Source organism: Quercus lobata, chromosome 11, assembly GCF_001633185.2.
Source record: "Quercus lobata isolate SW786 chromosome 11, ValleyOak3.0 Primary Assembly, whole genome shotgun sequence".
Classification (NCBI taxonomy): domain Eukaryota; kingdom Viridiplantae; phylum Streptophyta; class Magnoliopsida; order Fagales; family Fagaceae; genus Quercus; species Quercus lobata.
Window position 1 is genome coordinate 18886448 of NC_044914.1, and position 60948 is coordinate 18947395.

The 60948-nt window shown below is 36.1% G+C and overlaps 5 protein-coding genes across 6 annotated transcripts in view; 4 read left to right on the forward strand and 1 right to left on the reverse strand.

The window, feature by feature from the left end:
• The window catches only part of LOC115969153 (FK506-binding protein 4-like), a 2970-nt gene extending 300 nt beyond the window's left edge, over positions 1-2670 (forward strand). The window contains exons 1-2 of one of the 2 annotated variants that reach the window (XM_031088722.1): positions 1-102; positions 1443-2670. The exon at positions 1-102 is cut by the window's left edge and continues 300 nt beyond it. In XM_031088722.1, coding sequence (XP_030944582.1) covers positions 1-102; positions 1443-2435 — 1095 coding nt within the window. In that variant the 3' untranslated portion in view covers positions 2436-2670. The remainder of the gene's footprint in view (positions 103-1442) is intronic. The other variant, XM_031088723.1, reaches the window with a different exon arrangement.
• Positions 2671-10859: 8189 nt separating this feature from the next.
• On the forward strand, positions 10860-12222 carry LOC115967923. The gene is made up of 2 exons (XM_031087075.1): positions 10860-11159; positions 12043-12222. Exons 1-2 carry the CDS (start codon positions 10917-10919, stop codon positions 12139-12141), a joined length of 342 nt encoding a protein of 113 aa, XP_030942935.1. The 5' UTR covers positions 10860-10916; the 3' UTR covers positions 12142-12222.
• Positions 12223-38381: 26159 nt separating this feature from the next.
• On the forward strand, positions 38382-54286 carry LOC115966522. The gene is made up of 15 exons (XM_031085741.1): positions 38382-38878; positions 39334-39396; positions 39488-39604; positions 39791-40046; positions 41014-41172; positions 41270-41421; positions 42319-42598; positions 47281-47474; positions 47740-47802; positions 48836-48952; positions 50735-50984; positions 51105-51263; positions 51731-51882; positions 54075-54199; positions 54252-54286. The coding sequence occupies exons 1-15, from the start codon at positions 38685-38687 to the stop codon at positions 54284-54286; spliced, it is 2316 nt and encodes a 771-aa protein (XP_030941601.1). The 5' UTR covers positions 38382-38684.
• Positions 54242-54750, forward strand: LOC115968957 (40S ribosomal protein S28). The gene has a single exon (XM_031088501.1). The coding sequence runs from the start codon at positions 54323-54325 to the stop codon at positions 54518-54520; it is 198 nt and encodes a 65-aa protein (XP_030944361.1). The 5' UTR covers positions 54242-54322; the 3' UTR covers positions 54521-54750.
• An 842-nt stretch (positions 54751-55592) lies between these two features.
• On the reverse strand, positions 55593-57002 carry LOC115966523 (zinc finger MYM-type protein 1-like). Its single transcript, XM_031085742.1, has one exon. It carries the CDS (start codon positions 57000-57002, stop codon positions 55593-55595), a length of 1410 nt encoding a protein of 469 aa, XP_030941602.1.
• Positions 57003-60948: the final 3946 nt, after the last annotated feature.

The following is a 60948-nucleotide window of genomic DNA, read 5'->3' on the forward strand; positions in this document are numbered from 1 at the left end:
GTGAAGAAAGATGATGCAAATGTTGAAAAACAGACTGATGGTGGCGTCAACCCTGCCGATGACAGCAAGGTCTCGTCTCTTGGCTCCTTGTTCAGCAACAAGGTATTCTACATATATAATTTTTTTATTATTGTTTTAGATAGACTAAGGTATATCATATATGAGCAATGTTTTTCTCACATCTACTTTTTTTACATACGCTGCTTTCTTTATTTTTATAATTCATATCAACCTTGATATTTTAAATATTGATATTTTCTTTTTACTTTTTCAAAATGTGTATATCAAAGTCATAATCATAGATATTCTATAAAAGGCAAAGTTTGGTTACAAATTTTGTTATAACCTAAGATTATAATACTCACTCAAAAAATTAATATTGCTACATATTTTAAAATTTTAATTGTTAAATTGTATATTCTTTATGTTTTTAACACGTATGTCAAATTTCGTGTCAATCGAATGTTATTTATTATTTTATCTATAATCTTATTTTTTATGAATAATTTTATATTACAAAAACTTGAAATTTAAACATTTGATTGATGATATAATTATTGATATTTGTTCTTCGGAAAATTTTACAAGAATGAAGGGCTTAAAAAGAACTTGTAATCTAATGGTGGATTTGTCAAATTTCATATTTGATAAAAAAATATTGAGTGAAGTTGTAACATATATGTGTGTGTGTGTGTATGTAGGCTATATCTCTATTCAATATCTTTTTATCGGATATGAATTTTAAGTTTCTTTGTTTTGGATCACGTTTAGCTCGCTCTACTTGTTTTGACATTAACATTTTTTGAAAAATGAATCATTTTTCAAAAATCATTTTCTAGAAAATTATTTTATTTTCTTATATTTAGTAGCGACCTTAAAATGAGTTAGAAAATTATTTATTGACTTCCCTTATTTAGCGTTATTTAGTTTTGTGTAAGATATAATTGTTTTCCTTATTTAGTCGCATGAGGTAAAATTGTTTTTAAGATAAATTTAGCCAAAAACAACTCTATCTCATTCCAAATTAAATAAGGGAAGTTAAAATGATATTCTCAAACACAAAAAAATGATAAAAATACTTTCACATAATTTTTTTCATTGAAACAAATGAAGTAGTGAAAAACTTTATAAATTGAACTAATTAGAATGAAATGGTTACCTTAAATTTTTATTTTTATTTTTAATTATTATAGGATTTGAATCTATGATGTTTATTTTACGATGATTTTTTTTATTATCATATCAAAACACCAATAAATTTTTGCTATAAATGAAATTCAAACTTAAATCCTTTATTAGACAACCCAAAAAAACTTTATAAATTGAACAAATGGAGTCTCTTTGTTTTATTTATCTATGACTTAATCATGTCCCACTTGGACATGCTTAACGCAAAAGAAGGTTGTTTATATGTGTTGGGAATGATCTCTGTAATTTATTAGCAGACTGAAGAAAAGAAGGAAACAAAAGAGACTGAGAAGACCACCGATGTCTCATCAGAGAAAAAAGAAGAAACCTTGAACAAGGAAATTGAAGGGAATGAGAAAACCACCGAAGTCTCATTAGAGAAAAAGGAAGAAACGTTGAACAAGGAAATTAAAGAGAGTGAGAAAGCCACCGAAGTCTCATCAGAGAAAAATGAAGAAGCGCCAAAGAAGGAAACTAAAGTAACTGAGAGGGCCATCGAAGTCTTATTAGAGAAAAAAGAAGAAGCCCCAAAGACAGAAACTAAAGAGAATGAGAAGACCACCGAAGTCTCATCAATGAAAAATGAAGAAGCACCAAAGAAGGAAACTAAAGAGAATGAGAAGGCCACTGAAGTCTCATCAGTGAAAAAAGAAGAACCCCCAAAGAAGGAAACTAAAGAGAATGAGAAGACCACTGAAGTCTCGTCAGTGAAAAAAGAAGAACCCCCAAAGAAGGAAACTAAAGAGAATGAGAAGACCACTGAAGTCTTGTCAGTGAAAAAAGAAGAACCCAAGACCACTGAAGTCTCATCAGTGAAAAAAGAAGAACCCCCAAAGAAGGAAACTAAAGAGAATGAGATGACCATCGAAGTCTCATCAGTGAAAAAAGAAGAACCCCCAAAGAAGGAAACTAAAGAGAATGAGAAGACCATCGAAGTCTCATCAGTGAAAAAAGAAGAAACCCCAGCAAGGAAGGAAACTAAAGAAAATGAGAAGACCATCGGAGTCTCATCAGTGAAAAAAGAAGAAACCCCGAGGAAGGAAACTAGAGAGAATGAGAAGACCACCGAAGTCTCATCAGTGATAAAAGAAGAAACCCCGAGGAAGGAAACTAGAGAGAATGAGAAGACCACCGAAGTCTCATCAGTGAAAAAAGAAGAAACCCCAAAGACTGGGGGGGTAAAGGGGGAACCAGCAGATCAGAAAGCATCTCCAGCTGCAACGCAAGCAAAAGAAGCCAAGAAATAAGCAGATAAGTGAGAACCTGCAAAGTGCATCAATGTAATTTAAGAGGGCTTGTAACAGTGGCCCAAAAAAATGCAACTTTAGTGTCCATTTTCTTCTGATAGAAGATAGAAATTGGGTTGGTTATAGAAATTGAGACTTTTGAGTTTCTTTGTTGTTCATTAGTTCTTGGAGAATATTGTTTTTCCAAAAGGTTTTTTTTTTTTCCCTTCTCCATTGATAATTTTTTGTTTATGTATGAGCCTGCGTGCAATTTATCAATAGTAATATAAAAACCTTAGCAAATGTGAAGAATAAAGGTGTAAACTCTCTAGTATGGTTGTGAAAAGAAATACTTTATAAGTTGCACTGTTTTTTTTTTTTTTTTTTTGAAATATTAGTTGAACTAATTAGAATCTACTGTTACCCATTAAATTTGAGAAGAAAGAAATTGAAGAACTGGACCAAATGAATTACGAATACCTCATAATATCTGGCCTTACTTCGTACATATTTCTAAATTAAGCAAATTAGAACAATGTATATGTCAAGGCAGTCAAGCATGCTTAAAGAATTATATAAAATCCGGAAATTGTATAATTACAATAGAATAATGGTGGAAAGGTTCTTTATTAATAGGTTAAAAATTTTGGACGCACACTTTCGAATAGAGCAGAGAGAGGGAGTATTTATAGCATTTTAGTATTTTTCTTAAGGTTAAATAATATTTGCAAGCAGTACTTGAACAAAAAAAAAAAAAAAAAAAAAAGATGCTAATTAAATGAGTATGGAGGATGAAAAGCAGTAAAATTTGCTAGACAACGGTAAAAATTTAATTACATAGGGCCTATAAATGAACTCATTTATTACTTACACTAATAGAACCTCCTAGTTAGGTTCTTTTGAATGTATACCACTGTCAGTTTCTTTAAAACTTTCTTCACTCTCCCTCTATGTGTGTTAAAAAAATACTTAGTATTCTAAAAGAAAAAGAAAAAAAAAGATAGAACCTCCCAGTTACTAACAGCTTAATAAACTAGACTAGATCAATGCCCATGTGAATTATAACTAACAACTACTCCCTCTTATTTATTTATATTTTGGAAAAATTACATTTTACTACCTTAAACTATTCGTATGCACGGTTTGCACTTTAAATTATCACCGTTGTTACACTTTAGGTCTTGATATTAGTTTTACTATTAAATTGGATGAAAATATGAAACATATGACTTGAATGTGTGTGTATTGCTTAAGTAGCACAAATTTAAAAGACCAAAAACCCTCTGTATTCAATCAATTAAAAACAAAACTTTTTTTTTTTAGCTCTCTCAAGATATGGTCACAAACATAATCAGAGCTATCAAACCTTGAATCACTCTTCACAAAGTTAAATTAAGGTTACGAAATGGGTTGTCTATTAATCCATGATAGGACATACTGCAAGGGGAGGAATGATCTTGGTTATGAAACTTGGACCAGATCATAAAATCCAATTCGATTAACTGGGAATCGTTCACCAAAATGGTTTTTTTAACCCAAAAACCGTTCTATGCAAAATAGTTAGTGGACAATGCGAACCACGCTTGAACCTCCTAGGCATAAAAACCATGGATGATTCTCATAGGTTTAGGTTAGAAATATTTTTTTAGGTACTTACAACCATTGTTGAAGTTTCAACCACCATGATATGTTGCCCGACCTTGAGATTGCATTGCCATTTCTTCTCCTCTCTTTCCAATCAATTGGATGTTGCAAAGGGTGGACTAAATGCTTGGTTGTCAAACACTTTTTTCTTAAATTTTCTTGGGCTTGCTAGTATTTACTCAATCTTTTAATGGGCAGATGAACCGATGTCTGCCACTCTTCTAGCTTTTATGATTTTGGTTTTTGTTAATTTCATAAACGTTTAACTATTCAAATGGGTTTGGGCAAATATATATATATATATATATATATATATATATATATAGGATAGTCAAATGGGCTTAGGTAGAACTCAAGATAATTTAGACACAGGCTTGCATAAAAAAGAGTAGAATATTGAGCTCTAACAAAAATGTTAAGTATATTAATTTCATATGAATATTCACAATAATCCTAGAATGGTAAACTAATATTGACTAATACTAAAATGTTTCATCACCTTCACTAAATTAAAATGACTTCCATCATGGTATTGACTCCCTCGATATTAAAAAGCTCAATATCTATTTATGTTTGTTTGTGTATGTGACTATTCACTCGGGTGTAAGCAATCCCCCATCCAGATTGTCCCACACACACTAGATTATTACAAAGAGAAATCCCATGGGGAGGCCTTAAGATATTGATAAGAGGTTTTGAATTTAGGAACTTATGGATATCATGAGGCCTTAGAAACCAGTTTACCAATCTTTTGGGGTTAAACCTTAGTCCAATCTTAAAAACTTTGAACCTCTATATGTTTCAATTTTTTGAACAGTCTAGATTTCAAAACCATGGTAATAATTCCTTTTGTCAAAGTGAATAATTTTTCAATTATTTGAGTGTAAACAATGGTAGAATTGAAAATTGAGACAACAGTGAATTTATGGGAAATAGTAATATATATTACTTACAGAAACAAACTATTCAGGCTTTTATTTTTTAACAACTCTCTAAAATAAATAAAACACATACAAACAAGTGTTTTGTATCTTAATTGGTTAGCACTTCCCGTTATTTCTCCAAAAAAAGACATTATGATTCAAATCCTTCCTCCTCTGATTATTGAATTTTCAAAAAATAAAAATACAAACCTGTTGATGTCCATTTTCTACAAAAGGCCCAATGGTAGAAGAAGCCTAACAATAGGGAAAGGTAAGAGAAAAAGGGAAGTGGAAGATTTAAAAGTAAAGTAAATGGGCCATGAAAACCCAAGAAAAGAAGTAATAAACCCAATGGGCCAACATGATAGGAATGATAGCCAGAAGGTGTTAAGGACAAATTTTTCACACCACATGGCTTCATTTCATTGGTGACCCGCACCACGTCAACATTATCATGGATTTTGGGAAAACTTCTTTTAAAGCCCAAAAGAGCCCATATTTACACAAAAAGACGTTAGAACCCATGGTTCAAGCTCATGGCACATCATCTCATTTTTGGCTCATGATCCAAGCTCATGAGTCTCATCGGGGGAATTTTGGGAGTCGTAATTTGGAGGGCCAAGAAGTATGTTTAGTAAAACTCTAGTGATTCAAAGTTGATAAAGGAAAGCATGTTACTTGGAATATCTTCCCTAATTCCTTGAACTCTGACGGGTTAGTGTGCAATAGGTAACATTTGGTAAGCCTCTCTTATCAAGTAACACTTAAAATGATAAAACTCTCTATGCTCTTTACATAAAAATTAACGTTCATCATATAATATAAGTTTAAAGATGTAATTATAGTATTTCATATCAATTATATTATTATCATCTAAATCAATTTCAAGCACATGGCTAAATACATATTAATATCTCATATCTAGTATTAAAATGCTCTCCTTACTCTCCAAGATTTGGTTAAGACACAAAAAGGACCATAATTACATCTCTAAAACTTCATCAAATATCAACCAACTAGTCTATTACTTACCAAAATTATATATGGACTAAACATATATTTTTTCCAAGAGAGGAAACTTAGTCGAAAACACTAAAAAGGGCTCCAGCGGAAGCTGCAACAACTTCTGCACAAGCTGTAATAGCTCCAGCAGAAGCTGCAACAGCTTCTGTAGAAGCTAAAACAATTCCAGCGGAAGCTACAAACAGCTTCTGCAGAAGCTGTGACAGCCTCAGCAAAAGCTGCAGAAGCTCCAGCAGGTTGACAGGTGTCCTAAAATGATGTCATTCACCCATAAATGCCCAATCCCAGCAACTGTGGTACCAGAAACAAGAGGATCCCATAAAGATTATCTTATCATCTTTAGCCAAATCGTGAATTTAATGTAAAGTATTGTTCTCCAAGCAAAAGATGTCATTAATCAGCTGTGACAGCTATGATTAACAGTTGTGACAGCAGCTCCATCAGCCTTAAGGTCCCTAGCTTTCTTCTTTTGGCCAAAAAACAAAAGACCACTTACTTTGTCAAAGATTTTTCCTGATTTGCTAAGTTTCCCTTCAACTAGTTATGATCTAGTTACATAGCTTGACACTATATAAAGATGACCAAGCTACACACTAAAGGACCCCCCTCTCTGATCCTTCTCTCTAATCGTCAAGGTTCTGAAACTTGATTCACCTTGCTGCACATATCTCTAAACTTCTCCATACTTCTCAATCTCCCTTACAAAGATATCTCTTCTTAGATAACACCATTACATTACACCTATTACACCACACCATTACACACTATCCATCTCTCCCACACTTTAATATTTTGAAACATCACTCATTTTGCTGCAAAATACACATTTTCACACTTCCCCATCTCTCTTACAAAGTCCCTTTTCATAGATAACAACACAACACACATATTACAACATATCATTACCCATTACCCATCTTTCCCACACTCCATTATTCTAAAACTTGATCATTTTTGCTGTGCAAAACACATCTCCATCTCATTCTTTACTTCTCATACAAAATCTCCCTTCTTAGAAAGCAATATAACCCATAACACAAATAATCTCATGTATTCACTATATTTAACTTTCATATTATCTATCTCACACTTCCATATATTTTACAAATACATTCCTCACAAAATACCCATACATACTTCTCATATATCTTTAAACTTCATGTCTCACAAAGTATACATATACAAGATCCATGTCCAACAAAGTATCTACATGTAATTCCTATACATATTACAAACACCATATCTCAAAAAAAAAAAAAAAATTTTTTTACCATCTCTACACATCTTAAAAGCATATCAAACACTCTTCCAAGAACACATTACAAAAGCCCTTTCTTATGGAAGATATATATTTATAATACTAAAAGCCTTCTTATGAAAGGAAAAAACTCATAAAATTAAAAGTCCTTACGAAAGGCAATATCACTCATACTTGGCTAAAAAACCAAAAGAGCATTACATGGAGAAAATCATTTAAGTGCACGGTAAAGAGGATGAACTTAACCAACCTATGCACACGGCTGGACATATTCTCTATCCCTCCAGTTGCACCCATTTTTCCCTTTCAAACATGAAGTCACCATGAAAGGATTCACTTCATCATGATGCTGAAACATTAAGTCCACTGATGTGATACGACTGGAGCTGCAAAACATGAAGATAAGTCATCATATTTTGTCTTCAAATTTATATTATTAAGTATATTTTATTCATTGTCATTATACCACTCAACTAATGTTATTATGCTATTGGACTCCTTTTTTCATATTGCTGAAATGCTTAGTCTACTGATGTTACGGTTGGAGCTGCAAAATATGAAGATAAGTCATTATATTTTATCTTCAAATTTATATTATTAAATATATTTTATTCATTATCGTTTTACCGCTGGATGCAAGCTATTTTAATATCATCTCACTATTTGATGAACATGATCTCACTAATATTTCATTAATGAACATACATATTAATAAATCGATCTACCACCCTTGGACACATATTATTTGGACATGAATCACCCTTGGACATATATTATTTGGACATGGACCATTGCTAGACATACCTTATTATATTGAACATGAACCATGAACTGCTACTAGACATGGACTATTGGACTCATCCCATTGTTGGACATTGGACACCTAATTAAACACTTTCTAATATTGGACATCACTTAATAAACATAATAATAACGTATCAACTCACCATTTTATCAAAACTATCATGCTAAGTATATTATTTATTTATTTCAAACATTATCATGATTCTAAGACTTTGGGTTTTATCTATTTTGTAGGCTTAAAAATACACTGGAAGTCATTGGTCTATGTGGCCCAATGTCGAGTTCCAGGTTGACCTCCCCAAAACAAATCTGGGCCTAGCAAAGTCACACCTCCAAAGGCATGTGGCTATGCGCAGAAAACCGCCCTCGACAGAAGGTCTATGGGCACAATAAGTGGCAAAAGCAAAGTAAATGGGCCGTGAAAGCCCAAAAAAAGAGGTAATAAACCCAATGAGCCAACATGGCATGAATGACAGCCAGCAAGCCCATGGGCACAATAAGTGGCAAAAGCAAAGTAAATGGGCCGTGGAAACCCAAGAAAAGAGATAGTAAATCTAATGGGCTAACATGATAGGAATTACAGCCAGTAGACCCATGGGCATAACAAGAGATAAAAGTAAAGTAAATGATTCGTGGAAACCCAAAAGAAGAGGTAATAAATCTAATGGGCCAACATGATAGGAACAACATCCAACAGGCCTATAGGCATGACAAGAAAAGGAACAACAGGCTAGATTGGCGGGAGCTTCTGCCAAGACAATGCCCAAGCCCATGAAGGGATAAAAGGAGGTAGTACAAGCCCAAGAACCCACGCTCTTCACATCGTGGGGGAAAAGCACAAACACAAGACATGCAGCAAAATGAGACAAGGCAAGAATGGCAGAAATGACGTGGGAGTAAAAGAAGACAAATGCAGAGGATAGTGGAAATCACATAAAGCACCACCTACTTGTACCCAGCCAATACAGGAGAGATAGGTCATTGGTCAAGGGATTTAGAGGGTGTGGTTTAGTGGTGGGGAGAAAATGACTCTATTTTAGGGTTCTTGCTCAGGCTCCTTTTAGGGAAAATGCCTTGTTGGGATGGCATTTCACCCAAAAGAAGGAAGCAATGTGTTGGGGCCATTTGATGCATGCCATAGGGGTAAGCAGAGAGAGAACTTCCAATCCTTATCCATTTGGGTAAGGCAGAAAGGGGGAGGGGGATAAATAAAATAAGGAGTTTTGTCCTGGAATGAAGAGTGGTGCAGCAAGCACACTCTGAGCAGTAGGTAGTGGCCGGGCAACCATCGGGTTAGTGGATAACCCTGAAGAGATGCTCACAAGAAACCAAAAACAGTTGGTGAAGTCTTAGGAACAAAAGGGAGAAATCCCATGGAATCAAGCAATATAAAAGGAAGGGAGGTAGCCATGAATAGGAGGGAGGAAGAGGAGAGTAAAAAAAAACTTAGATTTAGAGATAATAATAATTAAAAAAAAAACGAAGTGGGTAAAAAAAAAAAAAAAAAACGGAAGAGAGGACATAATAGAAATAGAGGCATACATTAGTAGACCATCTTTTATCTTCCTCTTGACATTCACACTCTTTGAAACTCTATAAATCATAACCCAAAACCATTTAGGTCCTTTCTCTAGCACAAGTAACTTCAATGGTAGAAACCTGTAACGAGGTTACTCGTGTTGGCTTTTGATTCCCTTCTTGGACCCATTCCTGCTAAATGACTTGGCCCAGGAATGGGAGAGCGTGCTAGCACTATTGCACTTGCTTAGAATTGTAGTTGTTCCCCCTGTGACGACATATTTTAGCTTATTTGATATTCCCGTTGTTATTTATTTTACTGCAGTGTTTCACATTATTAATTATTTTGCTGTGACATCCCCTACTCTATTTGTTGTATCAGTTGTTCTGTTGTATTGTCTTTTATTTTATTCACGGTATTAGTTGTCTAGTGGTAGTTTCTTTTATTATACTTTATTATAAAAGTTGCTTTGCTGTAGTCTCTTTTGTTGTGCTCACTGTAATAGTTATTTTGCTGTGACTACATTTGCTACATCCAACTTGCCATATCATTCCCTGCCGTTTAAGTATTGGGCATGCCTGATTTGTGCACAAGTTAGCCTACAGTATAACCCTACCAGGCTAGTTCCAACTTCCTTACTCATTAACTCATAATCCTTTGTGTAGCAGACGGGCTTTGGTCCATTAACATGAAAAAGCCCCCACAAAACCTCACAACCCTAAGAATTAAAAAAAAAAAAAAAAAAAAAAAAAAAAAAAAAAAAAACTTATATTTATAAAACCGTCCTAATAATAACCACTGCCTGATAGAACACTGAACACCCAATGTGTATCAGTGTATGTGCTTCTCTCTGTAGGCATTTGAGGTGGAACCATCTTAAGGGAAGAGAGTTCTAAATAGATCACGGGAATTACGCAGAAAATCAAGGAGACACGCAATTATATAAGGAAATAATTTCCATTTTTAAGAAGATTTTCTTTCTTTGGACATACTCCTAAACAATGATTCAACGATGGATCTTATTTTACAGCCTGTAATCAGTCATGGTATAATAGACAATTAGACATAATGACCAACTGAATAAAAAGTTAATGAAAAAGTAGTATTAATTTAGTAACCTGCTACATAAACGAGGACTGTATCTGTAACCCCCGAAATTTTCTAGGTTTTCTGAAAATCTTAGCGCGAAAACCTTACAATTACAAACCCTTTTGTATAAAAACCAAACCCTAGCTACCTTGAACTGCCTCTCTCAAAATCATTAGTTCTCTCTCTCTCTCTCTCTCTCTCTCGGTTATCCTTGAACATCTCGTTCGATTTTGTTCGAAGACATGGGAAATCATCTTGGTGCTTGTGCAAACTTGTCCCTGCCTAAGAAGCTTGGCAAGTCCTCAAAGCCTAAAATTGAGCAGGAAAGCCATCAGTGCATGGCTACTGAAAAGGTCCAAGAGAATAGAAAGGAGGCAGAGATCTCAATTGACAATGGAACTGAGCCTGAAAAGCCAATGGCCGCCAATGAGAGTGCCAATGAAAGTGTCACTATTTGCCAGTCTCAAGAACCCTTAATCAATATGGTAATAGTTTATTATACTTATGATAGATTAACATTCTTTTCTCATTATTATATATGTTAATTGTTAGTGATATCTTTGTTTCAACATTTAATTTATGTATATATTGTTTGATGCAATAATCTTGTTTATTTCTTTGCTCTATCTATAATTTCTCACTTAATTTTATTGTTTGTTTTTATTATTTTTGGGTTATTCGTTACTTTTCTTCCTGATTTATTAGATCTTTCTTGAACGAACACACGATTATACATATGCACCCTTGCATACACAAAAAAAAACAAGCAATACCTTTATGGCTTTATGTGTTTTAACATCTTTTGTTTTGCTTTGCTCTGTTTTATTATTTTAATTTTCTCTTCTTGATAATATTTTGTTATTTGTTATTTCCTTTAATGTTAATTTTTACTCCGGTTCGAATATATACCAGATTTTTACTGTAGTGGCTTCAAAACCCTGATGTTTACGTGTAGAAGAGCTTGTTTTGCTTATAAAATAAATAAATAAAACTCGTTTTCAAAAAGTTGAGATGCATAGTTGATCTATCTATTTTGTAATGTCATCCAAATTCGCAAATCATTCATTAATTATTATGGATTAAGTGAAGGAACAACTATAATGTTTTGTGCTTTTGAAAGTAGATTTATAAAGTAATTTGTGCTTACAGTTGATTGATTTTTTTAAGATTATTTTTTCCTTAACTTATAGTACTAAGGGTTGAGATTGAAGCAGACGTACTAGATGCCCATAGTTTTATTTTTTAATTTAAAATTATAAGGTTGAGATTGGTGTAATTGAATGTTAGGGAAACTTGTTTTATTTATTTATTTTTATTGTAGTGTAGTTATTATATCTTTACTCTTTTATTTTCCACTCCTTTTGGCAGGATGAAGTGCAGAATACATCAAAGGGTGCCACTACTGATGAAGAAGCAAAGGCTGTAGAGGCAGCTGAACATCCTGTTGTCACCATTGAAGGAAGATGAGCAAGACTCTATTAAAGTGTTCGGTTAATTGTACTAGGGTTAGAAGCTTTTAAGTTAACTTTAAAGATTAATAGGTTAATGGTAGGGTTAGAAGCTTTTACGTATTAAAGATTAATAACAATGGATAATGTCCACTTTTGATGTTAGCTATTTTCTAGAGAGAACTTTTACGAATGCATAAAAAAAGTGTTTTAATAATTTATTAATATAGATTTTTTTTAGAGGAATGAGTTCAACTAACTCATCACTCAACTTTATTTTTTGTTAGAGAATTATTAGTTACTTTCGGAATATAAGTTTACTTTACTCCTTATACTTAAAGTACTTAATAATTACTATTGCTTTTTTTTGTTTGCCATACTTTTGTTATTCTTCTATCATACTTTCATTATTCTTCGTGTGCATTTGGCATTGACTTAAAAAACCAGCAAATTTTCAGTTTCAACTAAATAAGCTGTTCCCAAATAGACACTCTCCTCTCTCTTTGTGCGCGTGTGTGCATGTGCATTTATTGTATGCAAACAAATAACAACTACATATCTTGTAAAAAGAGATGTGAGAAACTTAGATAGCTACTCTTTTCTTCAAGCCAAGAAACAAGGAGAGAGTTTACTTAAAAAATTATATATATATATATATATATATATATTCAAGGAGAGAGGAGGGTAATTTCAAAGGGAAAGCGGCATCCTTGAAATTGTAGGACATAAGGCTGTAAAGGAATTCGGCTTTGAAAACTACTTCTTAATATTTATTTATTTATTTAATGAGTCAATATACTTAAGTTTAGACTCTCAATTATTGAACAAGCCGAGCTAAAATATAATAATGTAATAATAAAATAAACAAACTTGTGACTTGTGAGTATGAAGCTTAATTAATGTATATATAATATGATTTGTCTAGATGTATAAATTAATGTTTAATTATATTTATATATACCTTAAATTGGATTATGTAAGTTTATAAATAATTTATTGAACTAACTATAATTATAAGATATATGTGCTTTAATTATTCAAGTTTGTGCTGAAGTAAACTCATGTCTGGTCAATCAAGGTTTAAATAGCGATTCAGGAGACAACTAAACTGTCGATCAGGATAAACTGTATCCCAATCAACAGTTCATCTCTTTAAGGTTGAATCTGCTTGTTATGACTCCTCCAATTTAGAGCATAAGGAGAGGGACCTGTTGCATCTGGTAATCCCTATCTAAGTTCTAGTTCCAAAAATATGGATGCTCTATTTAGTTCATTCAGAAATTTGTTTAAGACAAAGTTTAGCTACAAAATTTGTTGTAACTTAAGGTTATAATCGTACTCAATATTATTAACATTACTATATATTTCGAAAATTTAACTTTTTTAAGCTCTTAATACACATGTCAAATTTTGTAACAATCAAATATTATTTATTATATAATCTATAAAATTATATTTTATGCATAATTTTAAACTACGAAAACTTGTAATTTAAACAAATTTATTGATGACATAACTATTGATTTTTAATTTTCTAGAAATTTTAAAAATATAGAAGATATAAAAAGAAAATGTAATCCAATGGTGGATTTGTTTAAATTCACCCTTAATAAAAAGATATTAAGTAAGATTATAGTTTAAAACTACAACTAATTTTATAGTTAAATTTTGTCCATCCGTCTATAATCAAAATAGGAAATTTGTCTTTTACCATTTCCTACGGTCAGCAATTTATATGCATCTAGTTTATACAAACATGCCCTGACCGTACACACAGATGGTTTGCACTGTAAGAGAGAAAGTACATGCGCGCAAATCGTAGGACCCGGTCGCTGAAAACCCAAAGTTGATCACTGTGCTTAATTACACAGACAGAGCATCAATCTCCAAGCCCATATTTGGCTCGGGTCTCAAATCATTGAAATATATCTTTGGGTCATCATTCAACCCGAAAGGGCCAAAACTCCATTATTGTAGTAACCCCAATACTATCGTAGATAATGAGTGGGGTTACTGCACTGAGGAACAATTAGAGGAAATCTTTTGAAAAACTTGGAGTTTTTATATAATGAAGCTATATCTAATTCCAACATTGCCTTCTCCCATTGTCAAAGTATAGTTGATCTCTCAAATTGGTTCGACTTGTTCAAAATTGCAGATTTCAATTGTTCTTCTTCTTATTATTTTTATATCAATTGTTATTATTATACCTTACTTTATTGCACAAGTATTTGAAAATTTTTCTTCTGGTTTTTTGTGATATCTTGATGCTCTTTTTGTCTATATATATCTAGGATTTCTCTAAGATCTTTCAATTGTCCTTTTAAAATTGGACCTCATGTTTTTATTTATTTTTATTCAAAAGAGAAACTTAATCTCTATCTACTATAAATAGATAAGATTTATTCAAGAACCAACCTAAAAATCTATGCTATCCTTAATCTAATTTTCAAACTCCTTATAACCAAAAAAAAAATCTTGAAATGATAAAATAAAATAAAATAAAGGTACATAACACAACATGAAAACTAGGGTAATTACACTTTATCACCCTAAGTTATATCCTAAATTACACTTTGTACTTTAAACTTTTAGAATACACAATTAGCGCCTTAAACTATTACTTGTGTTACATTTTTCACCTTGCTGTCGATTTTGTTGTTAGTTTGGATGGAAAACTAAAATTTAGGGTGCAAAGTATAATCATGAGTATACTTTAGGGTGATAAAGTGTAATATCTCATTTATTTTTAAGAGATTGAGAAGCGGGGTAATTGCGTCTTTTCATGTGGTGCTATACTTTATAGTACTAACTTTGCATTTTGAAAATTTAGGATGCAAATTGAAACTTGTGGTCTAATTTAGGATAGTAAAATATAATTTTCCCTAAAAATTGCCCTAAACACAAGTGAGTAAAGTGTAATTATCCCTAGTAATTATATACTTATACTGTGGTGGTAGAAGGATTAAAGCACGTTATATGATATAAATTGATGAAAATAAAAGAAAATCCCTTAAGTTATATGTTATACAAATTAGAAGTGGCAAAATGGGTAGGTTGAGTCAATTAGTTTAGGTCAAAACAGATTATTTTGAGCGGGCTAGAAATGGGGAGGGTCCGGTTGAGCCGTATTTTTCAATTGAATTTTTTTTTTTAAATCGTCTAGTTTTTTTTTTATGAGAAAAAACATATACATTTGTTATGGGAAAAAATTAATTGATTTTTTGACAAGTTTTTATAATTTTCATAAAAGTTGTATAATTTTTTTTTTCTAAAATGATCAATTAACAAGACCCATTATAAAACTATTATTGTGCGTGCCCGCAGTATGGCTACTGGGCTCAACCCCTACTTGGGCTCACAATCTATTTGTGTTGTGGGATTTGGGTTTCCTACTAAGGGCGGTCTTATGCTCGGAAGCCCAAGGACACTCCTGTTTCCACAAACCTTTCTCTTTACCTCACAGAATCACTATCTATCTTTCTTAGAAAGGTTGCTCTCCTCTCTCCTTATTCTCTCTAGAATTGTCAACCCTTATCTTCTTATTCTTGTTTCTTATTTATAGCATGAGGTCAGTGGGAATGCCATGATTATTTCTAATTATAAGTGGAAATGGTGGTCCAATTCCATTGTGTTTAAGTGGATGTTTCGTTGGGAGTGTTAGTGGTGGCATTGGAATTGGTTCCCACCTCCAAAAGGATTTTCGGCAGCGATACTCCCCAAGGCCATACCGGGCAGCCGAGACATGTATCCCCGAGCAATCATGTTCCCATCCAGGACATAATTGACCGGGCAAAGCTCGGAGTGCTCCCAGAGGAGTATGGGCCAAGATTGCGGGTTTGACATACCTTAGATCAAGAATTGTGGCTTCGGGCCTTATCCCGTACAAAGGGTCAGGGTTGGGGTTCGTGCCATTGGGCCTGGGTCAAAGGCCTAATAGGCTCGGGGATCCCGTACCATACATTAGCCCTCATTTGATTCATGTCCGGCCACCGAGAACAAATCAAGGATGTGGCGGGCCAGAAGTTCTTCAAGAAGCTTAACGGTCAACTGCGAAACAGATGGGACGTTCATTAATGCGCCCTTAAAAGAAGCGTTGTGCCAGACTGTCACATTCATCAGTAATTATGGCTTGACGGTTTGCGAACTGTCTGGCAGTTCGTGAACCGAGCCCATGCGTGTGGAGGTTACCAATAGGGATCAGAGGAGTTTTCCCATCTCCTCCTTCGTTAAATGCTTTCACTCCTATAAATAGTTTCCACAGTTCGTTCATTTCACTCTTTGCATTCTCTCTCCTTCAATTTCCTCTCTACCGAGCATATTCCTCCTGTGCATAAAACACTTCATTCCAGATCACTTCTTAGAGCCCAAAGTAAGTTCTCTTTACTCCTCCCTTTTCTTTCAATGTTTTCTTCATTCTAGAATCTAGGAATGGGATATTTTCACCTTTTTGCATCTGAGGCAGCCTTGGCTGATTTTAGAGCAGCCTTTGGCATTCCTGGAGACGTTGATATCACCTACTGTCATGAAGGCGATATTGCTCTCCATAGACGTTCCAATCCCAATGTAGCATTTTTTTCCTTTGATGTCCATTCTTGAGGGTGGGGTTAGATTCCTGGTGGATCCTCTGATCATAGGTACCCTTAGGTTTTATGGCCTTTGCCCCGAATAACTCCCCCCCAATTTTTACCAAGTTGTGAGTTGTGTAAGTAGACTAAACCAAATATACGGGTTGCAATTAAACCACCATGACATCAACTTCATGTATAGTTTATGCGGGAACATTAGGTCGGATTATTATTTAAAGACTAGGGACATGCGGGTACGGCTTATATCATGCCTGCCCGACTCAAACAGAAACTCGACAGGGGAATTTGTCCGGGTGAGTGACAACTAGCTTGCCAATGAGCTCCCTTACCCGTTTTCTCCATGTGACGTTGGTCGGTACCGAGCATCTTTTGCTTGTTAATTGCGTTTTACTTATGATTATCTAGCTTAAATAGTCACTAACCAACTTTTGTATTGTTTTGATGCAAAAAGTAAGAGGTTTAAGCCAGACCTTAGGGTAGTGCACGTGAGGGACCTGAATTTCATACTTTGGTCCGAAATATTCATGCATACGGACGGGCAACTCCGGCCATCACATTTCATTCTTGGCTACAATCCTGTCTACACTACTTGGTAACCTTTTGGGTCGACTTTGTTAGTAGATAGCCCATTGTTATCGTACATCAACATACAACATGCTAATTTCCTTCCTCCATCCCTTATAGTAGGTGAAGCCTGGGATCTCGGCCCTCGATATACTACAGAAGAGGATCTTGCACCGGTGTGAGACGAATCGGCTGAGTGTGCATCTCAAAGCCGCAAAGTCCACGTGCTCGTTGAAGAGCTTGATGCCTCCGCCCACGTAGCCGAGCCAAAAGTAGCCTAGGCTGACCAGGACGTAGCTATGGTGACTAGGCGAAAAATGATCGTTGACCAGTTCCTGCCCGACACTTATCCTATGGCCCAGCCTCAAGGCGGGGACCGTACTCCCCCTCCCCTGGGTGCTAGCCATCCAAAAAAGAAGCAACGAGTTGGCGACCAACCCCCCAAAGTCCCTAGTGATGCTCCTACAAAGACTTCTCCCTAGGGCGGGATAACGATCTGGGAACAGGTGGGTGATCCCCGGCCATCTGCCAAGGACGGTATGGACGTGGCATCTTCATCTCGGCCCAAGGCCATTTGGCAGCCCACTTTCAAGTTTGGTGACGGGCCTTTGCTAGCATCTGCCAGCCTCAATGCTTGGGCCCAAGGTCAAAGGGAGAGGGTGGCCCAAAGCTTGGTGCACGGCATCTTACTGCTTAAGGACGTTCAGTTCTTCTCTGATGGAATTGAGGAATTGTTGGCAAGGCGATTACAATGGCATACCAAAGCGGTAATTTTCTATCTTACTTTCACATTTATTTTAATGCATATGCATTCCTTTCTCTTTCATACAAATCACCATTGCAATATCAGGCCACACAACTAAACTACATCCTCAACGAGAGGCTGAAGGAGCTCGTCGAGGATGCCGAGCGAGAGAAGGCCCTGAAGGATGTTGCTGCTACCACAGAAAAAGAGAAAGGCAAAGTTGCCGAGGTTGCTGAGAAGAAGGCCTAACCTTCGGAGAAGGCTCGGTTGGTGGCAGAGAGAAATTTGGCCGAGGCAGAGGATAAGCTGGGGGCCGTGGAGCTTAAACTGGCAAAGGTAGCCAGCCTAAATTTGGCCCAAGCCGATGAAATAGCTGACTTAAAGGTGGTCCTCGAAGGCTGTGAGACTAAATGGTATAATGAGGGTTTCGCGGATGTCGAGAACTCCATGGAGCCTATTGTCCATCAAGCCCGATCTCATGGCTTTGAGGAGGGGTGGTTGGCAGCCCTCCAAGCTATAGGAGTGCCCGAAGATTCCCCACTGAGGAATCCAGAGAAAATCCCATACTCGGCTCCCCTCCCCCCATGCAAAGTCAAGTTGATGCTGCTGATGAAGAGGATAGCCCAAGTATGAGGGAGCTGGTGAGAGCGATTGATACTCATGTTGATCTCGAGGCTACTAGCAACCTCGATACTGCCGAAGATGTATGAGTAGAGCAACCACCAACCAAGGATGTCCCTGGCCAGCAAGCCGACGAAGCAACTCATCTCCCGTTCACTGATCCTTCCGTTTGATACTTACCTTTATTTTTTACCCTTGTTTACTTTTCTTTTTTATTTGTCTAGTTTGCCTAAAGTCACTGGGTTGTGGTGACGGTACAATGATTTAACTTTTATTTTTCTAAGTTTTATTTACCTATAGTCACCGGGTTGTGGTGACAAAACATTGGTTTAATCTTTATTCACTTGCTTTGATCATGTTTACGAATGTTTGCTACGAAGTTATTTTTTTGTCATGTTTTTTCATTTTCTTTCTCTTATATATATATATATATATATATATATATATATATATTCCAAATGACCGGGTAGTTTGATCTCGGTTTGCCTTTAAATGGTGATTGAAATTGCTTTCTCATTTATTTTCAAGAGGATAAGTCATATCCGTGCACGCATAATGATCGGGACTAGTCTTGAAGAGATCGTCTATATCTAGAAAGAATTGGCTCCTCGGTGATAAGAACTAAATTTGATATGTTTATCTAGGAAAATTTAGTGTAGGGTAATCATCTTCCCTGTGATTTGGACTAAATCTGAGAGACTGGCTTCAGTCCTTTGAAATAGTTCGACGTATCTTTGTGTGCTCGGTGACAAGAATAGAGCCGGGAAGCTTATTTCTATTCTTAGAATAACTAGATGTAAGGTTTTCCACCTGTCCGATGTTGAAGATCGTCCTAGGAACAAGTTTCTGTCCTTAGAATAATTTAAAACTAGGTTTTCACCTATCCGGCGATGAAAATCTACCTGGGGACAGGTTTCTGTCCTTAGAATAATTTTACATAAGGTTTCCACCTGTTCGATGATGAAAATTAACCTGGGGACAGGTTTCTGTCCTTAGAATAATTTAACATAAAGTTTCCACCTGCCTGGTGATTAAGATCAAGCCGAGAAACAAGTTTCTGTCTTTAGAATAATTTAACGTAAGGTTTCCACCTACCCAGTGATTAAGATCGAACTGAGAGGCTGGTTTCTATCCTTGTAGTAACTTGACATAAGGTTTCCACTTGCTTGGTGATTAAGATCGAGCCGAGAGGCAGGTTTTTGTCCTTAGAATAATTTAATGTAAGGTTTTCACCTGCTCGGTGATTAAGATGGAACCAAGAGGCAAGTTTCTGTCCTTAGAATAATTTAACGTAAGGTTTCCACCTACCCGGTGATTAAGATGGAACCGAGAGGCAAGTTTCTGTCCTTGTAGTAATTTGACATTAGGTTTCCACATGCCCGGTGATTAAGATCGAATCGAGAGGCAGATTTCTATCCTTGTTTAAAATTTGATGTGAAGCTTCCTCGTGTTTGTTGATCGGAGCTAATGAGTTAACAATAACAAAATAATAAGTAAAAATACACCTGCATGGATAAACATCACTTTCGTATTAATTAACTATATGCACATAGAACTTTACACCCAATCCGTACCCCCGTATATTGATAGTTAGTGGTAAAATTTCTTTAGATTGTAGGCATTCCATGGCTAGGGATGCGGTCTCTCGTCTAAGTCCTCCAAATAGTATGCCCCTACGCCCGTGATAGCGGTAACTCTATAGGGCCCTCCCCAGGTTGGGGCTAGCTTCCCCGCATTAGTGTCTTGCAAATGTCCTATTGCTTTCTGCAACACTAAGTCCCCAGCGCCAAATTCTCAAGTCTTCGCATCTCGGTTATAATGCTGGGCAAACTTCTACTAATACTCTGCTAGCCGTATAGTAGCTGACTCTCGGCATTCTTCTAGCAAATCCAAATGCTTCACCATTAATTTGTTATTCAGCGCAGGTCCAAACCCTGTAACTCGTGCGCTACATAGGTTTATCTCGGTTGGTATGATAGCCTCCACCTCGTAAGTTAGGGAGAATGGAGTTTCTCCCATGAACCTTCTAGGGGTTGTTGTTCGATATGCCTATAGAACGTTCAGTAGCTCCTCAGCCCACTTACCCTTCGTTCCTTCTAATCTTTTCTTCAATCCATTTATAATCGTTTTGTTGACGACTTCAGCCTAGCCGTTGCACTGAGGGTAGGCTGAGGTGGAGTATTTGTTCTTGATGCCAAGATCACTACAAAACTCACGGAAGGCTTTACTATCGATTTGCAGCCCATTATCAAATATGAAAGAGTCTGACACCCCAAATCTCGTGACTATATTTCTCCACACAAATTTCTTAACATATATGTCTCGAATATTAGCCAATGCCTTGGCCTCCGCCCATTTGGTGAAGTAATCCATAGCCACTAGAACAAACTTTCGATTGCCCGTGGCCCGGGGAAACGGGCCAAGAATGTCCAGCCCCTACTGTGTGAAGGGCCATGGGTTGCTGACCAAGTTTAGACAACCTGCTGGCTCATGGATCAGTGGGGGTGTGCTTTTGGTAATGTTCGCAGTTTTGTACGTATTCGTCAGTGTCCTTCTACATCCGTGGCCACCAGAACCCCTAGGTCATCGACAGGTGTGCCAATGATCATCCCCCTACATGACTACCGCACACCCCTTCGTGTAGATTGACCAAGAGCTCATTAACTTTCTCGAGGTGCAAGCATAAAAGATATGGGCCCCGAAAAGACCTCTAGTATAGTTTGCGGTCTACCAATAACCAGTACCAAGCGGTAACCCAACGTACCCTGCTGGCTTCCTTTTCATCATTCGGAACTCGGTCTTTAGCTAAAAAGTTAATGATTAGGTCCATCCAACACGGCTCTGTCGTTATTACCATCGAGACACCTACCGCAGCATTGATACTTGGTTCCGCTGTGAGCTCTACCTTGATCATTCGAGGTACCTTCTCCGTCATCGACGATGACAATGTGGCCAGAGAGTTTGCATGTCGATTCTGCCCCCGGGCCACTTGGATCAACTTTGCCTTTAGAAATTGATCCATAACCTGCTTCACCATTCGTAAGTACTCCTTCATCCGGGAATCTCGAGCTTCAAAACTACCCTGCACTTGACTAACTACCAATCGAGAATTTGAGTAAATCTCTACTTCTCACACACCCAAATCCAGAACGGCCCTCAATCCAGCAAGCAAGGCTTCATACTCGGCTTCGTTGTTGGAAGCCTTAAATCCCAACCTGAAAGAATGTTCCAACCTTATCTCTTTTGGGGTGATGATAACAATCTCGGCCCTAGCCCCTATTGCACTGGATGTGCCGTCTACAAATACCTTCCATGTTTAGATATCCACCTAACAAATCACTTCGATGTCTCTCCTCGGGAAAATTCCGCAACAAAATCGGCAAGAACCTAGCCTTTAACTGAACTTCTCAATCTATACCTAATGTCAAAAGAACCAAGCCGAGTCCCCCATTTAGCTATCCAACCCGTGAAATTAGATCTCTTCAAAGGATATTCAATCAGCACATAGACGGTGTAGGCTGGGAAATAATGGGGCAGCTTCCATGTAGAGTGCACAAAGGCCAACACCAACTTCTCCAGTGGCAAGTACCTTGTCTCGGCGTAGACCAGGGTCTTGCTGTCGTAGTATACTGGCTATTGTACTCATTGGTCTCTTAGAAGCACAGCACTCACGGCATGCTCTGATACTGAGAGATACATGAATAAATCCTCCCCGGGTTTTAGGGCTGTCAACATAGGTGCCTGCACCAAATATTCTTTCAACTCTTGAAAATATTTTTCACACTCCTCACTCCATTGAAATCCCTTCCGCTTCTTCAAAAGCTTGTAAAATGGACGGCAGCAGTTGGCGAACTTGGAAATGAACCGATTAAGGGCAGCCAACATGCCGTTTAGTACTTGGACTTCCTTCGGATTGCTCAGCGATTTAAGGCGTTTTACTGCTTCAATTTGGTTGGGATTGACTTCTATTCCTCAGTTAGTGATCAAGTACCCTAAGAACTTGCCGGCCCCTATTTCGAAAGCACACTTATCGGCATTGAGGCGCAGCCTGTGCTGTCGTAGTACTTTGAACACCCCTTTGAGGTCATCAATGTGCTGCATTTCCTGTTTGCTTTTCACCACCATATCATCAATGTACACCTCAATTGTACGCCCAATCTTGTCTCTGAACATTCTTGTCATCATCCGTTGATATGTGGCCTCGGCGTTCTTTAATCCGAATGGCATCACATTATAGTGATAGTTAGCATCAGGGGTTATAAATGCTGTCTTCTCCTAGTCCTCGGTAGCCAGAGCGATCTGATGATAACCCTGAAAAGCATCCAAAAAGCTCATCCTTGGGTGCCCATAGATGGCATCTACCAGCTGATCAATCTTCGGCATGGGAAACGGGTCCTTTGAACACGCTCGGTTCATGTTAGTAAAGTCAACGCAGACCTTCCATTTACCATTCTTCTTTTTTACCACCATGGTATTCACGAGCCACTCCGAGAAGAAAATCTCCTTTATAGCCTCAGCTTCCTTCAATCTCTTGACCTTTTGCCTGATAGCATCGTCGTGCTCTTTAGTAGATCTCCTCGGCTTCTGCTTCTTGGGAGGGTACAAGGGATTCACGTTGAGCTTGTGAACTATGAACTCGGGGTCCACCCCAGACACCTCATACAGGCTCCAAGTGAACACGTCTACATTCTGCACAAGAAACAGCAACATCTCTACCCTCTCTTCGTCCTTCACACTTGCTCCAATCAAGAAACTCCTGTCATCATTCGGCAATATCTTCACTATCACCAAGTCCTCGGCACAGTTGGTCCTCGCTTCCTCTTGGGGTCCTTGTAACTACTATAAGGGAGTCTCTTCGGTTGACTCCTTTTGCTTGATTCCTCGGTCAACTACGGCTACCAAGCAATGCCTAGCCAATTGTTGATTGCCCCTTGCTACTGCAATTCCTTGCTCGGTATGGAACTTGACCTTTACATATAGGTTGGATGGTACAACCCCGATTGCATGAATCCATGGCCTTCCAAGGATTGCTGTGTACGGGGAGAAAAAAACGACCACTACGAACGTTACCATCACCTCCTTACCTTCCATATTCATGGGAAGCGAGATCTGCCCTTCTAGGATCACCATGCGGCCGTCAAACCCTATCAGGGGCGTATTGTACTTGGTGAGATCTTCATTCTTCAGGCCGAGCCCTTTGAATAGGTCAGGATACATCACTTCAGCACACTCCCTTGATCTATCAATACTTTCTTCACTATGAAACCATTTATTCAGGTTACAACCACCAAGGCATCATTATGTGGCTGAATAGTGCCCTCCAGATCATCATCATTGAAGGCAATGGGCTCCCGAGTGTACTTCAGTTTCTTCTCGAAGGGCTGGTCACCTATGTCGCCTTCCGCTGATACCATAGCTATCACCCCCCTCCTCTTGGACACCTAAGAGACCCTTAGGGCAGCGTGAATGATTACTCCCAAATATGGCAGGAGAGGATTCCCGCGGGGCTGAGCACTCTGCCCGGATTCCTGATTCCTGATTCCTGGGGTCCACCACAAACTCTTTCAAATACCCAGCCTTCACTAACTACTCCAGGTGATCTTTTAACACTTCGCACTATTCGATGGTGTGTACTTTATCCCTATGATAAGTGCAGTACAGATTTTGATTCCTCCTTGAAGGGTCGCCCCCCATCTTGTTTAGTCACCAAAAGTATGGCTCATTCTTGATCCGATCCACAATCCTGTGCACCGGCTCCTTGAAGGCTACATTTACTTCCCCCATCTGTGGTCCTAGCTCTTGAAAGCACAAGTCTTTCTGGGGTCTGGATTGTAAATCGCTCTGCTGAGGATGACTTGTAACCAGGGCCTTGCCTTTGCTCTGTAACTGATCATCCTCCAGCCATTTATATTCTTCAATATGCCTTATCAACTACCTCATATCCTCAGGAGGCCTTCTCGTCAATGAATCTCACAATTTAGAATCCTTGGGCAACCCCATCCGAAAAGTACTCACTGCGATTTTTTCATCACCTCCTCCAATCTCATTGTACAGCTCCTAGTACAGGTTAGCATAGCTACGGAGGGTTTCCCCAGCCCCCATTTTCATCGATAGCAACGCGTCCACGAGTTGTGGAACCTGGCTGCAGGTCATGAATCGAACACCAAACTCTTGAATCAACTCAGAAAAACTGTGAATTGAGCCTTTCCTCAACCCATTGATCCACCTCAGTGCGATAGGACTGAGGCTCAAAAGAAATACCTTACACATTAATGCATCATTATGAGTGTGCAAAGACATCATTTGAATATAATGGCTTCCATGCTCTACCGAGTTCGTCTTTCCATCGTAAGAATTGAACGGTGGCCTGGTAAATCTGCTCGGCATAAGGGCCCTATCATGCCCCAAACCCCAAAGGGTCCAAAGCATGAGAAACACGTCTCAACGTACCTGTAGATTTTTTCTTCCTTTTTGACAATTCAATCCACAACAATCATATCAAGTACCAACATCAAGAATTATCATAATAATTCCATTGAATATACTCTCAAAGTAAGTCAAATTTCTAAGCAATAATTACAAGGACCATTGGCTACAAAAGAATAGAGGTCTGAATAAATAATTACATATCATCAGCTTGTCCCATCAGTGGGAATAATGTTACAACCATTATAATATACAAAAGAATGAGTCAAGCCTATTCTAAAATGTACATCATCTACTATCTCCATTACAAAAGTTCAACCTCTATCAGTAGTTAATCTAACTACTATTAGCCACCAAAAAGTTGTCTCAAAAGATTGTTGTCTACTCTGAAAAGTTTATAAAATAATGGGATGAGATAGAGCCCAGTAAGTAGCATAATTAATGGGGGTGGGGGAAATTCAAGTTTCATCTTCAATAATAATAATATGACAAGATTGATTAAATAATGAAACGCAAAGTTTCTCAAAGTAAATACCTTGAAAACTATATACTATAATCTGTGAGTATCAACAATATAATTTCTAAAACCATAATATCTAACATAAGATAAATTATCACAAATATACCACACTACCACATAGACCGGTCAGGGGATCCACCATTCACAACTGACATGATATTGTCATCTCTGGTATGCAGACTCTTGGCCCCATGGACAACAGCCTTACCCATACCCTTAAGGTTTTTCTCTCCCCCCATGGGCAGCAAAGAAAGTGCGTCAAATAGGACCTCTCTTGCATGTGGTCTCTTGGCCCCATAGGCAGCAGCCTCACCCACACATAATCAAGGAACCTCTTCCCCCCATGGGTAGCAAGGAAGAACGTGTCATCCAAAGTAAAAGGGCACTGACCTAGATTTGATTTCGTTGTCACAAAGACTACGAAAACCAAATTAGGTGATCACCGGGAAATCACACAAAGCATGGTGTCAAAACCACATAAAGCTCACAGGTATACATTTCCTTTCAAATACATAGTTTGTAACCAGGTAGTTTCAAAAAAACCTTAAATAATTTAACTTCCACAAAATTTGTAAGGTTTTCAACTTCATTCTTGTCAAAAGATTTTCTAACAATTTCCCACATAACAAGACAAGATAAGCATCTTTAAATTTTCTAATATACCATAACATCCAAGATTTCCTTATCAAAGATTAAATAAAAGATGCTCATTTTTCCATATCAACAATTCATGCATTTCCCCAAATGCAATACCAAATATGATGCATTTTCATATATAATCACACACACACACACACATATATATATATTTTAAGGTTACAACACAATAGTTTTTAGGAAAATATAGTTTCCATAAGTAGTTTCCAAAGGTGTGTCTAACCCAAAAACAACATTTATGCAACATGGTTATTTTTCAAAAATCTCATTAAAAAGCTACTTACCTCGCAACCGCAAAAGTCTAATTCTCCAAGCTCCAAGGAGATTAGCTAGAACCTAAACAATATCAAGTAAATCTATCACAATAAGCATAGAGGTCGAAATTGTAATCTAGCTACAATTTAGGAATTGCCAAATAAACACTTAATTAGGCAAACCTAGTATTTAACCTCATTAGTAATAATATATTCCACTTCCAAAATTTCTCAACAAATTGATTCACAAGGCATAAACTCCAGTTTATAAGGTTAACAAATTTAATATCATCTCCAATATCACGACTAGCTTCCATAAAATTTACACTACATCAATAAGAGACCCATGACAGCAAAATCAAAATATCCTCCAAGATAAGAAATTTAGAACTTCAACTAACTCCAAATAAACCCAATGGCAATGGAAAAATTAGATTTACCAACCATCACATGTTATAACTCAAAACCCCTAAATTTTCCATCATAAATAAACCTTAGGTAGTCATCATTAGCACAAATTATATACCCACTCATCAAATAATTTCACAAATACAAAACCCATACATACAAACACATAAATATCACTTCTATACGGCACCGGACCCCAAGAGCCATTTGGGCCTTAGGCCCAAGTTAAACGGTATGTCCCACGATTCCTGACGCTTATGTTAGATGAATTGGGCTTAAGATCCACCAGGGCCACGGAAGCAAATCCTGCAGTGTTATGTCAGGCCTAAAGCTTGTTGGGCCAGTCTTTGAAAAAGGTACTTATTGCCTCGTTGCCGTGAAGTTGCTTGGCGCGTCCATCTCCTATGCACATGAGTGCTCGAGAAGGCCCTATCCTGGATGCTCGGCGACTCCTTGGCAAATCCCACCACCGAACATCATTCCTTCCTGGGAGTAGGAACCAGTTCCAATGCCACTCACACCACACTCCCAACTAAACATCCACTTAGCGATAACAATATTGGACCTCCATTCTCACTAGCCTTGAGAGTAATCATGATTTTCCCACTGATTTTGAACTATAAATATACGAGGCCAAAGAAAGGAAAGGGTTGTTGAAGTTCTGAAAGGAGAGCCTCAAATCTAGATCAAGAGCTACAAAGAGTGAGGGGAAAGCAGTCCAGTGGTTATAGAAACATCGCTGGGTCTCTTAGTTAGAATCACCCAAAGTAGGAAAACCAAAGCCCACATTATAAGTATATTGTAAGCCCAAGAGCGAGACTGGCCCTTTAACCGGTTCATTTCTAAATTTGCCAATCGCTGCCGTCCATTCTACCAACTCCTGAAGAAATGGAAGGGATTTCAATGGGATATGGAGTGTGAAAGAGCTTTCCAAGACTTGAAAGAATATTTGACGCAAGCACCAATGTTGGCCACCCCGAAGCCCGGGGAGGACCTGTTCATGTACCTCTCGGTGTTTGATCATGCCGTAAGTGCCGTGCTTTTAAGAGACCGGGGGATGCAGTAGCTCGTGTACTACGTTAGCAAAACTATGGTCAACATCGAGACCAGATACCTACCTCTGAAGAAGTTGGTTTTAGCACTAGTGAATGCTACAAGGAAGCTACCCCATTATTTTCAAGCTCATACCGTATACGTCTTAATCGAGTACCCTTTGCAGTCATTGTTGAAGAGATCTGATTTTACGGGCCGGATAGCCAAATGGGGGACATGGTTGGGATCCTTTGATATAAGGTACATGCCGCAAAGTTCAGTGAAAGGCTAGATTCTTGCTAACTTCGTTGCGGAGTTTTCACTAAAGGGCAAGCCAAAGGCGGTTTGTCATGTAGAGTGTCGCCCGTGAAGGGTGTTTGTGGACGGCGCCTCGAGCTCAATAGGGGTTGGTGCCGAGATTGTCATTATCACCTCAGAAGGAGTATGGTTAGAGCATTCTTTTAGGTTGGGATTCAGGGCCTCCAACAATGAGGTTGAGTACAAGGCCTTGCTCGTCAAGATGAGAACCGTATTGGATATAGGCGCCCGGGAGGTAGAGTTTTATTCAGATTCTCGGCCGGTTGTCAACCAGGTGCAAGGCAGATTTGAAGCTAGGGATTCTCGGATGAAACAATACTTACAGGTGGTGAAACAAGTCATGAATAAGTTTCACACGGTAAGTGTATCTCAGATTCCCCGGGGATAGAATAGGCATGCCGATTCTCTAGCAACGCTGGCATCATCAGTAACGAAGGACGTCCCACGATTAATTAAGGTGGAGCTCTTAGGGGAGCGGAGTATTGATACGGCGGTTGGTGTTGATGTCGCGATGGTCTCGCCAGTCGAATGGTGTTGGATGGACCCAATTATCGACTTCCTAGCTAAGGATCAAGTCCTTGATGACGAGAAGGAAACTAACAAGGTTCACCGAATAGTTGCCCGGTACTGGTTATCGGCAGACTGAAAGCTTTACCGAGGGTCATTTAGGGGTTCGTATTTGCTGTGCCTATGGCTCAAGAAAGTTATGGAACTCTTGGCCGAGCTGCATGATGGGGTCTACGGCAGCCATGTAGGGGGATGTTCTTTGGCACATTGAGCAATGACTCAAGGATTTTGGTGGCTCCAAATGTAGAAAGATGCGATCGAGTATGTGCAAAAATGTGAGTAGTGCTAGAGGCATGCCCCCCTGATCCACCAACCGGCAGGCCAGTGCTTGGCCTTTTGCACAATGGGGGCTAGATATCCTCGGTCCTTTCCCCCGAGCCACGAGCAACAGGAGATTTGTATTGGTAGCTGTCGATTACTTCACCAAATGGGTGGAGGCGAAGGCTTTGGCCAATATAAGGGATGTAGATGTCAAAAAGTTCGTGTGGAAAAACATCATCACGAGGTTTGGGGTGCAGAACTCACTTATATCAGATAATGGATTGCAATTCTACAGCAAGGCATTCTGGGAGTTTTGTTGTGGCCTTGGCATCAGGAACAAGTACTCCACCCCGGCGTATCCTCAAAGCAATGGACAAGCTGAAGCCACTAACAAGGCGATTGTAAACGGATTGAAAAAAAGGCTAGACGGTGCAAAGGGTAGGTGGGCAAAAGAGCTGCCAAGCGTTTTGTGGGCACACCGTATGACTCCCAGGAGATCAACAGGGGGAACCCCGTTCTCCTTGACATACGGGGCAGAGGCTGTGATACCGGCTGAGGTGAACCTGTGCAGTGCTTGGGTCGAAGAATTTACTCCAGCCCAAAATGATGGATTGATGGCGGAACGTTTGAATTTGTTAGAGGAACACTGAGAAGCTGCGACCATTCGGCTCGCCGAGTATCAACAGAAACAAGCCCGGCACTATAATAGCTGCGTAAAGACAAGGGTGTTCAGTGCTGGAGACCTAGTACTACGGAAGGCGGTGGGGAACATGCGGGATATGAACACTGGGAAGTTATCCTCTACTTGGGAAGGGCCTTATAGGATTACTGCTATCGTAGGAGCAGGGGCTTACTACTTGGAGGATCTAGATGAAAGACCGCTTTCCCGACTGTGGAATGTCCATAACTTGAAGAATTTCTATCACTGACCCATTGAACACAGGAGCGTAAATTAAATAAAACATTGTATATATGCTTTATGAAGAAATATTAAGATGATGTCTATTTTCGCAGGTGCATTAAAATTTCATTATTTGATCTATTAGCGCCGGCCAAGGGGTAAAGAAAAGTAAGGGAAACCGAAGAGCCGTGTTTTACATCAAGGACAGAAGCCTGTCCCCGGTTCGATTCCTATCACTGGATAGGTGGAAACCTTAAATTAAAAATTCTAAGGACAGAAGCCTATGCCTGGTTTGATTCCCATCATTGGACAGGTGGAAACCTTAAATTAAAAAGTTTAAGGACAAAAGCCTGTGCCCAGTTCGATTCCCATCATCGGACAGGTGGAAACCTTAAATAAAAAATTCTAAGGACAGAAGCCTGTCCCCGGTTTGATTCATATCACCGGACAGGTGAAAACCTTAAATTAAAAATTCTAAGGACAGAAGTCTGTGCCCGGTTCGATTCCCATCACTGGACAGGTAGAAACCTTAAATTAAAAATATTAAGGGCAAAAGCATGTCCCCAGTTCGATTCCCCTCACCGGACAAGTGGAAACCTTAAATTAAAAATTTTAAGGACAGAGGCCTGTCTCCGGTTCCATCCCCATCACCAGACAAGTGGAAACCTTAAATTAAAAATATTAAGGGCAGAAACATATCCTCGGTTAGTTTCCTATTGCCGGACAGGTGAAAGCCTTAATAAAAATTCTAAGGAAAAAAATATTAAAGCCAAGAAGCAAACCTATTAGTGCAAACGGAAATAAATAAAATAAAACCATTGTTTGGTCACCACAACCCAGTGACCATAGGGAAATAAGTCCGAAAGTAAATAGGAAGAAAATTAAAACCATTGTTCGGTCACCACAACCCAGTGACCCTAGGCAAACCTTAAAAAAGTAAGTAAAGTAAAAGCAAACGTAAAAGAGACTAGTTTAATCACTAAGTTTAAACGGATAGGTTGGCAGTTGGGGGTTGTGCAGCTTCATCGGCTGGTTGAGTAGCGGTGTCCTTAGCCCGTGGCTGTTGAGATTGCCCGTCATCTGCAGTGTGAAAGGTGCTAGAAACCTCTGGATCAGCATGGGCGTCAATTGCTTAGACCATCTCCTTTTCCTCCTCATCCACCACATTTGCCTGACTTTGGGAAGGAGGTGGAGGGGCCGGGTATGGAATCTGACTTGGGTCTCTCAAAGGGGAGTCTTCGGCCACTCCCATCACCTGGAGGGCCGCTAGCCAACCCTCCCCAAACCTATAAAGCCGGGCTTGATGAACAACAGGCTCTGCAGACTTCTCGGCGTTTGCAAATCCCTCATTGTACCACTTATTTTCGCAGGCTTCAAGGGTTGCTTTGAGGTCAGCTATCTAGTTGGCCTGGGCCAAGTTGAGACTATTTGCCTCTACTAGTTTTAGCTCTACACCCTCCAGCCAACTCTCCACCTCAGGTCTTCCCTTCTCCGCCATTTGACAAGCTTTCTCTTAGGACTGAGCTTTTTTCTTCGCGGCCTCGACAGCCTTGCTTTTCTCCTTTGCGTTATCATTGGCAACGTCTTTCAAAGCTTTTTTCCGCTTGGCATCCTCGGCGAGCTCCATCAATCTCTCGCCAAGGATATGGGTCATCTGTGCGGACTGGTAATGCAAAAACAAGTGTTAGAACAGAAGAATACTTCTTGTATTTAAGTAAATGAATAAGGATTGAGAGAGAAATTACCACGACGGTGTGCCACTGTAGCCGTCTCACTAACAAGTCCTCATCCCCTTCAGAGAAGAAGCGAACGTCCTCGGGCAGCAACAAGCCGTGCATTAAGCTCTATGCTACCCTTCCCCCCACGCCCTTATCCCATACTATCGCACTGGCCGTGGCTGGTAGAGGTCCCTTTCCAAGCTTGAAGGTAGGTTGCCAGGGGACTATAGGCTGGGAGGAGGACGCTGCTTTCCCGTCAACTTGAACGGCAGACAGAGATTTGGCAACTGGCTCCCGGATCGTGATCCCACTAGACGGCCAGGGTGGGGTCTTTGATTGAGCGTCGCTTGGAGCCTTGGATGGTTGATCATCAAGGCATTGTTTCTTTTTTGCACGGTTGGAAGAAGAGGGAGGAAGTGCTTGGCCTTTGCCCTGGGGTTGTTGAGGCTCGGCGGAGGGTTGAGAGCTAGGCAAAAATCGGCTGACCGTCATTTTTCGCCTTGTCACCATCTCGGCGTCTGGGTCAACCTTGGCTGCTTCTTGTTCGGCTGGCTGGACCGGATCTACCTGTTCCTCCATGGGAACGTGCTCCTGATGGCTTCGAGAGACGCGTTCGGTGAATTCGTCCCTGATCGGGGCTAGATCTTCTGCGGTTATATAATGCGGATCGAGTTCTCGGGCTTCACCTGGGGTTAGCTTTGGCAGGAGGAAGTTTGCATGCCACACGTCTATGTAAGACAGCAAAGGGCTGTCCAGCAATAAGTCTTGACTAAAGGGCTGCCAAGTCTTGTACACAGGGACGCAGCCGAGTATGAGATGTGATGCCCAGAGCTGCCCGTCAGTGTGAACAAATATTTCAGACCTGAGGACAAAATTCAAGTCCCTTACGTGCACCACCCTAAGGTCCGGGACGAATTCTTTGCCGTCTGCAACGAAGGAACACAGTAAATTAGTACTCGGATGGAAAAAAAAAAGGGGAGTAAACAGAAAGGAAAATAAGATGGATGGTTAGGCTATACGAACCAACTTCGCGCGGCGAAAGTGGGCAAGGGAGCTCATCGGTAAACCAGTTGCCACTCACCCGAACAAACTCCCCGGCTAAGTTTCTGTTTGAATCAGGCAGGCATGAAATCAGCCGTACCCAGTAATCCTTAACTTTTAAATAATAGTGGGCAGTTTTAGTTCTGCACAGGCCTTACATGTAATGTATGTCATGGTGGTTCAACTCTAAACTGTATAACTGATTCAACCTATCAACGCAACTAACTACCCGGTAAAAGTTGGGAGGAAACTGCTCAGGGCTCAAACCATAAAATCTAAGGGTATTAAGTAAGAGTGGGCTCATTGGAAATCTAACCCCACCCTCCAAAATTGCCATTAAAGGGAAGAAGGCGGTACTCGACCCGGAGTGCCTGTAAAAAGCAATCTCGCTTTCATGGCAATACGCCACATTCACATCCTCAGGGATGTTGAATGTCTGCCTAAAAGTGGCTAGAGATGCCCTAGTATTTAATAGATGAGCAAAACCCATCCTAAACTCTAGAAATTTAAGGAAGAGATTACAACAAGATAGAAAGGTAGAAAAACTTACTTTGGGCTCTAAAAAGGAAGGGTGCTCTGGGTTGGAGGGTGAACGCACAGAGAGCTATGCAAGGCAGGGAGGAAATTTTTTGAGCAAAGAATGTAAAAGTGGGAAAATGATTCAGAACGAACTATTTATAGGGGCTGAAAGGGATAGAATAAATGCCATTTAATAAAAAAAAAAGGCGGGAAACTCTACGAATCCCATCCCAAAATGCCACACGCGCGCCGCCTCAATTCGTTAACCGTCAGTTAATAATGACAGCCCAGCCAAACGTCAGACACGACGCGTCTTTTAAGGGCACCTTAATTAATCTCTCAACTGCTTATTGAATACTGATTGATCTTCCCGGGTTGCTACTGTCCATTGAATTCCTTGATTCACCATTGGGCTCCAAGCACGAATCAAGAAGGAGGCTAATGTACGACACCGGGCCCCAAGAGCCATTTGGGCCTTAGGCCCAAGTTGAATGGGATGTCCTACAGTTCCTGACACTTATGTCAGATGAACTGGGCTTAAGATCCACCAAGGACACGGAAGCAAATCCTGCAGTGTTATGTCAGGCCCAAAGCCTGTTGGGCCGGTCTTTGAAAAAGGTACTTATCACCTCGTTGCCGTGAAGTTGCCCGGCACGTCCATCTCCTATGCACATGAGTGCTCGGGAAGGCCCTATCCTAGATGCTCGGCGACTCCTTGGCAAATCCCGCCGCCAAACATCATCCCTTCCTAGGAGTAGGAACCAGTTCCAATGCCACTCACACCACACTCCCAACTAAACATCCACTTAGCGATAACAATATTGGACCTCCATTCCCACTAGCCTTGAGAGTAATCATGATTTTCCCACTGATTTTGAACTATAAATATACGAGGCCAAGGAAAGGAAAGGGTTGTTGAAGTTCTGAAAGGAGAGCCTCAAATCTAGATCAAGAGCTACAAAGAATGAGGGGAAAGCAGTCCAGTGGTTGTAGAAACGTCACTGAGTCTCTTAGTTAGAATCACCCAAAGTAGGAAAACCAAAACCCACATTATAAGTATATTGTAAGCCCAAGAGCGAGACTGGCCCTTTAAGCTCGTTCGAGTTGCTCACAACTTCCATTGCCCATAAATCACATGGGTATCGTTATTAAAGCTTAGATAAAAATAACCTAAAAAAAAGTGTAAAACCTACCAAAAAGGTTAGAAATTTTTACCTCAAAAAAAAGGATGTGGAGGTGTTTATGGGTTCCCAAGAATTTTCCAGTGATCTTGCCGGAAAATGATGGTGGAAATGGTGGTGGTGGGGGTGTGGAAGTACCAGTGAGAGGATATAAGAGTAGAGAGTGTATGAGAGAAAACAAAAATGAAAAGAAAGAAAGGCAGAGAGTGAGCCGGCCAAAGAAGAGATAAGATGAAGTGAATTGTGTGGTGGGTAGTGGGGTTAGGTGGGGCATGTGGGAACCCAAAAATCTGATCTTGACTTTTCCTTTTTTTTTTTTTTTTAATAAAAAAAACTGACTGGGACGTTACAGGCCCGTTCAATTTCTCTTAAGAATGGTGATCGGGGTGCTCGGCGTAATGCGCGGCTCATGGCATCCATGGCAGCGAACTGGGGTAGTCGCTCCTTTGGGGAAATCAAATCCCGGTCTGCATATTCCCGTGAGTGATCCTGGTCATGATGAGATCCAGATTGATGGGAACTTGCTCCATGATGGCCTCCTACACTAGCCGACCTTCCCTTCGCTCCTCGTGGTCCCTTCTTCCACGCTTACCTCTCGCTTCCAACTCCAAATCCCTCACTAAGTTACGTAGATGCTCAAGCTCCTCATCCTTCTGCTCGAGCTCTTCATCCCTTCTGTTGAAATGGTTGCGCCCCAAGGCGCCGAACATTGTCTGGTACGTTTGAAATGACCCTTCTCCGAGTCTGGATTGCCCTTGCTCCTCATACTCCCTATCTTCGCGTTGCTTCTACCTTCTTTCTCACTAGGTGGATCCTCGAGAAGATCTCCTAGAGCCACTTTCAACATAGCTCCCAGATTGTTCCCCAGACATTTTCTCGTGCGCACCTCGACAAAACCACAGCTTCATAGGAGATTCCCACAGACGGCACCAATTATGCGTGCCCACAGTATGGCTACTAGGCTCAACCTCTACTAGGGCTCACAATCTATTTGTGTTGTGGGTTTTGGGTTTCCTACTATGGGTGGTCTTATGCTCGAAAGCCTAAGGACACTCCTGTTTCCACAAACCCTTCTCTTTAGCTCATAGAATCACTATCTTTCTTTCTTAGAAAGGTTGCTTTCCTCTCTCCTTATTTTCTCCAGAATTGCCAACTCCCATCTTCTCATTCTTGTTTCTTATTTATAGCGTGAGGTTAGTGGGAATGCCATGATTATTTCTGATTATAAGTGGAAATGGTGGTCCAATTCCATTGTGTTTAAGTGGATGTTTCGTTGGGAGTGGTAGTGGTGGCATTGGAACTGGTTCCCATCTCCAAAAGGATGTTTGGCAGCGATACTCCCCAAGGCCATACCGGGCAGCCGAGACATGTATCCCCAAGCAATCATGTTCCCATTCAAGACGCAATTGACCGGGCAAAGCCCAGAGTGCTCCCTGAGGAGTATGGAACAAGATTGCGGGTTCGACGTACCTTAGATCAAGAATTGCGGCATGAGGCCTAGGCCCACGGCTTAGCGAGCTTGAGGCCTTATCCCGTACAAAGGGTTAGGGTTGGGGTTCGTGCCATTGGGCCTAGGTCAAAGGTCCAATAGGCTCAGGGATCCCGTATTGTACAATTATTATAATAATAATTATTATTATTTGAGAGGAATTATTATTATTATATATTTGAATGGTGGTATTCAAAAAATGTTTAAAAAAAATGAGAAATGCTATGTCCATTACACTTTCACAACAAATATATATGGCAGGTTGTTACTTGTTGTTACTAGTGAGTAAAAAAGCAATTTCAATGGTAGATTTAAATTAAAAAGCTTGTAAAAACCTGCTAATTAGGATTGTTGTGAAAATGTTGTGGATGTATCACTTTTCTAAAAACAAATTGACATTTTTTTGGTAAAGTCCAAAACAAGCAAGTAATTAAACCAAACATATCATAATTTTGTTTTACCAAAAAAAAGGTTTTAAAAAAAGATCGAGTCATGGGTTAGTTGTTTCGGATTTGGTTGACCTGCTAAAAGGGTCAAATCACGGATTAACCCATTTTTACTTCGAGTCAAAAAATTTGGATTTAGGTCAAGTTGTTGAATCCTGACTCATTTTACCACATCTAATAAAAGGATCATATAAGATTGCGTAAGTTTCTAACCAAACAAAAATTTTGTTGAAAATGTTTTAAGCATACCAATCAACACTGTATAACAATGCTTAGTATCCGTTTGACATGATTAATTTTGCCAACTTATTTTTCTATTCAACTTATTTTTACTACTATTCATGAGTCCCACTGTACTATTTTAGTTAATTTTTATCTTTATTTATAGTACTTTCAGCAAAAAGTTTTCAGTTTCAGCAAAATAAACGGATTCCAAATAGATCCTTAGTATGTTTTTAACTTATTATTACAAACAATATATATATATATATATATATATATAACCATTAAAATATTGAAATACATGAGGTAAACATGGTAGATCAAATCTAGTTATTATTACATGATATGATATAATAATAAAAAATCCCAGTTCTCCTATTCTGTATTAGGTGATCAAGCATATAAAGTGGTAGTAAAATCTAGATGCACATTAATTTCTCTTTTTCGTGGAAGGCTAAGATTGGATAAACCCGTTAGTTCTACCAAAGTAATAAGCTACCCGTGATATATAAGTCAGTGGGGCCATCATGATTTATAGATTGAACTTTGACAAAGTGAAATCTCACATACTCGCACTACCAATAAAGGGTGAGGGTTGGTGCTATCCACGGGAGCATAGAAGGGAAGCCAAACTCCAAATAAATTGAGCACTAAAATATTTACCCTTTTTTTATAAGTTTATTTTGATGTGAAATGTTGTGTTTAGTGTATAGTAAATCTTACGTTATAGATTAAACAAATGTATATAATATTATATACTTTTTGCAAATGTATACACATTTGTTTAATGTACAATATAAAAATCTTAGATTAACAAAATATAAAATAAGAATTTTCTTATAATAAAGTGATGTGAATAATGAATAAAGTAAAAATAATAAGTATCTAAAAATCAACCTTAAAATCACACCTTACAATGGTGAAAAGAATTAAAAAAAAATAAAAATAAAAATTTAAAAGCTGTGGCCATACAATGCCTGGAAGCACACCACAAGCAAGTGAAATAAAACGTACGTAGGAGGTGGCGTGGTGAAAACTCCACAGCGGTTTTGTGGAAGAACATTTTTGCTGCTACTTAAAAAAAAAAAAAAAAAAAAAATTAAACTATCTTACTTAGAAATACAAATCCTCTATACCACTTTTTGCATTCTACTTTATATTCGACCAATCGTAATTTGTCATATATTTGTATAACTTTCCTTATAAAATAACCAAATTTTAAAATGAAAAAAAAAAAAAAAAAAAAAAAAAAGCAAGAAGTTATAATTGATAGAACATAAAATGAAACACAAAAAATGATATATAAGATTTGTATTCCTTTAAAAATGATCTGTATTCTTTCTAAAAAAAAAAGAGATCAGTAATAAATGAACCTAGTTAACAAACAAGGTTGAATGAAGGAATAAGTCTTGTGTCACATAAAGTGGCATAATAAATACCACAACTCACCTATATGCAACAAATGCCACAACTTGCGAAGTTGTGGTATTTATTGTGCCACTTTATGTGCAATTTGTTTTGCACTTATTCTTGAAGGAAGTCTAACTAACGCACTATATGATGCTTAATGTAAATCGTCTACGTCTCTGAATTGAAAGACCCAAGAACACTCTCTATTCTCTAAAAATTGCACGAGTGCTTTAATAAGTAGGTGATTAAAGCAGCATATACGCATGTAATGACGCGAGGCAAAGGGCACAACTGTACAGTGATGAGTATTTTGATAACATAAATACCCTGAAACTGTCACTTCTTCATTCACTCCCATCTCTTTGGTTTACAACACCTTTCACTCTCTCTCTCTATTCAAAACACAACTACCCCACGAGTCATTCGCTCCCTTCTGTTAATTTCATTTTTGTTTTATTTTGTTTTTTCTGATATATTCCAAGTTTTTCTGAAACATTCAAAATAAACAAGTAGGTTGATTTGTGCATTGAGTATAGGACCTTTTTTGTTGTTGTTAATATTCAAAACAAACAAGAAAGAAAAGGATTGCCTCTTGATTGAATGATTGATTGTCTTGTTCTACCTGAAGATTGTTTAATTTTGGTAGAATTAGTGGGCTACAACAGTGACGGTGATGGAAAGTGCGTGTAATGTATTGCATGGGTTGAAGCCGACCATTTTAATGGTGGTGGTCCAGTTTGCATTTGCTGGGGTCAATGTGTTCTACAAGCTTGCCGTAAATGATGGAATGAACCTGAGGGTTATTGTAGCTTATCGCTTCCTTTTCGCATCAGCTTTTATTGCTCCTCTCGCTTTTGTTCTTGAAAGGTATTGGTTTGACACTTCCACCATCCATGTTATATAGTATTTTATTCTATTTCTTCTAGATCTCTTTCTTCCAAAAAAGCCATCAACGTCGCCAAATCATAGTATTTGATCATAATTTATATAATATTTTATGCATGGCGACTGGCGACTATTTGCTTCTTCTCATCAAAAGCCATCAACGTGGTCCTAAGTTTTTCCTTTATAATTTCATATATTTTCCTCCATTTCAAAAGCTTTCATTTCTGCCTGGTATTGGCTTTTCAAAAGTTGTTTATATTACTTACTCTCTGGAAATTTCAAGAAACTCCACAAGTTGATATTCTATCCAATAACTTTTGTTTTATTTTATAACAAAAAATCACAATTTTCTAACTAAAGGTTCTGCCTTTGTACTCATCTATGTACTAGAGATCCGGATGTGTTTTAACTCATGTATAATCTTATTTTTTTGGCAGGAAAAGCAGACCAAAGTTGACACGGGCAGTACTCTTCCAATCATTTCTTTGTGGCCTATTTGGGTAAATTGCATACATCTTCTTATATTAGTTCCCTAATTAATTTACACCTACATGATGAGGATCTAAAATAATGACAAGTAAAATATTTCAGGGGATCATTAGCTCAAAATTTATATATTGAGAGCCTAGCCTTGACATCTGCAACATTTGCTTCAGCCATAGCTAATCTTGTTCCTGCCGTCACCTTCATTTTGGCAGTCCCATTTGGGTATGACCCTCTCTCTCTCTCTCTCTCCCTCTCTCTCTCACAAATCAATTCTATAAAAGAAATATATTTTATGATGCTAAAACTTTGTTACTACATCTGTAAAATATGATCCAAGGCGACAAATAAATTAATCAACTAGAGCATTGTATAGTAAACTTGTATAGATTTTGATTGTAATCTACACAGGTTGGAGAAGCTGAATCTGGGAACAATAGAAGGAAAGGCTAAAGTGATGGGAACATTAATGGGAATAGGTGGGGCGATGCTGCTTACTTTCTATAAAGGCGCAGAAATTGACATTTGGTCTACTCATACGAACCTTTTGCATCACTCTCAACATGGTCAGAATGGACACTTGGCAACTGATTCTAGTAATCGCCTTTTGGGCTGTATTTTCGCTGTAGGAAGTTGTATGTCGTACGCCCTCTGGTTAATCATTCAGGTGATTTTTGAAAACTTTTATTTTATTTTATAATCTTAATCATTATCAAAAACAAAAATTGATCCCTTAATCTCAAAAAGTTTCACATTACTCTCACACTTAGAAAATATTTTTTGATAGTTTGATACTTGGAAGTAAGTTATTTGAATCTTGTAAATTTTTTATGAAAATATCAAAATATACCCATTGAATGATAAGGTTCTTGACAACTCACCACAATATAGAAGCTTTAAAAGTGAAAAAAAAAATTTGCCTAAATTTAGGAGGTTTTAGACCTTTTTTTTTTTTTTTTTATGGGTCATGACAAAATATTAATTGTTTTTTTTCCCATAAATTTTTTTTTAAAAAATGATTCACTGGCAAGTAACAAATACTTTTAGATAATTTATTAATTTTTTCCTTTTTTTTTTATTATAACATTTATTGCTTCTTCCTCTTTTTTTTTTATTTATTATTATTTTTATTTCTATTCAAACTTAGGTAATTATTGAGTACTTCTGGAGTACCATAAATGTATATTCTTCATTCTCACATAACTGTAGGTCTCATTAATTAAATTTATGATGTGACCCATAATTCATGTGAAAAGAGGAGTACGTATTTATGGTATTCTCAAAGAATTCAATAATTTTCCTTCAAATCCCAAGAAATTATTATTTACACAAGCAGGATTACTGATGTGGTCCTCTCTGACCAATGAGATGATGTCATTTATGCAAATGTATGTGTGAGTTTCCTAATAAGCACAAGGAATAAAAAAAATAAAAATTACCGGATGATGTCACATTTGCATAAATAATAATATTTTATTGGTTAGAAGGTCAGGGAGGACCACGTTAGTGGTCCTCCTAGTGGACCTAATAATTTCTCTCAAACCCCACTTAAAAAATCTCCAGAATTTTGTTCCTTCCATTTTAGTACTTCCTAGCTACTTTCTATAGGTTACTAATTAATTGATAGAAGACAGGCTAAAATGAGTGAGAGATATCCATCATATTACTCCGGCACAGCTTTGATGAGTATAATGGGAACAATCCAAGCGTTTGTTTTTGCCCTATTCATGGAGAGGGATTGGAGTCAGTGGAAGTTGGGTTGGAATATTAGGCTGCTTACAGTGTCCTATTCGGTACGTTTTAATGGCAAGTTGTAGTTTGTGACCTTTGGTTAGTGTAGAAACATTAATACTGATTATTTATTGCTAATTTGACTCATGTTTAATTTAGGGAATTGTGGCTTCTGGACTCATGGTAACATTCATTGCATTGTGCGTGCACATGAGAGGCCCTTTATTTGTCTCTGTCTTCAACCCTCTAATGCTTATTTTAGTTGCCATTATGGGGTCTCTAATACTAGACGAAAAGTTGCACATTGGAAGGTACATTATTTAATTTTTAGGTCTATTGTCTATTGTACTATATATAAAAGTGGGTAGAAGTTTTCAAAATACCTTCTTTAATTTAAACTTAAAGCGAAGGAGTGTTGTTAATTTTATAAATAAAGTAAATGGTATGTTAAGAAATTTATTTATTAAATTTTTAAATAGGACTTTTTTTTGGCATATCCTAAAATGAAATAGAAGAGTAACAAATTGAGACAAAGTAAGTATGACTTTTTGAAGATTTGAGTTCATTATAATATGTATCAAACATGAAATTGTGTTACTATCGTTTCTTCCCCGTTTTTATATAATATAAAATAATGGTATAATTAACTTATAGTATAATAGATCATTTGAATGTATATTTTTATTTTGGTTTTTAGAATTGTAAATAATATAATACTAAGCTATAATAATTTAAACTGATTAGAACTCACATTTTTAAAGAAAACAACAGCAACCCAACTCCAAATAAATTTTGATTAAATTAGGTTTGAAATTCTAAAAAGAAATTCAAACTAAATTCAGCATATACTTTTCTATAAATTCTCCAACTTTATTTATAATTGAAATGAAAATTTTAAGGAATACTAAAATAGTTCCTATGTTAATCCTTTACCGGAAAGGAGAATAATACCAGTAGAGTGTACTTGCTCAAAAATTGGGGTAACACTCTTGCTTCTTCTTCTTTTTCCCCCTAATTACTAGTATTATTTAAATGCATCTATTGATTGCATCATGAAATGAATTACAAGTAACAAAGGATTTCCTTTTTCTTTTCTTTTTTTTTCTTTTTTTGGCTAAACTTTTGATGGGGTATTTGATAATTCATATCATTGTATAATGTTATTTTGAACCCAAAAATAAATAATGATTTTTCCTTTCAAATGACAGCATTATAGGAGCCACGTTGATTGTATGCGGGTTATACGTGGTGCTGTGGGGTAAAGGCAGGGAGATGAAGAAGATAACTCAACTAGCACCCTCAGAATGCTCCCCAGAATCTGACTTGACCCATATTGTTATTACGTCTCCTATGGATGGCGACAATAACAACAACAGTGCAAGCGTTAAAATCAATGGCCTTTCAACCCCTATTGCTTCTGTAGATGACAGCACATTTGAAAAAGGACATGAAGAAAGTCATGAGCAAAAAGAGGAAAAGAAGAATAGTACTCTTTGAAGCTCTAAATACAATGCAGAAAGCAAATCTTTTGTTCCAATTGCCCAATCTTCACGGTGATTTTGATAGATTTGGAAGTGGAACACACAGATTAATTTTGACTGTGATTGATTTTGATAGGATTAGAGGTGTAAGACATGAATTGAAGGCCACATAATTCTTAGAGTAACTTCACTGTGAAGTTCTTATAGTTTTAATAATCCATTTTGAAATTAGTAAATTAGAATTTTCCAGGTCATCCACATCTAATTTTGACCATCACAATTTTTGTATCTGTTTAAATTATTGAAGATGTGATAATTTAATCCATGTATGAGTTGTTTCCAAATTAATGGAAAAAAAATTTAAGAATCCCCATAGCAGATAGGAACTCTAATCAAACTTAAATTGGAGGACAAAATTAATTATCATGGAATTCAATTTTCTTTCTTATTCACTTCTTAGTTTTATTTTTTCAGTTAATTAAATGAACAATTTACTTTGCTTTTCTTTTAGAGAAATAATATGTTTATAACATTTTTACAACAAATCCTAAGTGGCAGGTTGTTACTGGTTGTTATTGTTGGGGCAAAAAAGTAATCTTAGTTTTAGGTTCAAATTTGAACCAATAACAACTAACCATCTGTAATTTGTTGTAAAAATATTGTAAAAATGTTGTAGACGTAGCATCCCCCTTTCTTTTATGGGAAATATTTTTGCCTATTGAGATATAAGTTTTACCAAATAAAACTACTACTGTTCCATGAAATTCACTTTATGTTCCACTTATGAATTGAGGCCCCACATAGTTTTTAGATTAACTTCACTACGAAGTTCTTATAGTTCTAATTATCCATTTTGAAATTAGTAAATTAGAATTTTCCAGGTCATCCACATTTAATATTGACCATCACAATTTTTGTATTTGTTTAAATTATTGATGATGTGACAATTTAATCCATGTATGAGTTGTTTCCAAATTAATGGAAAATATTTTAGAATCCCCATAGCAGATAGGAACTCTAATCAAACTTAATTTGGAAGACACCATTATCATGGAATTCAATTTTCTTTCTTGTACACTTCATAGTTTTATTTTTTCAGTTAATTAATTGAACAATTTACTTTGCTTTCCTTTTATGGGAAAAAAAATTGGCTACTGAGATATAAGTTTTACCAAATAAAAGTACTTTCTTCTATTCCACAAAATTCACTTTATGTTCCACTTGTTGCATAATGTCATTCTTCTCCACCAAAATATATAAATATATATATATCTTCATATTTAAATGGGACATACAATCTAACAAAATAAAATGGTCACACCTACGTTCGTATTGAAAATAATAAATAATGATAATTGATAATGAAATGTAACAATTTTAAGATATGAAAACTCGTAAAAGAAAATTGTAAAACTTCATGTATTATATTTTTTTTTTTTTTCTTATCAATAACTAGATATATTTAAGTTCTTTTTTTTATTAAATTTTATTAAATTTAAATTTCTTAACAAATCCTCTAAAATAAATTCTTGAAGCCGCCACTACTTAAGATGTAAGACGCCTCATATTATTTTGTGCAAATCCAAAAGTGATAATGGGAAACGATATGGATGCTTATTGCTTGCCTCATTAGTCAATTTAGAAACATTCTAAAACATTAAAATACAAATATACTAGGATTTCGTGGGTTTCAAGCCAAGATATAAATATATGTATATATATATATAAGCAACCCTAGGCATATTTTTCAAGACTTTTGGAGAGTCATGTTCAGCATACAAGCATAGAAGTTCCTACAATCTCTCTTAAAGCATCAATTGGAGATCCAAGTTCAAGTTTTTGAAGATTTGAGTTCAAGTTTTTGAAGATTTGGTAATCAAGACAAACTTTTTGTAGTCTGGTTACATCCAAGTTGCTCGAATGAATCTTCAAAAAAGTACCTGAATTGGTGAGTGGTGTGTTCATGTACAATGAAAATCACTAGTAGAAGAGTTTGTGAATTCAAAGTTACACATGATTACATTAGTGAGTACTCTACAAGAAGTGGTGAATCAAAATAGGTTTTATTATTTGTAAAAATTCAATTCTATATAGTGGATTGATTTTTGCCTTTGGGGTCTATAGGTTGTACCCTGATAAAATCCGTGAGTGTATATGTACCGGAGTTTCTAATCTTAAGAAAGACTTTATTGTAAGTGACTTCAACAAAGAAGTCCTAATTAGTAGTGAGCCAACTGGTCTCTCTCCTGCCAATAGAACCCAAAGGTCCCAAAAATCCTTGTTTGAAATAAGTACAAGAAACGAGATCACATAACAGAGACTGTGATTTTTGGACTAACTGAACTTAGTGGTATGCAAGACAAAGATAAAATGGTGATCATATTTGTAAGGAAACAAATTGCTAAGCATGTAAAAGCTAGGCTACATGATACGAGGATTTTTGCCTTTGGGATCTATAGGTTGTACCCTGATAAAATCCGTGAGTGTATATATATGTACCGGAGTTTCTAATCTTAAGAAAGACTTTATTGTAAGTGACTTCAACAAAAAAGTCCTAATTAGTAGTGAGCCAACTGGTCTCTCTCCTGCCAATAGAACCCAATGGTCCCAAAAATCCTTGTTTGAAATAAGTACAAGAAACGAGATCACATAACAGAGACGGATTTTTGGACTAACTGGACTTACTGGTATGCAAGACAGGGACGGTTCCAAGATTTTTTTATAGGGGGTCAATAATGTTGTAATTTTTGTGTGCTAAAAGTGGTGTAACTTTTTGCTAATGAAGAAGAAAAATGCAAGGAAAAACAATTCCATTTCACGGTCAATGGCAAAGTAAGTTAGAGTTGGAGAGAAGGTTTATTTATTTATTTATTTTTTAAAACAAAATAGCAATTTTAAGAGTAGAGCTACTGATACAATACTTTCACAACATATTAATCTAGGTGGTAAGTTGTTAAAGATATGTAAAAAAGTGATGTCATTTGTAAGATCTAGATAAAAATCAATTAAAATTTGTCACTTAACCTTTATTGTGAAAATAATATTGTGAAAGTAGTACTAAAATGATCATATTCAAGTTTATTTCAACTGGAATTAAACAAAATTTAAGATTAAGGTGTTCAAAATTTTATTTTAGGAGTCAAAATAAATAAAAAATAAAAAATTTTATATATAGTTTTTGTTTTTAGGCCAAGCCTGGGGGTTCATTTGAACCCCTGAGCTGGCTGTAGAGCCGCCACTGATGCAAGACAAAGATAAAATGGTGATCATATTTGTAAGAAAACAAATTACTATGCATGTAAAAGCTAGGCCACTTGATCATACGAGTATATATCCTTGGGAATTAAAAGAAATGACAAGTGACATACGAGCTACATATTTAAAATTCGAACAGTCAATAACATCATGAATTCATGATCAATATGAATATCATTGTGGTACATGAGTCATACAAACATATCTGGCACTGTCTGAAAGTGGTATTCCTTGAAAATCTTTCCCATTTATATATATAATTATTTGGACAGAAGAGTGGAAAAATAGAAGTTTTGGATAAAATGAACAAACAATTTGAACTGTTATACTTAGAGCCGTGTCTTCTACTCTTTTTTGGCTCAATCTTATTTTTTTTCAGCCTTTTCCCCTGGTTTCCATTCTTTTTCCTTATTCTTTCGGTTAGGTGGTTTTTGCCTTTATTGAGTTAGCGTGTCAAATCACGTGAAACAATGCATGGTCCAAATAAAATCCCAACCTCCCACTACCAATAATATATTGAGATATACGATTATATGTATATATATAAAAGAAACGGTGACTTGGAGTCTTCATGAAAGTTAATCATAGAAAAAAAAGGGAAAGACTTGTGTCCACGGCAGGATTCGGACACGTTCCCAGAGTGGATATGTGTCTGCAATCCAACATGTCCAGTGAAAACTTTCACTGGACACAAGCCGGACTCCAAAAAAAAACCTTTTCTAGTGGGTTAGGTCTAAAACCATTAACCCTCAAACCAAACTGGCATACAATTAGTATCACTGTTATTGTACATTTTTAGGTATTCTATTCTCAAACACAATTACTAAAATATATAGTAAACAGTTTGTGATTAATGGGTTCTTAATTTCACATGGAAACACAGGTTGTCCAATGGTGGCAGTGGCAGCAATTTTTTTTCTTCTTGTTTTACTAATAAATAGAAGAGGAAAAAAGAAGGAAATTTTAGTTTCAGAAACTTTTCAGATTTTGATCACTAGGCACCAATATATAAGATTAGTATGTAGTTAATGTCAACAACAAAATCAAGTCTTGTACGACTATCCAACTGAGCTTCTTTTTTTTTGTGTCTTTCACTCAAATTAAATACAAATCAAAATATTGCATGTTTCTTTTGCTTTTCCTTAATTTCAAAGGCAACGATAAAATTAGTCAAAAAGGCTGTTTCAAGATCTGTCAATTTGTGCTTCCACTATAACATGAGCGATATGGAATACTTTGAGAGTCCAAGGAAGATTCTCTTACGTGTCTCTTAGCAATTATACGTGGAGGCTAAGTGGAGTTGAAGTGACGTGAGGGCATAGCATGCACCGCATGAATCAGGCCTCTCGATCTCTATAATAGCTAAGCCTATTAGATATCCAAATTGCTCTCTCTCTCTCTCTCTCTTAGAGTACTATACAATATATGCAAAAGATGGGGTACCTATGTAATGTAATACAAAGCTCGAAGCCAGGGATTTTAATGGTAGTAGTTCAGATAGTATATGCAGGGATGAATATACTATACAAACTTGTATCAGAAAATGGAGTGAATTTGAGGATCCTCATTGCCTACCGTATGTTGTTTGCCACTGCCTTCATGGTTCCTCTTGCTCTCATCTTTGAAAGGTGTTGTTCTTCAAATACATATATAAAGGCTATTTCTTTGATACAAAAATCCCATTAAATAAATATTGCATTCTACTTTGATGATATATCTACTTGTTCAAAATGTTTTTGGCATTTTGAAGATATGCCTTCTAATGATTTTACATTTTGTTAATGTAATCTGTAACCTACGAAAATTAAAACATATATAGGGAAGAGGAAAAATGGAAGCTATATTTTATGCCAATGTAATCCCATTAATGATTGGTGTTTACAACTTTTGCAGGAAAACCAGGCCAAAACTAACATGGGTAGTAATGTTCCAGGCTTTTCTTTGTGGGTTACTTGGGTAAGTTTCAGACATGATACTCTCAACATTGTAATTGGCTGGAAGCCAAATTTTTGCCGAGCCATAACAAGTTAAAATGTAATAAATAAATTGTGAGATTAATCCTATTGTATCTAAAAAAATCATGGTGGAGAACTAATTGAAATATCACATCTTCCTTCTCTCTCAAAAATAAAGGCATTATATGGGGGTAATTATCCTCAATTTTTATAAAAATTAGAAAAGCTTAATCTAACAACTATATCTTGAAATTGAGAATGCATGAAATATAATTTCCGACACCCAAACATAAAAAAAAAATAATAATAATAAATAAATAAATAAGGCAAGCTTAGTCCTTTCCAGTGAAAATTTAATCCAAATTTAAGACCACCTCACCTGGATTGGAAGTGAGTCACCTAACCTTTAGGGCACAACTATTCACTTTTCAAGTTAAATGAAAAAAAATACCATCACATATCCTTGACACAGTGATATATGGTCAGTCAACAAGTTTTCATGAGGGAATTTCACACACATATACCTAGATTAGATTTCTATCTATAAAATATAAATAAATAAATAAAAATTCAAATTTGAAGGAAAGTTTAAGATATTACTAGTCTATTTTTCCTTGCAAAACAACATAAAGGTGATTACTAATTTAACATTGAAAAGGAAACTACCAAATCCTAATAATGATACCCATAAATTAGAAAATGCGTTATAGCAGCATATTTCAACACCGAAAATATTACAACTCAAGATAGTTGTAAGGAAACAATGCTACTGATGGAATAACAAGGATTTTAATTCAGATTCACCACCGAATCAAACTTGAAAAATTCAATTACACAAAATATCATATCATAAAATTATATTAATAAAAAGGATATTAGGTGATGTAAAATTTGTATAGAATTATATTATATGTTTAACGTAAATTTAAATTAAATAAATTGTATTTGTTTATATATACTGCAATGAAGATGAACTCGGGCCAAAGTTGAAACCAGCCACCAGGAATATTAATTTATAATATGTTCAATTGCAGGGGGACATTGGCTCAGAATCTATATTTTGAGAGCTTTGCCTTCACATCAGCAACATTTGCTGTCGCCATGAGTAATCTCAATCCAGCCATTACCTTCGTTCTAGCAACATCTATCGGGTACTATTCATAAGCAATAGTTATTCTTTAAAATAAAAAATAAATATTTATTATTGAAATGATTGCATTAACTATTTCTTAACTTACATAATATAGCCTTTAAAAAAAATTTAACTCCACAGGCTAATACTCGCTTCCAATCCAATGGTTCTTTCTCTCTTCATCAAACATAGGTTTTATGTTATTGATATCTGAAAATTAAATTGTTTATTTAAAGTATTTTTTAAGTGACAATTTTAAAATTAATCTGGTTTAATCTTACCGAGTTTATCAAAGATGTACTAATCTTTTGTAACCTCATAATTTTTTTTTATTTAAATATGGTTTCAAACTTTCAATTATTAGCGTTCATTTCAATTTTTTTTTTTTTTTTCAAATGGTTGGATTAATTTTTTAAAGAAATGCATAAAAAAATATCTTTTATATGATATCATGATATTCAAGCAAGTGAATTTTGACTTTAATGAACATATAAGATATGCTTTTTTTTTTCTTTTTAAATATTTTTTGAGATATAATTTTGAACAAAGTAATAGTAATTATACAGATTCTCAATTTATACCTAATAAGATACTAAGCTGGACGAAAATAAGAGTAAATATAAATTTACAAACAAAATTATATTTTAGGAACTTTGATTGGAATATGATATTTATAAAATTTCATTGAAATATCATTTCATTCCACCATCTTATCATATAACAACTAAACTGTGGAGTACAGATTTAGGTGTTTATTTGTGTGTCACCAAACAGAAGAATAGTATAGTTATTTCATTAATTTTTGTATTATAATTCTTATTCATTTTGAAATATAATTACCTTACTCTATATCAAATTTTCCCTCAAAGCTTTTGTTAATTTTATTTTAGAGGAAAGAGGTAACGAAAACAGAAATATAATAAGTGAAGAGAAGTTTGTAATATGTTCTTTATATAATTTTAAAATATTGTATTTTTGTTTGGAAAACTACTAATAAGCGATAAAATCTAGGGATAGTTGCACAATAAAAATTTCAAAATTTTGATATTATTTTTATTAGCTTAAATTATAAAGTTATAGGTTTATATATGTTCAAAATATAGTTTTAAAATTGTAACAATTTGAAAATTTTGAGTCTATATAATGGAACTCATCATATGAATAGTCTAGCCTAGCCTAGCTACTAAAATTCTTTCCATATGAATCATTTGTAGAATTCCACCTAAATATATAATTTCAAAACGAATCTTCATCATATTTAATGGATGCTTTATTTTTTTACAAATTTTCTTACGTTAACATAATATTACTATCATTGTCATCCTTGCTGAAAATCATTTTACAAGTACAAGTTCTTATAGGGTGTGAGGGAGAGGAGGTAAGAGTTAATGTTCAAATCTCTAAAAGGGAGTTTCACACATATACATTTATATTAGATTAAAATAATATTTCTATCTCAGATTAAAAAAAACAAATAATAAAAAAAAGCATAATATCGCTTAATCTTCAATTGAATTATTTTTTATCACCTGGATTTTTCTTAAGAATCATATAAACATATATGCGTGTGGGTATATATATATTTATATATATATTTTTTATTCCTTGAAATAAAATATTAACTCTGCAAGTCTCATACAATAGTTAATTACAAAAATAAATAAATCCGATGTAGTAACCACAAGATAAGGATTAAGAGTTTTGAATCGAGAACAATTTCTTTAAGAACAACTAAACCAATAACCCTTATTAGGGTTAAAGTAGATGTTTGAATTTCAATTAATTTGATACTAATTATCAGGTTGGAAAAGCCAGCAGTAGGAACATTGGGTGGGATGATGAAGATTGCGGGGACAGTGGTAGGCATAGGTGGGGCAATGCTATTCACTTTATACAGAGGTGTGAAAATTGACTTGTGGTCAACGCATGTTGACCTTTTACATCATCAACAACACGTGGCACCATCACACCCAGGCTCTAGTCAACATGTAATCGGCGCCCTATTGTGTTTAGCATGCAGTTTATCCTATGCAATGTGGTTGATAATCCAGGTCAGTCAGAATTCCAATTACTACTATTTTACAATAATTAAATATTAATTAATGCCCATGCAATTTTCTAATTTTTTTTTTTAATCAGTTTTGTTCTATTGCTATTGTTTTTAAATACAGGCAAAAATGAATGAAAGATATCCATGCCTTTATTCAGGCGCAGCTCTCATATGTACAATGAGTTTCTTGCAGTCTACTGTTTTTGCCTTATGCACTGAAAGGGATTGGAGTCAGTGGAAATTGAGTTGGGATCTTAGGCTCCTTACTGCAGCTTATTCGGTACTTCATCCTTCATGATTTTACACTATATACGTATTACAAAACCTTTGTGAACATATCTAATAAATATATTACTAGATAAATTACTTTTTAAACCTTATAATTAGGGGTGTAACAAATTAAATCATATTGTTTCAAAAGTACGTATCAAATTAAATATCACCCATTTAATTTGAATTACAATTTTTTTTAGAATTTAATATTGGCTGAGGTTTTAATTTTTTTTTTTAGAAATTATATAGTTTAATTTGTTATTTTCTATAGAATTTAATTATTCTTACATTTTTAAATTTATGTTTGGAAATATTTTACCCAACTTTTTTTTTTTTTTGGAAACTGTTTTACCCAACTTAATTTGTAGCTGTAACCTCGAGTTTGATTTTTTTTTTTTTTCATTGCTATATATAAACTTAAATTTAGAAGAATCTTTGACAGTTTTGGAATTTGTTTTGGCTCTTGACTTGTAGGGGATTGTGTGTTCTGGCGTGGTGGTGGCTGTAATTGCTTGGTGTATACAAGCAAGAGGTCCAATGTTTGTCTCAATTTTTAATCCTCTTTCGCTCTTAATCGTAGCACTCGTAGGATCTTTAGTATTGGAGGAAGAGCTGCACCTAGGAAGGTATATATATTTTCCAACTTCTAAATATATTAAAGCTGTTTTTTTTTAGAAGAACTACATATATTAAACCTATAAATTACTTACAAAAAATTCCAAATTATTTGTTTTAGCGGGGAAAAAAAAAACATGGGAATACATAATTCCAAACAAATTAAATCTTAAGCTTTTAGTTGTTCAATTTATATTTGAATTTTCAAAAATCCTACAATTCATCCCCTCTGTCCGTCTCCATTAACTTGACATCTAATTGATGTCTATCTCCATGTTTCAAACCAATCATTCCCTCAGTCCCTCTCCCTCCACCTTGAATTTTGAATCATAGCGAGTACTCTAATACTACTTATGACTATTTGTAAGTTACCCCTAGTATTTTTTTGGAGAAGATAGTTAATAATTGGTTAGCCTGAAAATTAAGAGCATCCTATAAAAGTATATCTAGATTAAAGTTACTAATTTAATTTATATTATTCTTTCACATTCAATTTCAATGCAATAAGATTCTCAAAGAAAAAATAAATAAATCCAATAAGGTTAGTCCAGAGTTGTCCACTAAATATACTTATAGTTATGGGTATAAAAGAGTAATTTTAGGGTTCGTTTGGATTGAGATGAGAAAGAAGGGGAGTGAAGGAGAGTAGAGTAAAATTTTGCTAAAAATAAACTAATTTTGATTCAAATTTACTCTACTTCCCCTCCCTTTCCCTCCATCCAAACAGACCTTTAGGTTACACCTTAGTTCATAAGTGGTTATCCCGAAAATTAAGAGCTTCCTATAAAGTATATGGAGATAAAGTTAGTAATTTGATTTTATTTTGTTTTCACATTCAATTTGTCCTTTTGGAGCTGACATAACAAACACTTTCAACTAAGATTTCAACCCAGAAATTTTTCTTCAGCCGTTCAGCGCTTCCAATGCTTTATTCAATTTTTTCTGAAGTTCAAGTAACTGAAATGAAGGGTTTCCTCAATTGAAGTGTTAACTTAAATAGCGAGGTAGGGCTGGAATGCTGTTAAGGTTCCGGATGAGTGACTAGCTGTAGGTTAATGGCTAATTTCAAAGGAGCCATGCCTCCTCAGAATAAATGGGAGAATTGAGAGAGGATTGGGAAATAAGAGATGAAAGAGACTTTTCTTTTCTTTCTTTTTTTAATTAATGATCATACAAGGCTAGCAAGCCATTTACACGAGAAATACAAAGGGGGAGAAGCTTTGCTCAACCAAGTCTTCTAACCAGTTGGGGCAGCTAGCATAACATCCTACAACAATCGAAAACCCTATCAATTATGCATAGACACTAAACAAAACACATGGAACTAAGCCTAATATGTTATACACTAACCTTAACCACTAACACATGCTGAGATAACTAGCAATAAAACCTTAAGGTCCTCACGAGTACATAAGAATTTGTATTGGTAACTAGCAGTTGGCCCAAGGTTGCTTGCAACTGTACCATCAGTATAAGTTGGCAATTGTCATAATCAGCACACCTAGTAGTGACACTCTCACTACCATAGCATTATACATAATGCAATAACATCATGTAGCATTAACAGCACAATGCGCCCGGTAACACAGTGCAACAATAACATCACCAATAGGATCATAACAACATCCATTAAGGCATAACAGTATAAACTAGGGCACCTTGAAAGGTTTCTAACATACCCCCCTCCTGAAAACACCGTGTCTATAACGTGTGGAAACTAGCTGCAGTGTATGCAAATTTAACCAAGTAGCATCTTCCTTAGATACCCATTGATCAATGATAGTCCTGTTTCTAAGCTGATGGGATCTCTCTTGAAACATAGCCAATGTTTCAAATGAAAGAATGACCTCTTGGTTCACTAAAGGCAGAGTAGGGAAAGGACTAACATAATGTCCCAACTTGGCCTTGAGATAGAATACAACTGACCCATATTTTTTTATGAACCAAATTTCAACCCAAATGTTTGTTAAGTGTATACAAACAATTTATAATGAACATAATCTTTGGTCAACATGCTCGATTAATTTATAGTTAAAACTGGAGAGTAAATATGTTTTGGCTAAAAGGGGTAGTGGCCTCTTTTAGTAAATGTTGATTGCTGCGTTCATTGAATTATTGTAGATTATGCAAAATTTGCAAAAGCTTTAATCTAAAAAAAAACGATAAATTCTTACATTTGCACTTTTATGTTTTCAAATGACAGTATACTAGGAGCGACTTTGATCGTGTGCGGGTTGTACATGGTGTTGTGGGGTAAAAGCAGGGAAATGAAGATGAAAAATCAGCCAGAGCCATCAAAAAGCTCCCAAGAATCTCAATCTCAATCGAGTGAGATTGCTACCGCTTCTGCAATAAATAATAACAACTATGGCAAGGCAAGAACTCCGAAGAGTGCGCAGCTACAAAATCATCTAGTTCTAGCCTTCCCTCCCTCACTCAGCTCAGCTCAGGATGGAATCTCAGGTGAAGCACGCAGTCGTGGTGAAAGTTATGGGTCGGACTGGATCCAGAGGTCAGGTGACTCAGGTCAGAGTCAAGTTTCTGGATGATCAGAACCGGTTCATTATGAGGAATGTTAAGGGACCAGTGAGGGAAGGTGACATCCTTACCTTGCTCGAGTCTGAGAGAGAAGCCAGAAGGTTGCGTTGATGGGCTCGTTGGTTTCACCTCCTATCCTCTCAGTTTTGGCAGCTCAGGCAGTACTGCTTTCATGATGTGTTAATTAGTTAATGGCTTTATTGTTGTTGTTGACATGTTTCCACAATGTTGTTTTTAGTTTATATTTCTGAAATTAAGTATAACAACTTGAATTTTGAGATGAAATGTTTGTATTGGATGCTTCAATCTTCAATATTTGAAAGACTAAGTTTGGTTTGACATATTCGTATTGCAAAAAAAAATAACAACTATGGCAACAGTAGAAGCATTAAAAATATTAGTTCGAATAGCCTTACAACATTAAGCGTAGCTATTGATGGAGATTCATCATAAAGGAGATTTGAAGAAAATGAAATGAAATAATAGGAACGCAATACAAGAAGAACTAAAAAATGACATACACATTTGTCATTTAGAGTTAGAGGCCCGAAATTGAAATGGAGGAGATAGATACTACAAGTTGGTTTTTCTCGTAAATGATACCCAAAAAAAAAAAAAAAGTTCTTACTGCTAAAAACAGTTAGAAATAATCTCGCAATGTTTATAGATGCTTAAATATCAAGTTTTAGAACCAATGGCGAAGTCAGAAATTTATCTTTGGGGGGCCATATATAAGTTTTTTTTTTTTGTTTGTATGAAATGTAAAATAGTAATGTGCAATACTTCATAACTCAATATATGCTGTAAACAAAAATGTATTTAATTAAAATTAAACAATCATGAGACAAGATTGACAAAACTATTTAATATCTTTAATCAACTATGAAATAGGCAAAGTCGCAAAACATACAATAATATAAAAGTTAAACATCTTTTTTCAAAATTGTAACCTACGCTCTTTAGGAGATCTAAAGTCATCAAGTATAATTGAGTCAGTAGTGAAGTTCTCAGCAATTTCCCTTTCAATATAGACACATAAGTTATCTGAGAGAAACTCATCCTTCATTTTGTTGCATAGTCTTGTTTTAACAATTTTCATAATTGAAAAGGCTCACTCACCAGTTGTTGTGGACACTAGAAGAGTCAAAACAAGGCGAATCAATCAATCAATAAGAGGATATACCTATGACTTTTTTGTCTCTACTAACCTTCGACATAATTCTGCTATAGATGACAAATTCTGAAACTTCAAATGATTTTGCACATCATGCTCAAATAGCTTCAATTGAATTTTCAAACCAATCCTATCACGCTTAGAAAAATCAAGAGGATAATATTTCTCAACAAGACAACATATGTCATTCACATTAAAGGATTTGTTAGCATCCTTTGGATCCAAAGCTGAGCAAAGTGTCAAGAGTTCTATTGGTTGTTCACCAAGCCTATTGTCAAGCTCTTGCAATTGAACATCTATTGTAGCATTAAATATATCAAAATGGTAATGATGCTCCACTGTAACATGATCCCTTTTCCTACGACCTCTACCTTCAAATATTTTGGAGAATCCTGTGACACTCTCAAGAAAATTATCCCAGCCATCTACTCTTAAAATTTGGATGAGTGTCTTTGTTGCTGAAACTAAATTTTGGGCATTTGAGATGTCTAGAGATTTCTGCAGCAAAGCTTGACAAAGAACATCAGTAATACCCATGATTTCCTTCATTAGATGTAAACTAAATATAAACTCAAATGAATTAATCATTTTATGAGCTACATTTGCATCTCCACGTTGCAAGTAGGTGGACCCGTCTTCCTTTGTATTTTCAAGCACCAAACAAGTTGGACCAAACATGCTCATTAGGCTACAAATAGAATTAAAATGAGATCCCCAACAAGAATCACCATCCCGTTTTAGTGTCCCAACCTGGTTTGCTCTTGTTCCCGTTTCAAGTTCATCAATAGCTAACATTCTAGCAATTTCTGCAACTTGAGTAGCTCTTAGTTCATCATTACGTTTACATGAAGAACCAACTTTAGTGATAATGAAATTTAAATGCAAGAAGAATTCATGGATAGAGATTTCCTCTCTTGATGCAGCAACTAATGCTAATTGTAACTGATGAGCAAAGCAATACACGTAGTATGTATAAGGACAATCATTAAGAACTAAGGTTTGCAATCCTTTCCATTCACCACACATGTTGCTAGCACCATCATATCCTTGTCCATGAATATTTTGAATGTCAAGACAATGACGAGAAAGAATAGCATATATTTCGTTCTTCAGAGTCAATGCAGCAATGTCTTTAACATGAGAAAGATCAAAAAAGCGTTCTTGTATAAAGCCTTCATTGTCAGCAAATCTCAAAACAAGAGTCATTTGCTCTCTCTTTGACTCATCACGTGACTCATCAACAATAATACAAAATTTTGAATCCCCAATGTCTTCACAAATCTTTCTCTGCACTTTACTTGCAATAACATGCAAAATCTCCTTTTGAATTGTAGGTGAAGTGTACTTAGCAAATTTAGGAGCATTTTCCAAAACAACTTGTTCAACCTTATCATAATAAGATGCCAAAATTCTAATCATCGCAAGGAAATTTCCCCAATTTTTTTATTCAGGGGTTTCATCATGACCTCTAAAAAGGACACCCTTGAAAGGTGAGCCACCGAACAGTATCAATAGAAGTTTTCATCCGGAGTCAATTATTTAGAATTTGTTCAGAATTCTGCACATTCATCACTTTATCTATATGCATTGATTCATTCAATAGATCATCATAATATTTCACGGCATTGTTGTGGGGTGAGCAAAGATCCTCCCTAACATGATTCAAAAAGGCACAATTCTTTCTATTATTGACTTTTTTCCTATTTCCAAAACCTATGAAAGTAACAGCATCATAGCCAGGGCGTCTACTTCTTTCCATGTTAAAGAGATAACATGGCAAACAGTATGCAGCATCTTTAGTAGGAGAATACTCCAGCCAAGAAGAAAATTGAGTGAACCAAGAAGCTTGAAAGCAATGAGGATGCTTTTCTCTAGAAAATGGATAGTTTGAAAGATGGATTTGCTATGGTTTAGCTTTTAAATAAGCACATCTAACTTAATCATGTTGTAGACACTCGATTTTGCACCTATGATTTAATCAAGGAATATGACTGGAATGACCATTTATGTACCCAAAATTCATGATTGCATTACATACATTAATTCATTCATTGCATATCATAAAAATGATCTTGAGGTTCTAACGGTCGTAACGGTATGCCCGGTTTCCAAATTGGACCGTCGGATTGAAAGATATCACATGATCAAGTTTGCACGGTCAGCATGCATTGTGTCTAGGTAGAGTCAACCACGCATGATTATTTTAAATTAATTTTAATTGACTAAACAATTAAAATTAATTAAATAATTTTGTGATTGTTTGATAGTTAGTGTCCAAAATAGGATTGCTTGCATGGGAATAAAGGAGATAGTTGGATAACAATAAAATTGTGGATAATCTAGACTTTATCAAGATTTATTTTAGACTATATATTTACAAGTTAATTGTTGCTGAAAAGACCTAAATTATCCAGAAAAGAGTTAAAATTTTAGAGTACAGATTAAAAAACACGTCTAAGTGCAAGTCCCAGCTCCAGAGAACCTAAAAAATGAGTCCAAAAAGCACTTGAACATGAAAGCGCAATTGGCATCCAAAAGTGCCATTGGAGTGCCGATCGGCACTTTCAAAGTGTCGAATGGCACACATTAGGGTTTTGGCCCGACAGTCTTTGGGTGACATTAAAACACATCATTTTCAACTTTTTAGCAGAAGGACGCATCCTGGTTCATATTCTAATCGTCTAAGCTATTTTTTCAAGTCTCCCAGATTTCAACATTTCAACACACTTTTTCACGCTCCCAAATTTCTCATATTTCTGACTCCCCTTTATGATATTCTCTCTCTTACGTTAAAGAGATTATGGAGGCTTTAATCTTAAGAATTTCCTTTTTGTAAGCAAGGATTTTTAGGTTTCAAAGACAATTGCATAAATTTTTTTGAACCCTAAAATATTCTCTTGAGAAAAAAAGAGGACGTCCATGCAAGAGGTAGCTTTTCTTTACTTCTTCTTTTATTTCTTTTAATTTTGTGATGCATGAATAAATATGTGTTTAGTTTGATTTTCCAATGTTCATCTCATATGCTGTTAATATTTTCTTTATTAGAACATGTTTATGATGCTTTTATTGTTGAGATCTATTTTTTTATTTAAAAAATCTGCTTGTTATCATATCTTTTATTAATCAAAAAACTAATTTGCATCTTCATTAGATGCAAATCTGGATTTTTCTCAATAAAAAAACTGATTTGCATCTTCCTTAGATGTAGATCTGGATTTTTCTTAATCAAAAAACTGATTTGCATCTTCATTAGATGCAGATATGGATTTTTCTCAATCAAAAAACTGATTTGCATCTTCCTTAGATCCAGATCTGAATTTTTCTCAAAAAAAAATGATGTGCATTTTCCTTAGATGCAGATCTGAAATTTTTCTCAAATCAAAAATTGATTTGCATCTTCATTAGATGTAGATCTGAATTTTTCTCAAATCAAAAACTAATTTGCATCTTCATTAGATGTAGATCTGGATTTTTCTCAATCAAAAACTGGTTTGTATCTTCCTTAGATACAAATCTGAATTTTTCTTATTTAAAAAACTGATCTACATTTTCTTTGGATGTAGATCTAATTTTTTAGCATAGCAGATTTTGAAATAAAAAAGGGATCATGAATAGTTGTGTTTGTTTTGTTTAGTGCATATAGCATAGATTTATTTCATGAATAAAGTCCTCTTCTCGAAAAATCTTTTTCTTATTTTTCTTTACACATATAAAAACAAATCTGATTTTTTTTAAATATACAAATCTGATTTTTTTTTTTTTTTTTTTTTTATCATAAGACAGATCTGATTTTTCTTTCACCAAAAAACCAAATTTTTTAGTTCTAAAAAATAGATCTGATATTTTTTAAAACCAAAATACTTTGATTTATTTAATAAATACAGATCTGATTTTTCTCTCCAAAAACTATTTTTTTTCTACACATAAAAAACAAATCTCATTTTTCTAAACCAAAATCAATTTTTATCACAACACAGATCTGAATTTTTAATAAAGAAGAGGATGCATTCATAAATAAACTTATGTGATTTAGTTTTGTTCATGTGTGCAACATATCATTCATATCATGCATAAAGGGGTACATTGGTCACAAGAGTCTAGAAGACCAGACTTTGTCTAGGCAGAATAGGTGCCTAACACCTTCCCATTCCGTAACCTAGCCTTCGAATTTAGTGTCTTTGGATAGGTAGAACTAGGATTTATCTTCTTTTTTTTTTTTTTTATGGGTAGATTGTAACTAGGACAAAAAGCCATGTAATTATTTGGCAGTTTGTAACTAGGACCCAAAGCCATGTAATACTCAATTTATCAAACATGTATCCTTTTTTTATTCAATTAATGAGAATGGAACAATTCAGTCATGTATTTTGTATTTAGTTTTTTTTCTTATTTTTTTGTATACAAAAATAAGTGGCGGCTCCACACCATTTACCCAAAAAGAGAGGTGTCTTTCAAAGCACCCAAAAATCTCTTTTTTAAGAGGCACTTTTGCAGTCTCTCATAGATGTATATTGGCTGGATAGTTACACATTTCAGTGTGTTCTCTTGGATCTCATTTTAAAATTCTAACATCAACTTCATGAATTAAGTAGTGAAAATTTTAAATGAATTTCTTCAAGTTCCACTTCCACCACTGACGGTCTAGAAGGATGTTTTTAAGGATCAATCCTTGGAGATTTGGAAGGATGCTCATTGATAGTTGACCCTTCAACATTAGAACCCAAAAGTGTACTATTTTCTGAATTACAGTCTTCATTTGTTTTGAAGAATGAGTCAATAGTCCTAAACTTGCCCATGAACCTAGATTTATCAAATTAAATTATCACTCATTAAATAAAATGACTGAGATTTAAAAAAAATATACTAAAAAAATACTAATAGTTCAAAGATTGCTAAATAAAAGACAAACAATCATTCAAATGTCAATGCATAAAAAAATAATAATAAACAACAACTAAATAAAATTTAATATAGTAGTATATACTATATATAATAGGCAAAACTACAATATTAGTCCCTCAAGTTTAAAAAATGAGTTGTATTAGTTTTTTTACTAACTGCTGTTAGTGGTGTTATTTAAATGGCTAACGGAACAATGATTTGGCATTTTTTTAATGATGTGGCATTTTTTAATTAATAAATTAAAATAATTAGTTGCCATGTCAAGTCCAATCTAATAAAGCAAACTAACCCAAGTTTAAATCAAATCTAAAATCACAATCCAATTCCAAATAAAATCACATATGTTTGTGATTTTGGATTCACAAACGCACAACAGCGCGAGAGAGAAGGGGGAGACAAAGATTGAGGGACCTTAGCTGCCGTCGGCAACGTTTTATGTCTTCTTGCTCGCATAGCCACCAAA

What these genes read in the sequence shown, in the direction of transcription:
- LOC115967923 (XM_031087075.1), top strand. Translation starts at nt 10,917, where the DNA reads ATGGGAAATCATCTTGGTGCTTGTGCAAACTTGTCCCTGCCTAAGAAG. An exon ending in AAGAACCCTTAATCAATATG is followed by an intron (nt 11,160 to 12,042) that starts GTAATAGTTTAT and finishes TCCTTTTGGCAG; the next exon opens with GATGAAGTGCAGAATACATC.
- LOC115966522 (XM_031085741.1), top strand. Translation starts at nt 38,685, where the DNA reads ATGGAAAGTGCGTGTAATGTATTGCATGGGTTGAAGCCGACCATTTTA. An exon ending in TGCTTACAGTGTCCTATTCG is followed by an intron (nt 41,173 to 41,269) that starts GTACGTTTTAAT and finishes TGTTTAATTTAG; the next exon opens with GGAATTGTGGCTTCTGGACT. An exon ending in TCCTTACTGCAGCTTATTCG is followed by an intron (nt 51,264 to 51,730) that starts GTACTTCATCCT and finishes CTTGACTTGTAG; the next exon opens with GGGATTGTGTGTTCTGGCGT.
- LOC115968957 (XM_031088501.1), top strand. Translation starts at nt 54,323, where the DNA reads ATGGAATCTCAGGTGAAGCACGCAGTCGTGGTGAAAGTTATGGGTCGG.
- LOC115966523 (XM_031085742.1), bottom strand. Translation starts at nt 57,002, where the DNA reads ATGATTAGAATTTTGGCATCTTATTATGATAAGGTTGAACAAGTTGTT.